The sequence below is a fragment of the Trachurus trachurus genome (assembly GCF_905171665.1).
Source record: "Trachurus trachurus genome assembly, chromosome: 21".
NCBI classification, from domain to species: domain Eukaryota; kingdom Metazoa; phylum Chordata; class Actinopteri; order Carangiformes; family Carangidae; genus Trachurus; species Trachurus trachurus.
In genome coordinates, this window is record NC_139899.1 from 19424624 (window position 1) to 19496391 (window position 71768).

At 41.1% G+C, this 71768-nt stretch overlaps 6 protein-coding genes across 6 annotated transcripts; 4 read left to right on the forward strand and 2 right to left on the reverse strand.

Annotated features, from left to right (window-relative positions):
• Positions 1 to 1142: 1142 nt before the first annotated feature.
• piga (phosphatidylinositol glycan anchor biosynthesis, class A) lies at positions 1143 to 15531 on the forward strand. Its single transcript, XM_083996653.1, has 7 exons — positions 1143 to 1263; positions 2514 to 2985; positions 3356 to 3626; positions 4609 to 4741; positions 5725 to 5857; positions 13957 to 14163; positions 14805 to 15531. The coding sequence occupies exons 2-7, from the start codon at positions 2539 to 2541 to the stop codon at positions 15066 to 15068; spliced, it is 1455 nt and encodes a 484-aa protein (XP_083852779.1). The 5' UTR covers positions 1143 to 1263; positions 2514 to 2538; the 3' UTR covers positions 15069 to 15531.
• Positions 15532 to 16580: 1049 nt separating this feature from the next.
• On the forward strand, positions 16581 to 21569 carry asb11 (ankyrin repeat and SOCS box containing 11; the record flags this gene model as incomplete). Its single annotated transcript, XM_083996448.1, has 7 exons — positions 16581 to 16677; positions 17102 to 17181; positions 17286 to 17393; positions 18356 to 18506; positions 18607 to 18741; positions 20628 to 20816; positions 20908 to 21569. The coding sequence occupies 7 exons, from the start codon at positions 16581 to 16583 to the stop codon at positions 21030 to 21032; spliced, it is 885 nt and encodes a 294-aa protein (XP_083852574.1). The 3' UTR covers positions 21033 to 21569.
• Positions 21570 to 23670: 2101 nt separating this feature from the next.
• LOC311004038 (gastrin-releasing peptide receptor-like) lies at positions 23671 to 28031 on the reverse strand (the record flags this gene model as incomplete). The annotated part of the gene is made up of 3 exons (XM_083995983.1): positions 23671 to 23982; positions 24966 to 25317; positions 27616 to 28031. The coding sequence occupies 3 exons, from the start codon at positions 28029 to 28031 to the stop codon at positions 23671 to 23673; spliced, it is 1080 nt and encodes a 359-aa protein (XP_083852109.1).
• A 4211-nt stretch (positions 28032 to 32242) lies between these two features.
• Positions 32243 to 36680, forward strand: LOC311005118 (lanC-like protein 3; the record flags this gene model as incomplete). Its single annotated transcript, XM_083997450.1, has 5 exons — positions 32243 to 32776; positions 33692 to 33815; positions 35742 to 35939; positions 36043 to 36250; positions 36521 to 36680. The coding sequence occupies 5 exons, from the start codon at positions 32243 to 32245 to the stop codon at positions 36678 to 36680; spliced, it is 1224 nt and encodes a 407-aa protein (XP_083853576.1).
• A 3072-nt stretch (positions 36681 to 39752) lies between these two features.
• On the forward strand, positions 39753 to 50203 carry xk (X-linked Kx blood group (McLeod syndrome)). Its single transcript, XM_083996675.1, has 3 exons — positions 39753 to 40149; positions 46309 to 46571; positions 48128 to 50203. Exons 1-3 carry the CDS (start codon positions 39905 to 39907, stop codon positions 49063 to 49065), a joined length of 1446 nt encoding a protein of 481 aa, XP_083852801.1. The 5' UTR covers positions 39753 to 39904; the 3' UTR covers positions 49066 to 50203.
• Positions 50204 to 50471: 268 nt separating this feature from the next.
• Positions 50472 to 53298, reverse strand: dynlt3 (dynein light chain Tctex-type 3). Its single transcript, XM_083996656.1, has 5 exons — positions 53192 to 53298; positions 52289 to 52330; positions 52058 to 52181; positions 51851 to 51928; positions 50472 to 51164 (listed from the first exon to the last, which is right to left on the reverse strand). The coding sequence occupies exons 1-5, from the start codon at positions 53216 to 53218 to the stop codon at positions 51094 to 51096; spliced, it is 342 nt and encodes a 113-aa protein (XP_083852782.1). The 5' UTR covers positions 53219 to 53298; the 3' UTR covers positions 50472 to 51093.
• Between the last annotated feature and the right edge of the window lie 18470 nt (positions 53299 to 71768).

Here is a 71768-nt window from a genome sequence, read left to right on the forward strand (position 1 = left end):
AATAAACAAATTCCAGCAGTGAGGACATGAAGCTATTGCATTATTTACAGAAACGAATGACCATACAATCAGACCACCAGAGGAGAAGAGAAAGAGAGAAACAGCTGGCGATTGCTGGCTGTTGCCAAAATTATTGTGAAATAAGTTTGTATTGCACTATGTCTAACAACTAGAAGCAGAGACCCTCACAGAATGTGAATGAGCTACAGGTCCATCATCATTTCCTCTTTTTACTGAGGATACCAACTTGGCGAATACAAGTCATTTCAAGCAGTCGGTATCTGCTGAAATATGATCAGTCATTTTGATACATTTCAAAGTTTGACTCATCAATGCTTCACAAATAGAACCACAATCTGTAAAATCTGAAACACCTGAAAATGTTCATAAACAGGAAGCAGATTGTCTACTCTGCAGTTGGTAAGTTTATATATATATATATATATATATATATATATATATATATATATATATATATATATATATATATATATATATATATATATATATAAAAATAAAAAGTAGCCTAAATAAATGAACGTTGGTTCAAAACTACTGCCAACGAGGGCTGGCGAAGACCATTATAGTGTTAAAATGCAGATTTTAACTATTCTCCAGGTGCTGGCAAAGACAACAAGGTCAGTAAACACAGATTTACTGAAAACAAGAAAAGAAAAAGTCAGTAACACTTGTAGTTGAGGCAGATAAGAGCCAATCAGGGAGGAGCCAAGAGGTCATGTTTAGTGTAGTGGGTTCTAGGTTATAATAAAAAACATAACCTACATCCAAACTTGTTGTGTCAAATAAAAAGAAAGAAAAAAGTTTTTTTTTTTGTTAGGCTATTGGCATTAGCAACTTCTATGCAGACTTGAAAAAAGAAAGAAAGAAAGAAAGAAAGAAAGAAAGAAAGAACTTCTATGCAGACTTGAAAAAGAAAAAAAGAACTTATATGCAGACTTTAAATGTTGTAAAAGAATCTACATCAGCAGAAATACGAGTCTTACTCAAGGCGTTGTGACAGCATAGCTTTTCTTGGAACAACCATGGATGTATTATAATAGATCATGTAATAGATCCATGGGAACAACAGATTTACGTAGGCCTACGCCCCTGCCTGCGTCTGACGTGACGTAGTGGAACACCAGGAAGTGATACGGGCGGCTAAGTGGCTACCGGAGCGCTAGCGAGCAGAAATGAAACTGTATGTAAATAACACTTCTATGTGTTTTCACAGCCTGGAACAGGATTGACAGCTTGTCCACGGTAAGGCGGTTTGGAAAAGGACAACCAAGTTCTGTACACGTCGGCCGAGTGGTTAAATATGAGTGGGTTTATCTCGGTGCTAATACCCTATGTGCAGGAATAGACGAGGGATACATGAATGGTAATATTATAGGTTAGCTAAGGAAAGGAAAAGAAAAAGAAAACTCTAGTCGGATTATACATTGGAGTTGAAGAAGCATTTTATCCTAAAATATCTTCTAAACTGCTGTTGTCACTATGATATGACATCTGAGGACGGCTGCAAAGACACTGACAGCAGCAGTGCAGTTTGAGCATGTGGACATGGGTTTGAAATCAGGTGTAAACTCCACTAGATCATCTCATCGCAGATACACTCCACTGGGGATATATATATATATATATATATATATATATATATATATATATATATATATATATATATATATATATATATATATATATATATATATATATATATTTTTTTTAAAGGTCGGAGTAATTCAGAAGTCAACATATTTCATCTGCAACTATTTCCATGATGGAATAATACTTGATGCATTTGAGAAACTTGTTGTCCAGAGTAATGCCATTTGACTGTTTAGGGCAGGGCTCCTGACTGCTCCTAAATGGAGGCATTTTGCCCCTAAAATTTGAGACGGTGCAAGTAAATTTCTACCTAAAAGATCTAAAAATCTACCTGTGCATGTGCAACCAGTATATTTGCCTGGGGTGGCCAGTGAAGGAGAATGGGATGTAATTGTTTGCTTTGCAAGTCGATTTATAGTGGTTGACTAAATTTTCAGCTTGCACTCTTAAAAAAAGAAAGTAAAGCAAGTTAGTCTGGAGCCCCCCCTGGCTTAGGGTTAATGTGTCTGACAGAGCACCTGATCATGACCGAGGTGACAGTGTGGTCATGGGAAGTGTTGACACAATTGATCTCATCTGATCTCAGCACTGCAGTTCCTTCCTCTTCAGTTTCGAACTGATACTGGCATTGTCAACCTGAACAAAAGTAGGAAATTGTAGTCGCAATTGGCTCTTGAAGATAAGTGTGATGAGAGTTTCGTTATGAAGCCTTAGTTATGAAATGACTTGGATAATGGATAGTGGTAAATCAGTCATCAGTTTTGTTCATCAACAAAAAGATTTAGCAGCTTATATTCTCAATGTGTATGTGATTTGTAATTGTAATTGTATTAACCAACTATCAGAGTATTGTTATTAATTGTTTTCTGTTGATGTTGAACTGTTGAATCAACTTATTCCAGCGCTGGGGAAGCGGACCGCCACACAATGGGCCAGCGAAGGAGAGCAGCAGCTGCCAATAAGCCGTCGTCTCAGGGAGTCTCTGGAGCATCTGCAGAGTCCGTCAGAGTTTCGGGCCAGAAGCACAACATCTGCATGGTGTCTGACTTCTTCTACCCCAACATGGGCGGAGTAGAAAGTCACATCTACCAGCTCTCCCAGTGTCTGATTGAGAAGGGACACAAGGTGGTGATTGCCACCCACGCCTACGGCGAGAGGAAGGGCATCAGGTACCTGACCAATGGACTGAAGGTGTATTACCTGCCCCTTCAGGTGATGTACAACCAGTCCACCGCCACCACCTGCTTCCACAGCCTCCCGCTGCTGCGCTGCGTCTTTGTCAGGGAGCGCATCACCGTGGTGCACGCACACAGCTCGTTCTCCGCTATGGGCCATGATGCACTGTTCCACGCTAAAACCATGGGCCTTAACACGGTTCGTGACTCATTATGTGGTCAAACACAGGGCCGTTGCTAGGAAGTCTGGGCCCCCTGAAAGAATACTAAAGTGGGCCCCTGTCCCCTGACTTTTCCACTTTTTTTCTTAGACTACGTATGTATTATCATTTTTTATGTAGCCTACTTTGTTTTGATGCTAATGCAGCATTACTATGAGTATTAGTCAGGGTCTTATGCAGAATAATTCAGTCATACAAAGATTAGACTACTGGGGTTTTTTATGGGCCCTACTGGGCGCTGGGCCCCTAGAATTATCATCTCCTTTCTCCCCTATACAACGGCCCTGGTCAAACATATGTTAGGTTTCTCCATCACAGTTGATACTAAGAGTGTTTTTTCACTTACAGGTGTTCACTGACCACTCACTGTTCGGCTTTGCGGACGTCAGCTCTGTGTTGACCAACAAGCTTCTGACCGTGACGCTGTGCGACACCAGCCACATTGTGTGTGTGTCGTACACCAGCAAGGAGAACACAGTGCTGCGCGCGGCTCTAAACCCGGAAATCGTGTCCGTTATTCCCAACGCCGTCGACCCTACGGACTTCACTCCAGACCCCAGCCAGCGCCAAGAGGGCAGGATTACCATCGTTGTGATCAGCCGCCTCGTCTACCGCAAAGGTACAGTGAGCCAGACATTTTACAAGGCTGTAATCAAGGCAGTAGAGCGGCACGGTTCATAAGATGATACACTTGTGTGAGGTCCAAAGTTCAGGTCTTGGTATAAATCATTTACACTTCATTCATCAACTTCTGTTACAGTTTAATCTGGTTATTGAAAAAGAAAAATTCTTTACCACAAGCATGAATCATTAACTCGCCTACATTGTGACTTATTTTAGATGATCACACTGTTGGTTTATACAGCATCTTTGCTCTTTGGCAACATGCAAACACAGAATGTAATTTAATAATAATAATTTAATAGCATTTATTTGAATAGGGACAGTGCATATTAATGAACATTAGTATAACTAAAAGAAATACTGCTGTAAATATGCCGGATTATAGCCAGGCGGCTAATTTGCGTCCGACGTCCCTAATAAATAAATAATGTCAAAACTATAATAAGTAGAACATGGTTTTGCCTTTATGTTTTGTCTACAAGAGAGCACTAACAAGTTTGTTTTTCAAGTTAATATGCTGCCCAGGTCTTTAAAAAGTGTTGTGATGCACATGCACATACCCACCCACACACACACCTGCCCAAAAGCAAATACCACTGGGCTACATATATAAATATATAAAGAAAGTAAATAAGGAGACATTCACAGGCAAATGAGAAAGAAAGAAAAAATAAGAAAAAGTGGGGGTACCGTGGTGTAGTGCACTTTAGTTTGATTGTACATGGCATTTAACATGGTACTAGTACATAACAAAACAAAGACATGGGTTACAGCAGGTAGAAGAGGTTTGCCAAGTTTACAGAATCATATTGGTGTAATGCTTATCTAAAAAAAATTAACAAACACAATCGTCACATTGTGTTAAATACTCAAATCTACATACTCGTCTGCCACACTAATCCCAAAAATGTTGTAGTATTTGTATTGCATTTGATACATTGTGAAACCAAATTTCTACTCTCCCTTCTTGTGATAAGGAATTGATCTTCTTGGTGGAATAATCCCCGAGCTCTGCCTCAAACATCCATATCTGGATTTCCTCATTGGTGGAGAGGGACCGAAGAGAATTGTGTTGGAGGAAGTGAGAGAGAAATACCAGCTACATGACAGGTACTGCTCATGTTTCCTGAGGAACATTAAACCTCTTTCAGGATATGGTCTCTGTCAAAACACTTCATATTAAAGAGATCCAGTCACGAGGAGAAAAGCTGATAAAAATGACAACGCCTTCACCACTATGGTATGTCAGGGAGTCACATTTTCTGTTGACAGCTGATGATGCTCTTTAACATATCTTGAATTATTCAGAAAAGCAGTAGTGGTGTATGGATGGCATTTGAGGTTTGTGTTACACATTGGATTTGTGTGCATACTTGGTATTACAGTTGTGTGCTCATAAGTTTACATACCCTGGCAGAACTTGTGAAATATTGGCTATATTTCAGAGAATATAATTGATCATGCAAAACCATCTCTTTTATTCAGAGTTAATCATTTGGCGAAGAAGCTATTATTTGATCACACAATTGTTTGCTCTTTTTAGATCATGTGGAACCACCCAAATGGCCCTGATCAAAAGTTGACATACCCTTAAAGTTTTGGACTGATAATTTACACACAAATTGACACAGACAGGTTAAAAGGCTGCGAGGGGTAACTGTCCAAACCTGGGACTTGTTTGCTTGTAATTTGTGTCTGTGTACAAAAAGTCAGTGAGATTCTGGGCTATTGACAAACACCTGCACATTTCATCCATTGCTGCACTGCCTTTGCTGGATTCAGAGCCATGGGGAAAGCAAAAGAACTGTCAAAAGACCTGAGGGTGGAGGTTATAAAAATATATCCAAAGATTTGATAATGCCAATCAGCAGTGTTCAAACTTTCATTAAAGAAGTGGAAATTGAGAGGTTCTGTTGATACCGAGCCACAATTAGGCAGACCAACAAAAGTTTGTTGGTCATTTTGGTGTGTCTTATAGTTTAATTTGAATCCTATTAAATGTGTTGTACATATTTTACAAAATCTCCCAGGGTATGTAAACTTATGAGCACAACTGTATATGGGTCTAACTTCTTTCATTTGAAATCCTGCAGGGTTCGTCTGCTCGGAGCTTTGGAGCATAAAGACGTCCGTGGCGTTCTGGTGCAGGGTCACATCTTCCTCAACACATCGCTGACAGAAGCCTTCTGCATGGCCATTGTAGAGGGAGCCAGCTGTGGACTGCAGGTCTGCTGCTTCTCATGCAACAGTTTAAACAGCATAGTGTGTCATAAAGGGCAGGCAGACAATGTTTAATAATACAGCTGTCACTACTTTAGAAACTCATTTTATCAAAAAAATACAGACAAACGCATTTCGTTTTCATCTCCAAGCACAGTTTCGTTTTGATGTCGCAACACATTTTGGTTTGTACAGTCCTGTGTGTTGCAACACAAAGCAAAGTAAACATATACAGATGTCTAAAGAGGATTTAGATTAAACAACACTGCCCTTTATTTAAATAAAACAGGACCGAAACCAAATATGTGGTTAGCCCATTACTTTTACCAACAGCCCTGTTGAAGCTCATTCAAATAAGTACAATTGACGACATAGCTGAACATGTTAAAATGTTACAGATTTCCTGTGGTTGTAGGTGGCCGCTCGACACACACGCACACACACACACACAAGGGAAAAAAAGGGAGAAGACACAAAGAGAGACTGAAAGATCAAAATGCCAGGGAAGTCTGTGGCGGAAGTGGAGTTGTAAATGTCAGAGACTAGCTGACCAGTCAATCACATGTAACTGGGAAATTCTGACCGAGTGTGTCTTGGAGGAAGAGAAAACGGCACTATCAGCAATTATTACGTAAATGAAATAACAGTTGCATAGTAATCCCGTTTATATATAAAAAAGGCACATGTATTAGAGAAGCTTCACTAACGGCAGATGAGCACAAAATAACTCTTCTTCAGAAGGTGACTCACTCAAGCGGGACTCCAAAAGCTTGTTTTCAGAATAAACAACTATGAGATAAAGACTCAGCAGCAAGTCAGTGCAACACGACAAGACAGAGGCCATTTAAAAGATGAACAAGATTTGAAACTTTGGAGCCAGGAAAAGCAAGGCAATTTTATTTTGTATATCCCATACAAACAGTTCGTCTCTATGGACTTTACATGACATCATAACAACATCCTCACATCGACTGAGGGAAAACCCCCAGGAAAACCCCTTTAACCTCAGGAAACCTCAGGGAGAGCAGCAGAGGAGGGATCCCTCACCCAGGACGGACAGACGTTATATCCCTTAATAGTCTAGATGGAAACAGGGGTCTACGAGCACGGACTGATTTTTTTCCCCCACCTGTTTTTTCTTAATCTTTAAAGTGTCTATTTTAAGATTCTGACAGGTACCAGGATGAAAAAATGTCCCATGGTGTTTATTTTTAACCCTTTACTGCCCCTATCCCAAATTCGAGGCTGAAAAAAATGAAAATTAAATTGGCATAGCTCTTTAAGTAAACAACTCACAGAGACAAATTAACACGTTTTTCTACACAATTTGGGGCCAAGGAATTCAATAGAATAGTTATTTTTAAGTTTTTAACACATCCTGATTTGATTTTGGGGCAAAAATATCAAAAATAAGCTGAAAATTCTAAAATTGTATGTACATTTTCCCCTATACCAAAATCCTTTGCACTGAATGAAAACATTTAGAGATTTTTCTTAATCTTTAAAGTGTCTACTTTAAGACTCTGACAGGTACCAGGGTGAAAAAATGTCCCATGGTGTTTATTTTTAACCCTTTACTACACCTATCCCAAATTCGAGGCTGAAAAAACTGAAAATGAAATTGGCATAGCTCTTTCAGTAAACAACTCACAGGGACAAATTAACACGTTTTTCTACACAATTTGGGGCCAAGGAATTCAATAGAATAGTTATTTTTAAGTTTTTAACACATCCTGACTTGATATTGGGGCAAAAATATCAAAAATTAGCTGAAAATTCTAAAATTGTATGTATATTTTCCCCTATACCAAAATCCTTTGCACTGAATGAAAACATTCAGAGATTTTTCTTAATCTTTAAAGTGTCTACTTTAAGACTCTGACAGGTACCAGGATGAAAAGATGTCCCATGGTGTTTATTTTTAACACTTTACTGCCCCTATCCCAAATCAAACCTGAAAACACTGAAAAAGAAATCAGCATATCTCTTGAAGTAAACAACAGAGAGAGACAAATTAACACATTTTTTTACACAATTTTGAAACAGGGAATTCAACAAAATAGTTATTTTTAAGTTTTTAAACACATCTTGACTTGATTTGGGGACAAAAATATGAATAATTAGCTGAAAATTCTAAAATCGCATGTATATTTTCCACAATACCAAAATCCTTTACACTGGATGAAAACATTGAGATTTTTCTCAATCTTTAAAGTGTCTACTTTAAGATTTTGGTACAAGGATGAAAAAACGTCCTGTGGGGTTTATTTTTAACCCATTACTACACCTATCCCAAATCAAACCTGAAAAAACTGAAAGAAATCACGGTAACATCTTGAAGTTAACAACCCACACAGATGAGTTCTGTTTTAGGACTAGATTAAACTATCCCTAGATTAAGCTTGTCATCCTGAGGTTTGAGTGGTGACGATGTCCCAGGTGTGGCCCCCTCTGCTTTCAACGCTTCTAGGCCACTGGTGTTACTTATGGGTCCAGGAGGTGTCACGCCTCTTTGCCCACAGCCATCGGCTTCCATGCTCTGCTGCTCCTGAGAGGGCTTTGATGGTCTAGCATTGGGCTTGGAGTCACATCCCAAGGTCCTTAAAGCAGAAGTGAGTGATCCGGTCGTTTTCGCTAATGCTGCGTTCCAGGCAGGCTTTTGAAATCATAAATTACAGCTTCAAGTCACAACTTACGACTTTGTAGCGTTCCAGGCAACCCACTCGTGTTTATCCGACCTGTTTTACCGGTGAAAGTCACTATAACGGCCACTCGTAACTTCCGACCCGTGAAATCGTACCAGTACGTCTTTTTGTACAGTCTATGTACCAGATCGAACTGGTACGACGTCACAGGTCGGAAAAAAACGATTTTCCTTGAACGCACCATAACAGTCCTCGTCCCTACGTCACCACATTCACGGCGTTCCTTGGCTGCACACACAGCCCTGCATGCCGTTCTCTCTCCTCATTGGATAAAAACTGTAGGATACGATAAATGTTTTCTCCTCGACTCAGAGCAGAGCAGAGTGACTGACAGACCCGTGATTCAGACCAAACACTCTATGTAAGTGATTGCTGTCGGAAGATATAACTATTTAAGACTTATATTAACACAAATATATCACTCACTTCTGCTTTAAGTAGCCTGATGGTTGACTTGCCCACGAAGCCTCTGCAGCCGACTTCCACAGGGCAGCTGAGCCGTTCCACATCGGCTGCCAGTTCTGTGTACTTAGGAAGACCAGAGGACGAGATCTAGTCTGTGGTTTGTTGTGACAATCTCAGATGGGAAGCAGAACCTTTGATTTAGATCTGCGACCAACTTCGAGTCTCGTTCACCTTTTTTTGCAGCCAACCAAAATATGCTTAAGGTTTGCAGGGGATGGACAGAGGGGGCAGGTGGGGTCTTCTCTGTACCACTGGTTTAGGTTAGAGGGGGAAGGAAGGACATCATACGGTCCTCGTAAGATTAAACTGGTGTGAAATGCTTCCGTGCCCAGCAGCTCCCTCCAGGAGAATTTCCTCCTCAACTCAATGTAATGTATTATCTTGACGCCTGCTCTTGTCACCACACCTCCTCAACAACCAGAGCATCGCATTGAGCTGGAGCTTCCTTGTGCCAGGATGGTCTGCTCTGTCCAAGGTCAAGGCCTCCCCTCCCCTGTTGCACAAGGCCAACGATGTGCACTGAGATCTGACTTCGGGGTCCATTTCCTTCCAGTTGCAAGAGAAGGAGCTGTTTGGGCTACGCAAGGGTCACGGGATTCCCTAAGTGTCATTCCAACCTTACTTTGGAGCACTTGAACTCCTCTGCGAGACTGGACACAGGAAGATTGAGTATGCCTCTTCGATACAGCCCAATGATCTTGGGAGTCCCAGCCACTTTTGGAGAATGAGCTAATCAACCTCTCTAGCTTTTCAACCGCTGAGATTGGGACCTCGTAGATGGTCAGAGGCCACATCTGGGTAGTAGATCTTCATCCTACCTGGGAGCATGGTCTTGTTGATACGCTCAAGGCCACTTATGGTTTCCTGCCTAAGCTGGTGCACTTGCTCTGTGTCCTTGAGGGTGGCATCATACCAATTACCAACGTCCAAGACTCTTTACTGGCTTCTCTGGCATTGTTGGTTTAGGCTCTTTGTCAACGTAAAACCTGTGTCTGACAGCTTTCCCTTGACAACTGAAATGCTCCTGGACTTGCTCGACTTTATTTCCATCCGGGCCCACTGGATGTTCTCCTGCAGCTTGTTCAGCAACCGTGTGCCTTGGTTGTGGTGAGTATGGTCATATCATCCATATACGCTCTGATCGGAGGGAGATGAAGACCAGTTTTGAGCTTGAGCCCACCTACTACCCACTGGGAGTCTCGAATGATGACCTCCACTGCCATCGTGAAGGCCAGAGGCGAGATGGTGCATTGCCATTAGCCCTCTTTCCAGCCGTTGCCATGCTGTAGTGTACTCGTCTGTTGTAAGCCATATAGCTGCACGTGTTGGAAGTAGGATTTGATGAGGCTGGTGATTGCTTCGGAGACACTGTAAAAGTGAAATGCTGCCCAGAGGAGACCGTGAGGAACGGATCCAAAGGCAATGGCAAGGTCCAAGAACACAACATTGAGATCTTTTTCATCCTTTCTGACGGCTTGGATTTGGTGCCTCATGTTTGTGTGCTCCAAGCAACCTGAGAAGCCTGGAATGCCTGCCTTCTGCACTGAGGTATTGATGTAGTGGTTCCTGTCCAGGTAGACAGTCAGCCTATGAGCCACTATGCTGAAGAAGATTTTGTCGTGGTCATTGAAGAGGCTGATTTGGCGAAACTGGCTGATATCCGCAGAGTCCTTTTCCTTGGGGATTAGGATGCCTCCTGCCCTCCACCACGCAGTTGTGATAGCTTGTTTCTCCCAAACCATCTTCATCAACCTCCAGAGAAAGTGCAGTACCTCTGGTGCGTTTTTATAAAGCCGGTATGGGACTCCATTGGGCCCAGGAGAGGATGCAGCTCTTGCCCAATGTACAATCCTCTCCACTTCCACTTGGGAGGGCTGATGTCCAGCTGATGTTCAGGGGGATGTATTGGTGGCATATCGAGTGGAAGAGTTGTCTGACTAGAGCGCTGGCTGTCCATGTGGTATTTAGGTAAGCTTCGAGATCTTCCATCGCTGTTTTGAGTTTGCCACTTTTGTTCTTTGTGAAAAGACTCTTTACAAACTTGAAGGGGTCCTTGAAGAAGTTTGATCTTCCCTGCTCCTTCGTTTTACACCTCCTTCTCAAGTTCTCAGCTCTCCTCAACGATCGTTTATTGATTTCTGGTTGCAGCAGGTTAATTCCCTCCTTCTCCTCCTCTGGACCCTTCATTGTTTTTTCAGCTGCCTCCTCTCCTTGATAAGCCGTTCAATCTCCTCCTGTCTCCTGGACTTCATCAGGGTGGTTGATGTTTTCTTCTTCTTGTCTGTAGTTCCGAAGCGGTCAGCACCATAGTTGTAAATCAGGTCTCCCATTCTCTACTCTGGGGGTGTTTTCTTCCTTGAATTCTTCGTAGCCAGGGGTGGGCAGGATCTGTACACGAGCAGTGCCAGGTCCCTCCCACTATTGGGAGCTAGCCTATGGCAACCCTGGTTAACCTCAAGAGCTTTGCTACCGTAATTTCTTTTTCAGTTTTTTCAGGTTTGATTTGGGATAGGTGCAGTAAAGTGTTAAGTGTTTCTTCATCCTGGTACCTGTCAGAGTCTTAAAGTAGACACTTAAAAGATTAAGAAAAATCTCTAAATGTTTTCATTCAGTGCACAGGATTTTGGTATAGGGGAAAATATACATACGGTTTTAAAATTTTCAGCTAATTTTTGTCCCAAAATCAAGTCAAGATTTGTTTAAAAACTTAAAAATAACTATTTTGTTGAATTCCCTGTTTCAAAATTGTGTAGAAAAATGTGTTAATTTGTCTCTCTCTGTTGTTTACTTCAAGAGATATGCTGATTTCTTTTTCAGTGTTTTCAGGTTTGATTTGGGATAGGGGCAGTAAAGTGTTAAAAATAAACACCATGGGACATCTTTTCATCCTGGTACCTGTCAGAGTCTTAAAGTAGACACTTAAAAGATTAAGAAAGATCTCAAAATGTTTTCATTCAGTGCAAAGGATTTTGGTATAGGGGAAAATATACATACGATTTTAGAATTTTCAGCTAATGTTTGATATTTTTGCCCCAAAATCAAGTCAGGATGTGTTAAAAACTTAAAAATAACTATTCTATTGAATTCCTTGGCCCCAAATTGTGTAGAAAAATGTGTTAATTTGTCCCTGTGAGTTGTTTACTGAAAGAGCTATGCCAATTTCATTTTCAGTTTTTTCAGCCTCGAATTTGGGATAGGTGTAGTAAAGGGTTAAAAATAAACACCATGGGACATTTTTTCACCCTGGTACCTGTCAGAGTCTTAAAGTAGACACTTTAAAGATTAAGAAAAATCTCTAAATGTTTTCATTCAGTGCAAAGGATTTTGGTATAGGGGAAAATATACATACGATTTTAGAATTTTCAGCTTATTTTTGATATTTTTGCCCCAAAATCAAATCAGGATGTGTTAAAAACTTAAAGATAACTATTCTATTGAATTCCTTGGCCCCAAATTGTGTAGAAAAACGTGTTAATTTGTCTCTGTGAGTTGTTTACTTAAAGAGCTATGCCAATTTAATTTTCATTTTTTTCAGCCTCGAATTTGGGATAGGGGCAGTAAAGGGTTAAAAATAAACACCATGGGACATTTTTTCACCCTGGTACCTGTCAGAGTCTTAAAGTAGACACTTCTAAGATTAAGAAAAATCTCTAAATGTTTTCATTCAGTGCAAAGGATTTTGGTATAGGGGAAAATATACATACGATTTTAGAATTTTCAGCTAATTTTTGATATTTTTGCCCCAAAATCAAGTCAGGATGTGTTAAAAACTTAAAAATAACTATTCTATTGAATTCCTTGGCCCCAAATTGTGTAGAAAAACGTGTTAATTTGTCTCTGTGAATTGTTTACTTAAAGAGCTATGCCAATTTCATTTTCAGTTTTTTCAGCCTTGAATATGGGATAGGGGCAGTAAAGGGTTAAAAATAAACACTATGGGACATTTTTTCATCCTGGTACCTGTCAGAATCTTAAAATAGACACTTTAAAGATTAAGAAAAAACAGGTGGGGGAAAAAAATCAGACCGTGCTCGTAGACCCCTGTTTCCATCTAGACTATAATGGGAGCATGTAAAGAATGAAGAGGATTGGCCCTAAGACTGAACCCTGTGGTACACCATACATAACTCTGCTGTACTCCGAATGGTTATTATAAACATTAACAAACTGAAACCTGTCAGATAAGTATGACTTTTAATCCCAGTTAGTTTCATGGTCTAGTCTCTGTAGCAGGATGCTGTGATCGATGGTGTCAAATGCAGCAATGAGGTCCAAAAGTTCAAGTAGTACAGAGACAAAACCTCTGTCTGCAACAATTAATCGAACAATAATCAATTATTAAATTGATCATCAACTATTTTGATAATCGAATAATCGGTCTGAGTAGTTTTTTTTTAAAGAAAGAAAGTCCAAATTCTCTGATTTCAGCTTCTTAAATGTGAATATTTCTGGTTTCTTTGTTCCTTTATGACAATGAACTGAGTCTCTCTTTGGTTTGTGGACAAAACAAGACATTTGAGGATGTCATCTTGTGGTTTGGGAAACACTGATTGACATTTAAAAAAAAAAATAAAACATTTTATTGACCAAACAAATCATCGATTAATCGTTTAAATAATCGACAGATTGCAACTAACTAGTAATAGTTAGTTGCAGCCGTAGTCTGAAGCTATGTGGAGATCGTTAGAGACTTTGACCAGTGCTGTTTCAGTGCTATGGTGTTCTCTGAATCCAGATTAGAAAGCTACAAAGAGCTCGTTACTGTGCAGATGTTCATGTAGCTCCAGGAAAAACCTTCTCAAGGATCTTGGAGATGTATAGGCCTATTGTTGGCTAAAACATCTGGGTCAAGAGAAGGAAGGGTATCAGGTGCCTATAGTTGTTAGTGTTTGTATTCCTACAATGTGTACAACAGATTTTTGTTTTATTTTTAAGGTGGTTAGCACTCGTGTCGGGGGCATTCCCGAGGTGTTACCTGAGGATCTGATTACCCTGTGTGAGCCCACCGTACGCTCGTTGTGTGACGGTCTGGAAGCGGTCATCGCCCAGCAGCGGTCGGGCCCCGTGCTCTCCCCCGCCTACATCCACGACCGTGTGAAAAACCTGTACACCTGGAGAAATGTTGCCGAGAGGACTGAAAAGGTAGGTCCACAAAGAGGAAACTCAGCGTCCCTTTAGTACATTGGATCACGTTCAAGTATTTCATATCTTCTGGTTTCATTAGCCTCGTAAACCAGCCTCTCCCATACGCTTACAGGGGGAATGAGGCCAGACTCTCCCTGTGAAATTAAGTGAAATGAAATGCATTTCTGGGAGAGGCTGGTTTACGAGGCTATGGTTTCACTGCTTTATCTCTTAAATGAGCTGCAAATGAATCTTTAGGTTGGATTTTGGAATCAGACTTAAATAATTTGGTTTTGCAGGTCGTGTCATTCATTTAATAATTCTAAATAACAACAGACCCCTTTCTCATTTCTTATAAAGATTTTGATTATAGCCTCTTGAATGTTTTCTCCTCCAGTGTCTGGTGTATAGACATCCAGATAAGATAACATCAGTCAAAGCTTAATGTGACAGAAACATGTTTGTTTCGCTTTCAAAACAAGATGTGGGTGGAGGGCTGTCTGATTTTTGGTCTGAAGAATTCAAAAGGTCATTATAATGTTGGTAAACAAATTTCTTGTTGAACCAGTTTCTTCAACTTTCTGTTTTCCTTCTGGGAAAGTACCGACAGTTCCCACGGCCGAGGCTGCGCACTCACTCTCCGTGTCTCTCCCTCCCAGGTGTACGACAGAGTGGCCGGAGAGGAGGTGCTCCCTCTGGACCGGCGGCTGCAGAGGCTCAGGGCTCACTGCGGCCCCATCGCCGGCTCCATCTTCGCATTCGTGGCCGTTTTAGACTTTCTGTTCCTGCTGCTCCTGCAGTGGTTGGTGCCGGACCGGGTAATGGACGTCGCCGTGGACGCCTCCGGCCCTCGGGGACTGTGGAGGCGGGAAACGAGCAGTAAAAACAAAGCTCACTCTAAAAGTGCCACTACATCACAGTGACCACTCCACCACACCTTCACCTCGCCTCAAACTACACACTGGACCTTTTAAATACGTGACTACTGAATTTCTTGAATGTGCTCATAATAACCTGAAACATTGTTTACATTTACGCAACAAAGGGACCTGGAGTGTGGGAGCATTTTATTTTTGTAATTGCAGATTTAATGAGAAAGCATCTATACTGTTATTTGGAGTCCACAGAATAGAAAGCACGTACTGTAACAGAGGGAGTAAAAGGGCTGGTTAATTGTATACTCACTGTTACATTGCACAAAACTGCAGTAACCTGTGTTCATTTTTACTCATGATGCTCTGTATCAGTGCTAAATGTTTTAATTTGTTTAATTTCGATACCACAAACTTCACTCTTTTGTCTATATTAACTTTTTTTTGTTTCATATTTATTATGAAACTTGAGAGTTTTATAAGATGATGTTGTGACTCCAAGGCACTCGCTCTGGAAAATAAAGTGCACTGACAAACATTTCAACAATTTTCACGTTATTTTAATGAAATTGTCTGCGGCCTGCATGTGGCAATTGCATCTCTTAAAAGCCATTACATAAGGCAGTGCAGGACGACTGTCTAAGAATTAGTTTTATAAAAGCGAGAGGGTTCTGAGTGCCAGACAAAACACAGAGCAGCTGTGAAACCGGAGGTGACACAGATTTGATGGCTTGGCTATTCAAGGCTAACAATGTGCATTTACATAGCAGGAGGTTGAACAATACATCATGCAGACAAAAGAGAGTTGTTTTTACGCGAATCCAGGTAGACGAAGCTGAAAGTGAAAATTCAGAACTTTGTTGTGTCTAAAATGCACAAACGTGCACGTGTGTTTCCATGAGTGAAACTTTTTTCCAGTGATGCAAGGAGCTACTCTCAGAACTGGTTTAGGAGGAAGTAAGGCACAACCGTGGGCAGTATCGTACGTGTTGCATTCCTGTAGATCAAATAGTATGCAGGCAGAGACGATGCCAATCGACTCTTGGCAGATTTGAACTATGACACACTGATCTTGTGTATCTAACATTTCCACAGTCTGAGAGACCAGTTCAGGCTTGTGTTTTTCACTCTGTTTGTGGCTGTATGCACTCATGTCATAGGTGCTTTTGGTCAAGATGTACCACTCAGCCAACTAGAGTTAAAAGTAAAATATTTAAAGACAGTTGGGTTTGTCTTGAGACAAGCAGAGGGTGAGAAGAGAATAGTTCATGCTTGTGTTTTTCACTCTGTTTGTGGCTGTTTTCACACACATCATAGGTGCTTTTATTCAAGATGTCCCACTCCAGGCCCCATTCCCGCTGCCATTCATATGCACAAACTGTAGACTGTGTCCGTGGACTGGGGCGAGGGTGGGTGGGGGGTGATAATGGGGGGGAGGTGTCCAAGGACGCAGATAAGAGGTAGAGGAAGGCCAACTCCAGCATTGTGTGTGTACCTGAACTGGGTGAGCTCAAGTCCTGGTCAGTGGTGGAGGAGTCAAGCTGCTGTTGTTTCGTTCTCATCATGGCTGCCGTTCAGACAGAGGTTTCCCTGTACTCACGCTCGTGGCAGAGCCCGCTGCACATCTACGGGGGGCTGCCGTGCAACTCGCTGATGGCTGGTATGTGGTTTCTCTTTGTTAACTTGGATTTTAGTATCATACAACTGGATCAGATTTCTTATTCCATGAACAAATCTACCAACCCTCTAGTAACAGTACATTGGTTTTACACACCTTCATGTTTAGCAACATAAAATCTGGCATTTTCAAGTGGTTTTAGGTTTTTCAAAGTTACTCCTGTGAAATCAGAATTACATGTTGGTTGAGACCCGAAAGACTTTGCATTTGAAAGTTGACTTGAATGCGTATTTGTCTGAAAGTTTTGGTGCTCACGGGCCAAGTTGACCCGGAAAAGCAAGATCAGCATATTGAAATGAGGTCATCTTAACATCACAATGACACAGAGAGCCAGGTCGCTTAGCTTCATCTGTAAAGGAACGTGGAGTCTCTCTCTCTGCTGAGCTTATTCTCTGTTGTGTGTCAGACTCCTGGTCGGACCGGACGCCGCTCCATGAGGCCGCCTACCACGGCAGACTGCTCCACCTGAGGAGCCTCGTCGCCCAGGTAAATGCAACTGGATGGATCTGTCTTCATGTTTACAAACACACATGCACGATGACACTAGGAAATAAACATCTGACGGTTTTACCCTCTCATCCTCCCTGCAGGGTTTCCATGTGGACACACTCTCCATGGACAGAGTCTCCCCCCTCCACGAGGCTTGTCTCGGGGGTCATTATGTTTGTGCCAAATTCTTGTTGGACAATGGAGCTAATGTAAGAAATATCAAATGTCTTTGTTTTGGTCGGGTATATATATACAGTATATGTATGACTTATGAGACCTGGATGAATCAGCATTAGACACAAACTTTTCATTTTTTACACTTTTTCTTTTTGCAAAAGGACAACCACATCAGAACATGTTATCCTGTTTAAGAAATCTAGTTGCATTACAGCTTTACCTTGTAAAAATGTGTAAAAAAAACAACAACTTTTGACTTGGACTTTTTCACTCTGATCAGAATCAACAGGTCAATAGTGAAGCAGAATATTGAGTGCACCGACCCTCTTTCATATTAGATGTCGACCGACTAGCCCCACAAACTAGATAATGAACTGTACTAACTTTAACTAAACTTCAAAGTAAAATATTTAAAGACAGTTGGGTTTTTCTTGAAACAAGCAGAGAGTAAGAAGAGAAGAGGAATAAAAATATTATGATGATGTTTCTGGTTCTGCTGCACCAGTCTTGATCTTTTTTTAAATTTTTTTAAACAAATGCACCGTGAGTCCAACAGGAGTGAGGGGTTAAATGTTACATCAGTGGACGGATTTGTTTTGGAGGCTGCAGGGTGTGATGCATTATATAGAGAAGTTGTTTCAAATATTTTATCCACCATGTTTACATCCGTCAGGGTCAACTGAGTAATAATAGAAACATTTCTCATTATAACCCAATAGCCACAGTAGCAACCTCACTTTCACCATCCTGTTCTGTCCAATTATAAAATGTAATAATATGATAATAAACTTTATTATTGTAGTACCTTTGTAAACACAGTTACAACATGCTTTACAATTAAGAATTAAACATTGAAAAACCGAGAAAAATTAACTACAGTGTTGAATATAATGTATTATTATACAGTGTATCTTACTTCTGTGTGTGTTGACCAAATGAATCGCTGATAAATAAGTAAAGAAAATAACCCGTTGCTGCTCACATCCTTCCACAGGTGGAGACAGTGTCCACCGACGGCCTCACACCTCTCTTCAACTCGTGCAGCAGTGGGAGTGCTGAGTGTGTCAGGCTCATCCTGCAGCGCAGCGTCTCCATCAGCACCACTTACCAGATGGCATCGCCCATTCACGAAGCTGCAAAGAAAGGTGTGTGTGTAAATAAACATGTTATCGCAGGTGTAAACTCTGCATGGTCTGTCAGTTGTCACAGCCCTGTGAGCCTGATGCAGCGTTGTCTCTTCATCAGATCACAGCGAGTGTGTGGAGCTGCTGCTGTCCTACGGCGCTCACATCGACATGGAGCTGCCGGCGCTGGGGACGCCGCTGTACTCGGCCTGCCTGAACGGGGCTGCCGCCTGTGTGGAGCTGCTGCTGCACTCGGGTAATATGATCTGTACACAAACAAACAGCTGTTTATCCCTTCTATGTGTCACCCTTTGTTTGAATCTAATCTAATTTTGAGTAACTCGATACAGTTCAAAATACAGAGTGATTTCACAAGACTTACATAACAGGTAGGGAAGCACAATGAGGTTAGTGCTGAATATTCGCCTGTTCCCAGTGTGTGAAAGGAAACACATTATCTTGTCTCTGTGCTGGACAGTATGACAGTTATAATGAACTAAATCAAATCAGTGCACTGAGGTTTTCAGAGGTGAGACGTCATTTATGAGATACTAACTTCATTATAGATCGTTATATCCGCTATTCTCTGTGAGGGACCATCCACTCTGTGTGACTGCACACTGTGTTCTTTACATTGTTAAAGTAATCAGTGTTGGGCACGTGGTAACTGAGTTAAAAACTGATGACAGTAAATAATTACAAGGAAAGTAACCATTGCGTCACTTTAAAAAAAAAAAAAAGCTCATATATGCCATTACTTGAACTTTTTGTTTATCTGACTACTGCACTAACCAACTCACTCAGTCAGTAGCTATTCCTCCACACAGGCAGGTTCACCACGAGTTAGTTCCAGATAAACGTCTTTTTCCTAAAAATGTGATGTATATATAACTTCCTACACTTAAACTGGTGTATTATTTTCTGATTGGACTTCTTGAGTCAAGTAACGGCGCATTTTATTGTCAGTAACGGTAACAGCGTTGTAACGGGGGAAATGGATAAGCCTATTACTCGATACTGAAAAAAGTAGCACCGTTATTTTAAAACACTGTTATTCCCATCACTGCAAGTAGCCTAATATACTCCAAAGTAGCAAGACTAATGATTCTGATTTTTTTTTTTTATTGCTCATGAGCCAGCCTGCCCTCCAGTCCTCCCACTAAGCTGGCCTGCTCTCCCGGCCCAGTCTGCCCAGAGGAAGCTGCTCTTGTTAACTGAACAATTACATTTCCATGTTTTTCCATATTCCATGTTGTGAACTGTTTTTATGTCTGTCTGCCTTTAGTCTGCCAGTCCTGAGTCCTGTTGCCCAACCTGAGGTTTCTCATGTTTTTTCCCTATTGAAAAAAATCCTTTTAACAGGGGTTTTCCTCAGTCGATGTGAGGGGTCATGATGCTCTGTAAAGACCTTTGAGACAAACTGTAAAAATGGGCTATAAACTTGCCTTGCCTAATCATACATTACAATTTCAGGATTTTTGTAGATAAAATAAGTTTAAGCTGCAGAGATTTCTCAGCTAATTGATTGATCAGTTGATCAACAGAAAATCAATCTGCAGTTTTTTTGTTTTTTGTTTGTTTTTTAAAGTCATGTATTTGCTGGCTCAAGTTCGAGGATTTGATACTTTTTTGATACTTTTTGAAAACTGAGAGTCTCTCAGTTTGGGACTGTTCGTTCAGACAAGACACTTTAAATGATAAATCATAACACTGTCAGTATTCACAGACGTTTTACAGATAAAGCTATCAGTACGTTAATTAAGAAAATAATTAGATTATTTGAAAATGACTGAAAAATTGAAGCTGTGAAATAACTAATGACAGATGATTGTATTCACAGTCTACCCGCCATTTTCAATTTCACAGTTCAGGACAGCACATAATGTTTATGGCACTTGCAGATTTGTTGTTGTAATTTGCAGAACTGTCAGATGTGGCTTCAAATGATCTAATAATATTCATAGCTCTGCTCTAAGTTCCCGTCTTTTCATATTTCCATTAGTCGCCAATTTTCACTCTGTATAGTTTGAGATTTCCGATCAGAAAGTGGTGGAGCCTGTGAGGACACAAGGGTGGTTTCGGTTTTTATGGCCTTTTATCATATTTGTGTGGCTCTTTTTGTCTGTTTGTGTGCACGAACAGGAGCAGATGTTCGGATCGGGTGCAGGCAGGACAGTCCTTTGCACGCTGCAGTTCGATGCGGAGAAGCAAACGTTGTGGACCTTCTGCTGGACTTCGGGGCTGACGGGTGTTGGAGGAATGCGGAAGGAAAAACTCCCTTGGATCTGTCGACACCAAACAGTGCAGTGAGAACGGCACTGCAGATAAGAGGTGCGTGGCAAAGTACGAAGGCTCTTTTATCAAACTCAGCACCGATTTTTATTATGTATCATAACAACTGTCTGCTATCTTCCCTGGCCAGATCCCTGCTCTCTGTCACAGCTGTGTCGGTTCTGTATTCGGCGAAGCCTGGGCAGGAATCGGCTGCACAGAGCGTCAAGCCTTTTCCTTCCTCACAGAATCCAAGACTTCCTCCTGTACCAGTGAGGCACCATACATCCGACTCCATCTCTCTGTGTACCCCACTCACTCACTTGTCCTTCACACTGTGACTGACCCATGAGGGCAAAGACACTCACATTCAGAGAATGCAAGAGTTTTCCAGGCTGACGTATTTTATAATACGGTTGATTTTATGTATAACTCAAAGAAACATTTTGGTGACAAGTGTTCAGGAGTTCAGAGGTGTGTTTTACTCATGTTGTAATGACTTTATCAAGTTTTGTATTTTTATACTCTTACTGAAGGCTTTCCATGTCTTGTCCATCGATTTCACTTCAGTATTGAAAAGCTAAATCTATGAAGTACTCTCTTAGGAGTGTGCTCTGATCTTTTTATCTATTCATATTGTAATCCTGGATCTTACAGATCTGTTACAGAATAATCTAGATGGATGGAGAAAGAGACATGCTATGGTGAATAGAATAAAAAAAGCTGCTGATGATTGCTGGATTGTCAAAAAAAAAGAACAAAATTGTGGAATAAACCAAAGCATGGCAGAGAGAAAAGTATGTGATGTGTTATAATTTTCTAGATTCTAGAAAGAAAGAAAGAAAGAAAGAAAGAAAGAAAGAAAGAAAGAAAGAAAGAAAGAAAGAAAGAAAGTAAAAGAAAGAGGGTGAAGCACAGGATAAGACTGAGGAACGGGGGGATTTTACATGACAGTTTTTATCTTTGGCTTTGGAGCCATCAGCAAATGAAAATCAGGATTGTTTATGTCGCTGTTGTTGTCTGAATGGAATAAAAAAAAAGATTAGATTGGATCTATTTCCTGTTGCTTTCGCTTTCTCTGAATGGAATAAACTAATTTTTTCTAGACCTCTCAGATAGGCTGAGTGTGTAAATCCCAACTTTTGGAGCCACTTGTCACATCCTCATAAACACAATATACCGATATAGGCTAAACATTTTTGTATTTTTGCCTGTAGGATCTATTATAAACACATTAATTATTGAATCTTACATACCAAATGTTACAAAATGAAACAAATGATAAAAACATTAAGGAGTTAAGGATATTTTTTAGAAAACTCTGGGCACCCCAGATTTGTTGGTGCTGCTCAAGGGGAATTAATCTCCTTTATTCAAATGCCACCCTGAAAGGTCACCTCTGCAGAGAAAAGTCCCATTTGAGCTGATTTCACTTGACATTTGTTTCCTAAAACAGCAAAAGAAAAGCCTCTGTCTTCAGCGAAAGGGTTACGGTGAATATGTTGTGGTTTCTCTTTCATTATTTATTATTTTATGTGTTGATAGATTTCATTGAAGCATCTTTGTTGTGGCTACTGTGTTGAGGGTGTTGCACACAATGTTGGACTAAAGAACTTTAGATGTTGGTATTTTCCCAGTGGGAGTCCGGTGACATGCGAAGAGAAGATCCTCAGGCTCAATGCCGTGTGATACTTCCAAGAGTTACAGCTCATAGCTCAGCTTTACGCTCCAGTAGTTTGTGTTGCTGCATGGGGAAAGGTCAGTGGAGTAAAGGACTCTCCCCTGTGATACAAATCAGTTTCAATAAAAGTTTTATATCTTTATTTGAGGTGATTGAACAGGTGAAGGTCATCGTCACAGAAGCAGCTTGTGCAGCTCAGACTAAGTGTAATAAATAGTGTAATAACACAGAGACATCCAAGTATTTTCAACTCATTAATGGTGACAATGGTACAAAACAACAACAAATTCATGTCACAGTTCAGTCGTCTGTATGAGACTGTTAGTTAGACTGATTATGATGATTCATTCATTCATTCGTCAGTAAACAGAAAATGAATCATCAGTAAGTTTAATTACTTTTCAAGTCAGTGATCAAGGGAGAGGAGTTCACAGCCTTGCTGGTGGATCAGTGCTTTAAGATCAGCATGCTAACAGACATTCAACTGGTTACTGTCTTCAAACATTGAAGTCCAGAGAAGCAGAGCCAACAAAACAAACACATCGTAACATTTAACAAGAATATCTGTATGTACACAACACATGACATTTGATAGTTCATTAAATAACATTTGACAAATATATTAATAATCTTGTATAAAACTTTTTTTCCCAGTAGGCTACACAGAATAATAGACCAGTCTTAGAGTATTTTACAATCAATAAAGTTTCTGCTCCTTATCCATCATCACTTATGTTTTCGTTTTTTTTAAATAATTGCACAGAACATTTTTTAAATAAACATTGATAATAGAGCTGATATCAAGTTTTTTAACAAATTGTTTTCACTGCAAATGACAGTTGAACAAATGAAAATTTCTATTCAGCTGTTACCAAGTGATAAAATGATCGTATAGTAAATTATAGATTTTTTTTAAAATCAAAGACACTTTGTGTTTACACCAGAACAGATTTAAGATACAGAGAAAACCTACAGACTATCAGAGCTTTTTCTTATATCACAGTTATTTATCAGTGGACAAAGATCCACTTAAAGCAAAGATGTTTTGTACCAGTGCTTAAGATGCACTGCACTGCGCTTCAAACAAATAAGAATTGATCATTAAAATTTCCACGGGGTCCGCTCACCACACTGAAGCTGACATTCCTAAATCAGGGTTAAACACATGGTCGCCTGAAATCAGTGTGAGGATTAACATGACTTTAGTGCAACTACAGCACAGATGCTGTTAGTTTAGACGGTTGTAATATTTGTTCTCACACTGTTCTGGCTGTTCAGCTGCCTGGGGGAGCTGCAGCAGAGCTGCTTGTTAAAGTGCTTACTGAAGCTTTTGCTCATTAAGTAAAGGGCAAACGGGTTCACGCAGGAGTTGGTGAAGGCCAAGATGCGAGCGCACACACTGGCGATGAAGTGGCCCAGCGAGGTGTCCACCTGGTCGTAGTGGTAGGAGCGGTACAGGTAGATCACGTGGCTGGGCAGCCAGCAGACGGCGAACAAACCAACAAACACCAGCACGGTTTTGGCCAGACGCTTCCTGGCCTTAATCTGACGAGAGAGAGAGAGAAGAAATCAGCTTCTACACACAAAGCTGTGCATTTACATCAACAATAATATATGTGTGTGTCGTTGAAAACGGTATGTGGAAATGTTTTATAGAAATAGTTTCTCTATTTGTCACTTTGTGTGTCCATCCATTTTACTCCAAACTGAAACATCTCAACAACGACTGGATGGATCTCCATGAAGTTTTGAACTGATGTTTTTTCTTCCCCTGAGGATGAATCTTCCCAGCTTTGGTGATCCTTGCCCCATCATCAGGTAATACATTTAATACTACTTTTGCTTCTGCCCTCTTTTTAATCATCTATTGACCCTTCAGATTTGTCTTTTGACCCCTCGTGGGGCCCATGCTGGGGACCACTGCCGTACATATGGGGCTATGACAAGATAGCAGGAGAGTTGTCACCATATAATGACCATATTTACAGTAGATGGCACTGAGATGAAAATTTATATCCACTTTTTTACAGCTCACAGGCCTGTTTAACAACAGGTAGGAAAACGTGCCTGCTAGCACGTGTAAAACTCACATTAACCTCATTTAATTACTCCGTGCAATGTAGTTGATGGGTTAGGCTACATTGGACTGGTTATACTGGCTCCAGTCAAAAAGTCCCAAACATGCCAACTGCCAATAATTTGTGAAACTGGTTTTACAATAACAATATGTAAGTCAATGAACTTTGAAACGATGCCAAGTGTCGTTAACTTTATTACATTGGGACAAAGCCAAGGTAGATACTTTCCACTGCTTCTACTTTAAGCCAAGTTGCGTTAAGATAAACTAAGCTAACCGGTTGCTGGCTGTAGCCCATGATCTTTCCACAATAAAGCAAATATCTCTCACAAGTACACTTCAGACAACTGTTTTAAAAGGTTTGGGGGAACTTTATGGCTTTGTTATTATTTCCTGACATGAAGAGACCACACTGGAAGTAAAATAAGGCCGGAGAACTCCTCGCTGAGACCTGTTTCTGGAGGTGCAGGTTTCCCTCCGTGGGGATATCCACGGAGCTCCTGACCAGACTGCGTGCGATGAAGCAGTAGTACACGGATATGATGAGGAGCGGGATGAGGTAGAAGATGAGGAAGGAGGCGGTGGAGTGGATCTTGGGGTGCAGCTCCCCGGCGTGAGGGTAGGGCGCGCAGGTCACAAAGGTCTCGTTGGTGTGGATGGTGGTGAAGGCGTGCAGGTCGGAGAAGACGGCCTCGGGGATGGCCAGGGTCACGGAGAGCAGCCAGATCGCCCCCGCACGTAAACAGATGCTGAGCGTGGCACTGGACCTGTGGATGTCCAGCGGTTTGACAATAGCTTTGTACCTATGAGAAGAATTAGAGCAGTTTGTGGGATAATAGTTGTTGTTTTTTTCTTTCTCCCTCCTCACACCAAGATAAAGTCTGATTACCTCATTCAAGTTTTTTAATCATGCATGTAATCACAAACTCCTGCAGAAAGATGATTTATCCTCTCTTCCTGATTTCAGAGTCGCTGCCAGAAGCTCAGTTTCTCTTTCCAATCACAGAAAGATCATCACAAAAATCTGATCTGGCCGTTAATTATACAGAAGAGAGATTTCAATTAGGAGTAGGCAATCAGGATAAATAGTCACAGAGGACGATACTTGCCCCCGGACAGGATGAGTTACCGACTGACAAGATAGTTTGTTAATCACAACTGATTTTAAATGTTAAATGTTCTTTTCTCCCAAGATTATTTCAGCACAAGAAGCTGTTCAATCAGCTCTGCACTTTAATCAAATCATATTTTTATATTGTATGCTTTATGACAAATCATCCAGTCCCACATAAATAATGTCACATGCTCAGTTTATTTCCTTCTATAAAAACATGTCATGTCTGCACCTTTCTCTGCTATGATCCACACCCTGGTTGTAATTTGTAATTCCCGTCTCTTCTGTTTACTCTACAAGTCTATTCGTAAACTCTGCCGCCCGAATTATCACCAACATCCCCTCCTTCAGTCATAATACACCTGTCCAGCTTCATTGGTTTCCTGTTAAATTCCCTATTATTTATAAAATCTTACTTCCCACCTTCCAGTCCATCAACAACCTGGGCCCTCTGTGCCTTTCTGAGCTCCTTCACAATAACATCCCAGATCCTCCTCCTCCATCCAACTCTCCCACCCACCTGCTTCCACCACGGGGTTGAGAGCCACTCGGACCCCCGCCTCATGAACTCTCCCTAACCCTCTCCTTCACATCCTGTCTTAAAACCTCTTCTGACAAGCATAGTCCCTTTAATCCTGGGACTGGAATGACCTCATTACTGCACTTCATTGCTGTTTTATTTTGTTTTAAACTTTATGTCTTTTATATCTTTTGTATGGTGACCTTGTGTGTCCTGAAAGGCACCTATAAATAAATTGTATAATTATTATTATCAATATTTTTGGGATCAAAGAGAGAGACCTCCTCTACTGTACTGCACTATGCAAGTCTGGCAACAATAAACATAATTTGATGGAACATTAATTTATATTTTCAAACCTACAGGGTTAAAGGAAAAATGATTTTCCACCAAATACTGTGGAAACTATCATGTTTTTGTTGTTGTTTTGGTGAATTTAATGGTTTAACCCAGCAGCATCCCATCAGCCACTGTTTAAGTGCTTGTAACCTTGTAACGCCAACAGACTGGTCTCCCTGCAATGCTGCCTCTGAGACAAATGAGTTATCATACTTGCATGTGATGCCTCCTTGTGTGTTATTATGGCATATCAGCATCAACGTTTGGTTGTGTCTAATTCCGTGGGCAAAGAGACAGGGAAGACTTCACTGAATAATTGTCTTGTTTTAGTAAATAATTCACATTTTAAACCCTTTTTATATTTATGTTTTTTTGATCAGTTCCAGTTGGTCTTTTTTATAATTTATTAGGCTTTTCTAAGCACTTTCTCCTGCTCTGTCTCCCTTATTTGACAACTTATTCTGATCAAATTAATTTTATTGCATTATTTCCTAGGTGAACATGAACATAAAATCCATCATTATCATCATTAATGTTCAATATAGTCCTAGTTATTATGTTAGAGTCAATTTGCAAGACACTATCAACTTTGACAGAACAATAACAAACAACAAGCAGGTAAATGAATTTATGTTTGTTTCAATGGTCAAGAATTAATTGTCAAGCTCAGCTCTTGTGTTTTCTTACAAGGTAAAATCAGTGCTGCTGTCCATCAATTAGGAGGCAAGAACTTTTCACTCTGCAGATTGAGGTATTATGCAACATTTTCACAATGTAAACACATTAATATTTCTAAAATATCAAAGCCATTTCTAATTATTTCTGGGATTTGAACTAACTCAAATTACCTGGTTCTAAATGGGGAAATAAAACAATAATTGTCATAGTCAATGGACTATTATACCCAGAAATATATATATTTTCCTGCATTTTGGTACCTGATGGTGGTGTATAGGCAATGTGTATACAATAAAAGATTTCTTACATGCATCTGTTTCCACATTGATGATGAGTTGTGCATCAAAACCATTCATCATATCTTGCCAGTGATTGGTGGAACAACAGAATCAAGGCAGTGTGGTGTAATCTACTGCTTTTGAAGGCAGTGTGTGATGGTGTGCAGCCTACCGGTCAGCGGACAGAGCAGTGAGGGTGAACACGGACACTCCCACCGAGGTGAGCTGGATGAACGGGATCATTTTGCATCCCACGCGGCCAAAGAGCCACTCGTCCACCAGGTAGCGACTGGCGTCCACCGGAGCGCAGGTCACCAGCAGCAGCAGGTCGCCCAGAGCCAGACTGGACAAGAACAAGTTGGGCACGGTCCGCATGGACTTCACCAACAAGCACGTCTTCATTAAAGTGACATTTCCAACCAGACCCACGACGATGATTATCCCATAGATAACAGCGACTCCGATGCCAGGAAGCCAGATGTTGTACCGGTGCTGCTCCAGTTTGGAGTCCAAGATCACACCGGAGACATTCAGACCCCATAACTCAGTGTCCAAAGGGCTTTCAACAAATGGATCCTCAAGAGACATAACAGTCAGTGAGGGTCTTCAGCAAGAGAGGCTCAAATCTCCTGATGCGTTTAATGACTGGCTTTATAAAGTCTATGCCCTGCTGCTGGAGCGTGCGTCATTTTACGCGGTACGGACTGAAAAAAAAAAACTGTCAAGATAAATCTGAACGATGTCTCCAGAAATGAGTCTTATTCGTTGTTGAGAGGCTTAAAGTCTGTGGGGTTATACTCTGCTCAGTGTAGATTTGATTCATGATGCGCACATATAATGGGATGACCTGGAGTTCAGTTGGCAGCTAGGATGGACAATGCAAAGCTGATTGGAGTATTGATTTATAAAGTGAGAGAGATTATCCTCTAAAGATCTATTATACTTCAGTGGAAGAAGGTGGATTGATGACATGAGCCTGGGTTTCAGCCAGTCGCAGAAAATATTTTCTGGGCCAGTTTGTTCCAGCTCTTCATGAAATCTAATTAAGTTTACACTGAAATATTCATATGTAGTGCTTTTTTGTTGCTTCACTGTGTCTATGGGAACATACCAGCATGTGGTCCTTTTGTGGTCATAAAGCGTAATTAGCTTCTCTTGATAGTCATTTTGTTTCTCTTCTAGGGTGTTTTCTCTTTCTCTGGTAATTGTTTTGTGACTCATCCTAGTTCTTCATCCTTCATAGTAATCATCCTCTCTTGTTGTCTCTGTGAGATGAATCTCTGTCTCTTTCTGGTCATTTTGTGTTCATGGTCATTTATGTCTCTTTTTAATCAGTTTGTTTCTCCTCATGTTTGTTTTGCATCTCCGTTCAGTGAGAGTTGTGTTTAGGAGAGGAGCTGCTTCTGCCACTGCTGACTTTAAATGGTCACTTAGCAGTAAGGTAATAGTTGTCCACTTTTTCAGCGTGGAATTAAAGGTCAAAACTTTCAAGGTTTGTTTCTACTTAAAATGACTTTAATCACCAGTAAACCATCACCTCCCCGTTGTCCTCATATCTCATACTAAAGATTGGGGTGTTATTTTCTGGTGGATCAGATGGCGCCACTTGGAGCCAAACTCATTTTCTAATATAAATGCAAATTGAATTTTCTTGTAGGCTATAAAGGCCGTAGATAAGACAGATGAAAAGTATGCAACTCTGAGCATGACTTGAACCATTTTAATTTTCCAGACTCTTCTGTTGCCCATATCTGAAAAACTTAACTCAAAATGGACCGAGATGTTTTCAAAGAACAAAATGGTTGCAGAGTTGGTAATTCTCCAAAGTATCTCCCCATTTAATGTGTATAATTTGTTTCCTATCATTTGAATAAAACTGGAGGGAAACTAGGCATCAAAGTAAAGAGGCTACTTGTACGTGAACCACGTTTCTATCTAAACTCATAAACAGAACCACAGTCACAGTATTTTTCAGAGCTGTGAATGCAAACCCATCGACTTTTAATCCTCTTTGATGTCAAGGCAACATCCTTTTGTTTGATTTGTGTTCGTTGTAACTTTATTTCAGATTTTCAGGGAAAAAAACTTTTTTCCATTTTCTAGTGGTCAAGAATTTAATTAGTTCTACATTCATAAGATGACCTTTGATTTCACGCTTCCATCTCCCTGGCATTTATACTCTTTTTTTTTTTTTTTATAAATCTCTTTCTTCAGAAACGGGGGAGAGAAAAAAAAACTCATATCAAATTAAAATATGGTTCAAAGCTTCTCACACACAATCTCAGCTCAGATAACCACTTGAGTCATCTTGGAAATGGCACACAGCTTGATGAAGCTGTTACGATCATAGCCGATCATCACCTGTAATAACCTGCAAGAATATCTCATGTGTTCAGTAGTAGAAGAACTGAACTAAAGCAGTGCAGTTTTATTCGATATGGTTCTAATATAGGTTCTCATGTGCTATGGATGTGAAACAGTCAATATGGAGAAGTTACAACCAAATAAAAACGGGAAAAAATGAAGTCTTGCAGAGTGAAAATTAAGTAAAGTATTATTGTCTCTTAATTAGACTTTGGTACTGTACCAGAGTAAATGCACTTCATCACAGTCCACAGACCATAAGAGTTTGGACAGCTACCTCTTTTGTGGTCTTTGGGTTTTGTACTAAAGAATATTAAAATTGAAATGCAGATGACTTTAAAATGCAAAATCGCAGCTTTAATGTGAGCAAGGTTAAAACAATTAAAGAAAGAATTGTGACATACAGTATCCCACATAGTGAGGAAAGATAAGACCTTCAAAGACAAAACAACTTAATTCACATATTACAATCACATTGTGAGACATTTCTCTGATAATTCTCCCTAGGGCCTTTTTCGCTTCCTCTAGTAAAGGATATTCCACCTCTTTATTTTGAAAATCTCTTTGGTTGCCTTAGTTTAGTGTTGAGGATCATTGTCCTGCCATAAGATGATATGTCCTCCAAAGAGTTTTAATGCATCAGCCTATATGAGGTCATTTACTATTTGTCCGATTTCCCTGTGTCTCTTTTTTTGTTTTGTTTTTTAGAAAGTATCTAACTATTGATTTTTGTGTCCAGTTCCTTTTTACTCATTGAACTTTTGGCATTAATGTAATAAAAGGGCTTTATTTGTCACACTGTTCTTCAGCACCATGGACAGCGGTCAACTGGACTCAGGGCCTCTGTCACCATCTGCTGGTGAACACAGGGAACTGAGAGCTGAAGTAATTCATGAGTTAACACTTTCCAAGAGAAACCAGTCCCTGTTGCATTAACAAAGTACAACATATAGTTAATGTTTGTGGTAACTTACTGTAAATATGATTATCAAATTGTATGTGAGTTAGAACTTATTGTGTGTCAGATAATTGTTGTGAGATAAAGAGTATAAATTTAGCCCAGCGACTATATGTGCACAAATCTGTGTCTAAGCAAAATACTTGAGTGCTGGAAAATGTACAATCTTTGGTCTACCATATTTCAGGGGGCAATACAAATGCAATTACCTTTGACATTGCAGATTAAGATCATTTTAATCAAGTTTCCCTCATTAACCTACCACTATTTCCCATAATGAGAAGGGAGAACAGAATTTTAGAAATTAACTGAAAAGAAAAACCAAAAATAACTATGAGACTTAAAATTTAGCCCAAGTGCCCCCCGTTTCTCCTTATCATCTTTAGGATGACTCTGCATCTGGAGTACTTTCAACTGAGTGGACATAATTTGGAAAAGCATGCACTTGTCCATAAAGTTACACAGCTGACAGAGGAAAAAACTAAGCTCTGACATCAAAGACACTGCCCGAGTCAGGGCAAGACACAGATCACAGTGTCAAGGTACAGATCTGAGGAAGTTACACCAAAATGTCTGCTGCACTGAAAGTTCCCAAGAGCACAGTGACCTTGTAGATTCAGGAGACAATCAGTTCTACGTGTCATCTCCAGGAGGAGTATTTAATAATACTTTACATTTTTACGAAGTATATTTTTCAATGTAGAGTTATGTTGAAACTCAAATATCATACCAAGATACGATTCTTTTTAAGGTACATAAGTATTTCAACTTTGTGAAACTTTTCACTTTCTGCTTCACTGCATTCATGTCATATCTATGAAATGTCTAGCTCCCCACTTTGTGTATAGTGTATAGCTTGGGCTCCTTGTCACATTTCATAGTCTATGAGTAGTTTGCAGTTCCATCAGTGAGGCATTTCCACTAAACACCTCTTTGTTTTTACGTGAATCCTCATCCATCCATCATCTCACAATCTGCAGATTTATCTTGTGACCTTTTGGAGGGGCCTGGCCCCTAAAACTAATGGAAATGCTGCATTTACATCGACACACCAGTAATCCAAATAGGCCTAATATATCAGTAAATAGAGACAGTTTTCTATAGAATTAGTAGGCTACGTTCATTTGTTGTATTGCTGATGTAGCCTACTGAGTTTTCATGCATGACTTTGACTTGATTTGTAATGAATATGTGGGACTTTGACTTTAGTAAAGACTCTGAATACTTTTACTGTGACTTTTAGTTTCAAGGGCTTCTTATAAAAACTTGAATTTTGCAGGTCATTGTGGGCAGACAGGTTGCAGGTCCAATCAGCCAATATGAGGCTGAGCCATCATTGTTGACATCCAATCAGCTGAGGGCGGATGGGATTGTGTTTTTTTCTTTCTCTCATCCTTAGATACATTGAACACTCTGACACAATCTGCGTTATTAGCTTGGGGCGTGCACACTGAGCTGTTTCGTCTTCTCATCGGTGATGGAAAACACCCGCTGTTTTGCGAACCGCTTCTCTGACTACAAAGGTGCGCTGCTCCCGGGCCAGGGCGTTGAGGCAGTCGTGCCCAACGTGGTCGCAACAGTTGATAAAATCTTGAAAAAGGTTCCTGTCGACATCAGCGACTGCGACGGAGGGCTATACGATGGGCCAGCCGGGGTGGCTTACATGCTGTACCATGTCAGCGAGTGTCCCCTGTTCTCTGAGCACCGGGAGGTGTACCTGAAGTCGGCCAAGCAGATCATCAACGTGTCGGTCAAATACGTGGATGCGGAGCCTGACGAACACATGCGTGCCGCCTTCCTGCTCGGAGGGGCGGGCATCTACGCGGTGGCCGCTATGATATACAAATCGCTGGGCTTGGCTGATTTCGTTAAGCCCCTCACTAAATTTCGTAAGATATGGGAGGTGTGTGCGCCCATCAATTTTCTGGAGTGCGGGTCTGATGAACTGTTTGTGGGGCGGGCGGGGTACCTGTGTGGCGCCCTGGTCCTCAAACAGAAGCTGGGCATAGAGGTGAGATAATAACGGGAGTTCACGTTAAGTGAATCTTTTTTTTTTTATTTTTTTTTTATCAAAGCTGTAAAATCTTATGAGCAATCAAACGACTCAACTTTAAAAATGAGATTAGGATCGTCACTCTGGAGGTGACTTTGATCTTATCAGCCCACATAATCGACTATGATGTTTGGGCAAAATCACTTTTGTTTTAAACATAAGTAGAGCTACAATTGATGATGTAGCCTATAGCTAATCAATTAATATTGACATAAATCAATTTTATAAATAAACCAATTTATCATTAAGTATTAGGAGTAGCTATGTAAACTGGAATTCAGTTGAAAAGGGCATGCATCACAGTTTTCCAGAGACCTAAGTGTCATCAGATGTTGTGTGCAGTGCAAATGTCCAAAGCAATGATTTTAATCCCACTTTTCATTCGGCTTGTTCCAACTACCTTTGACATGGATAGAAACTCTAGCTTTAGGCTACACACTCAAACCTAAGATGCGTGGATGTCAGGTTTTGACAGGGAAGAACATGTGGACTAAAAAAAGAAGAAATTATTTTGCTCCATGTTCATTATGAGTCAGTGCATCATAATGAAAGAAGTGTGTAAATTGGAGAAACACTCTTCCAAACGTCTTGCATACTGAAGGCAGCCTACACACACAGAGGTAATTTCTATTTCTTTGACTGATTAGACCTAATTTCTTGACTGACATCTCCTGTTTGCTTTCTGACACAAGATAGATCTACACCTTTGCTCAGGTTACCTAAATTTATACTTGGTCATCTTTGACTGCTTGTGCTGAACTTGAGCAGCAGTGTAATCAATAAATGTAATACTTGATCGTGGGTTTGTTTATTTTTTTTATAGCTTTGCACTGACAGCCAACTTTGAAAATAACCGTGTCCTCTGTTCTGCAGATTTTGAGCAAGGATCAAATCAAATTAATTTGCCAGGCCATCATCGAGTCAGGAAAACAATACGCAAGGAGGAAGAGAAAGCCTTTCCCCCTCATGTACTCGTACTATGGGACAGAGTATCTTGGTAAGAAGAAAACCAGATAATCAAGTCTTTTTTTTTGTTATCCGTTTAGATAGAAATTAAGATTTTAGTCTTTATCTCAGCTGCTGTCAATGGACTATACTGCAATAAGAGTGAAGCTCTGCACACACAGGGAGACTGAGCGTTAGTGAGAGTTATTTTGTAGGATCGGTGTGTTAACATAGCTAACTTTCTTTTCCTTGACTGCATCAGATGAAGACAGCCTTCAGGGTTGGAGATCCTCAGTAACTTTCAGACCAACACAGAGTTCATAGTAAGCATGGCTTGGCTGGTCACTTCTGCATGGATACTACTACTTTGAGGATGATGAAGAAGTGAAATAAGTGACACTCTGAGACACCTGGATGTTTGAGAGTGAAGACCGGGTTAAAACTGTTGCATGTAACAATTTACCTGTCCTGAAAAAGTTTATTCTTGCATTTTGACAATGGAACTCTTCAGATATGAGGGAATTCACAGATTCTGGCCTTCCTGTCTCAGAGAGCCGTATTTTCTCTGCATGTGTCCAGCATTACGAGGGAATGCTCTGCCCAGGATCCCGATGAATTATGTCCATATTTGACGATTCTGAGCCTCACATTTTACTGGAGTTGTCAACATTCAGGTAGTGATGTGGAGTGTAGGGGATCAGTGTCAGAAGCTAGCTGACAGAAGCCAGAAAAGGCATGGAAAAGCCTCCAAACTTATTACATCCAAAACACCTTGCATGTAAGAAACAACACAAGCTCCAGTACAGTAGGAGACCTTGAACACAAACTAAAAAACATGTTTAACAAGATGAAGTTCAAGGAGAGCAGGTATGACTAAATGTGTTTGGTTGTAAAGGAATGAGTTTCTCTCAAAAGAGATGAGTCCTCTTGAGATCATTTAGGATAGAAAGCGACCGGTGATGTCCATTCAGACAACTCTCTGCTCATAGATCCATCAAGATAAAGACAAGCAGCCCTAGCTCTTATGGTTTCTGTCACAAGAGCTGCTATTCAAGCAACCATGTGGTCAATGAACAGTGGAGTTGACCTTGTGCCCTTTTAGTCTGATCAAAGACCAGGCAGAGGCCTGCCAGTTGGGCACTGCAGTAGTCTGTGTCGTAGCCGACGCAGAATCTTGATAAAATAGTTTTTTTAATAACATGTTATCTGCTAGTGGGTGACCGATCCAACACTTGTTGAATTCTGCTTCACGAAGGCATTGAAAGATGAGGGTTCTCATCAAGCTTGTAACAAGAAAGCAAAAAGATGTGAAACTCCATTTTCCACAACTGTGATCTCCCCCTATCCCCAAACATTCACATTGTTGCCATACAAAATAATATAGACGGAGGCGAGAGTCTTAAAAATGTTGGCATGCTAAAAGTATTGCCTTGAATATAATTAATGGGTTTACAGAATCGTCCAATGTCGACTTTCTTTCTTGTTGAAAAGGTTGCTCTGGATTTTCAGATGGAGGCATGACTCAATCAGATAAGTGTCTTCAATGTGCAGGTCACCTAATGGCAGAAAGCTCCAGCCTACTAAACGCATGCATGGTTCTGTGGATCTGCATCTGTTTTGGGATACTTTGAATCTTAATTTGTGTTATTTCTTTTTAAAAAGTCATACTTAGTTTACAGTTCTAGTTCAGCATGTAACTACCGGTATGCTCCTTTATGCTGGACAGTGGTTTGTGCAGCTGCTTATGTACTTGACAGGAACTCAGCAGTTCTGAGGATCATCAAAAATAATTATAAATCAAAACTGTCAAGTATAGTAAGCTACAATTCAGAGGATAACAAAAGTTCCCCAGTAGTCCTTTGTGAAAATTGGTGCTTGTTTGCTTCAGGTTGTGTCCGTCTGTTTGCCTGGCATTGTGCTTCGCTTCATGGCGCTTTGGTAGGAGCATATTATTTCCTACCCTCCCTCCTTTTCCCAGGTGCTGCCCACGGCCTCTCATCAGTGCTACAAATGCTGCTGAGCTACCAGGACATGCTCAGTGGCGCAGAAAAGGACCTGGTGTGGCAAAGCATCGATTTCCTCATGAACCAGGAGCAGAACTGTAACTGGCCTGCGGAGCTGGGCGCCATCATCGAGAGAGAGAACGAACTGGTGCATTGGTGCCATGGAGCGCCAGGTATACCCATGTTATCACCACGTTCAGTTACACATTCTCAGCAGGGCACCGTTTTTGGCATTTGCATACCTTTTAAAAATAATATCTCCATCCTATCATGCAGGTGTGGCGTATCTCTTTGCAAAGGCTTATCTAAACAATAAGAAGCCGCAGTATCTGGACACATGCATACGCAGTGGGGAGCTTGTGTGGCAGAAAGGTTTGTTGAAGAAAGGACCTGGGATTTGTCATGGAGTTGCAGGCAGCGCCTATGTCTTCCTCCTGCTGTATCGACTCACAGGAAACTCAAAATACATTTATCGTGCACAGAGGCAAGAAATCTCTCCTACTCTACTTCTTTGCATGTCTCTCATAGGTCTATGCAGTACAGTAACCATTTAATTTTCTCAACATTTAACATATGATGGCTTGAATTATGTTTCAAAGCTTCTCTGCACCTCAGGAATAGCCAAGAAACCTTATTTTTCAGCCACGCTTCCGGAGTGGCTCTAGGGCAATCCTAGTACCCCATAATATTTGTGAGCATTTGTTAAATATAGATTCCTCCCACATTTCACATTTTAATTCTTTCCTCCCCAAAGGTTTGCAGAGTTCCTCTTCACTGAGGAGTTCAAGACCGGCTCACGCTCAATGACCAGTGTCTACAGTCTGTTTGAAGGCCTGTCAGGGACGGTTTGCTTCCTGGTCGACCTCCTGCAACCAGACCAGTCAGAGTTCCCTCTGTTCAGTGTCTTTGTGTGAATGGAAACCTGGGTAGAGTCATCCATTGACCTGAACAGACATCACCTGTTCCCTCTGAAATCGCTTGAGAGCTGGATTGGTAGAAACCTCAGAACCAGGTTTGATCAGAGTTGGAGGGATGAATGTACTTGTTTGGGAATTTATAAATTCTGAGTACAGTTGCAGTAGAAAATGTATCTTGTTTTGTGTCTGTACTAAAGTGAATGGTCTGCTTCCAGGCATTACCAGATTTCATTTCACTTACTGTTAACTGTCCATTTTGCCACATACTGTAGTAAATTGCACTAAAAAGAAGAGGTTTTCAAACTGTGAAGGTTCCTTTCCCAGGTGGGTGCAGTTAAGTTAAGGTGAAAAAAACAACAGTCAAATCTGAACACAGAGAGATGATTAATACATCTTTAGACTGAGCATTACAAGGACATCATCTGACGTCCATCAAGGATTTGTCCATAATTTTGCATGACGTTATTCAATAAGACTACAGCATTTGTCTGAGAATCAGCCTCTTTTTAAGTTTTCTTCAGTGTCAAAGTAATTGAAAAAGGACACACTTTCCAACTTTGAAAACCTCTGCAATAAAGTATTGGGGGCTTTGAATGAACCTGCAGCATATTCTACAAAGATGCTGCTCTCAGGTCAGAAACACATGCACCATAAACAGCTGAAATAAATGGTAATCACACCCAAGTCAAACAAAATCAAAGATAAAAACAAGCATCACATAATGCCTTTAAGATTTTTCTACCACTTCACCAGCTCAGCGTCACATATCACAGATCTTTGGGGTATGTCATTTCTCAAGTTCTTGTCACAACCTTAAACCTAGTCTGTTGTCCTAATAATAGTTTCCCCATGTTTGCGCTGTGCAGAATTACTCACCTATCTGAACAAAGGTTCAAGTTTTTGTGAGCGCTGTTAATTGATGTTTCAAACTGTGTTAGATACTGTCTAGGGATATTTGAAATGTTTAACATTAATGTTATGACTTTGACTTACTGTGGAAAAAGAGCTAGATATGTTAGACTGTAGGTTTGTGATTAAGACTGAGAACATAAGAGTATAATATCTAGTCATTGTGACAGTTTATTTTTTCTTACAGTGATGTCTGTTCAAGATTTTTGCAACTCAGTTAAATTAAAGCGGAGGATTTCTTTACATAAATGTGATGATTGAGGCCTTAAAAACAAATTTCCAGCATTTGAATATATGGTCATGTCTCTTCGAGCTCTTAGAGTAAAAAAAGGCTTTGGTAAAAAGTTGGTAAAAAGGCCTGTGAAATAGTAGCAAAACCAAAGCAATGTCCCAATGCTAACTGTGCCTGTTGTGGAACATTTATAAGCGTGTGTGTGTGTGTGCTGTTTTTGCATTTGTGATCTATGCTGTCCACAGGAAAATCTGATTAATACTAATAAAGTGTCCAGATGAAAAAAATATGGTTTGAAAAGCATGAAAGCCTGGCAATACCTTCAGACCTGACAAAATTACTAACATACTACATTTTATTTATATAGCTAAACGTAACTGTGAAAACATAAATGTGAACATCTATTACGTCCCTCTCTAAATTTGTTATAACTCTCAAGTTGTAGAATATGTAAACCTAAATAATAGTATTCAGTACGGTACTTTCTTTTAATACCTTTATTTGAATGCTTTCTCCACCACTCGTTTCAGACAGTGGAAGTAAAAGAAGAATTCAAATGTATTTCTGCCATGAGGAAGCTGCCCCAGGTCAGGCTACTCATTTTAAACAAAAACAAACATCACAGCATTTATGTCCTTTCCTTTCTTCCAAAACATAAACATGAGCCATATCATAGCACCAAAGGGTCTTTCAGCCACTAGATGGCGTCTCAGACCAAAAGTCCACACCTCCCGTGTAGTGCTGCTAACCTTTGCCTCCCCCTAACCCCACATCCCTTTATTATCTCTGACTCATCTGTATAAGCTCTGACTGCAAGGTGGAAGCGGCGATTTAACACGCAACAAGAACAACATCAGTAAAAAAAAAAGAAAAAAAAAAAAGTTAAATCGATTCGACGACGACAACAGCAACAACCGTTGTCCCGTGCTAGCTAGTTTGCATTAGCTGGGCTAACCAACGGCAAATTAGCTAACAGCCGGTCACTGACTAAAACAGACATGTAAAATTATGTCGCCATTATCGGTAAGTTACTTACGCAGATGAAGAAGAAAAACGAGTCTGGAGCTCGTTATCAGCTCACAGGGATCTTCACCTCGGTGAAGTCATAGCCTTGACCAACAGCCTGGGAAATAACCTGACTGGAGGCACTGAACGGCTAGGATGGCTGGCCTGGATTTTTTGTCGGTTCTCCAACCAAACAGGATTTATCCTGGTTGCCTCATCTCTTTCTTTGTCAGCGGTCTTTTTACACGACGAAACAACAGTTGGTTCCCTCAGTGGAGATAATTCCAGAGGTTCCATTCTACACACGTGCCACCATACGTACCATGCACGCCAAGGTACCAAAACTTTCTTTACCCCACCTAGAAATGAATTGTTTTCTGCTATTATTTTTTTATTATTATTATTTAATCTTGCCTACAGAGCCTCACAGAAAGACATGATGAGGTAAAATTAATAACTGGCTGAAGACAGCTATACTCAAATTTATTTTAATAAATTATCAAAGTCTCTAAACGTTACTAAGAGGGTTCATCTGTCTACTAGCCCACTGTCTCTCTCTCTCTCCATGCCACAGCTCTGCAGCAGTTAGTTGTTGTTATCATGATTGGTGAAAAGCCCAGACCAATAGGTGTTAGTGAGTAGTGTTTTCATCCAATGTCAGTTTAATGTGTGTGTTTAGGTTATGATGCAATTGACCTGAAACCATCCTTCATGTATCAAATGACAATGATGGAGCATGTTGTTGTTGTGTGTTTGCACATAATAAAAAACTGCAGACTGACTGTCTGCAGAGCCTTATCGCAGGCTCCTGTGCGCTCAGCTGACCGTGGCGCCTGTTGCGCCCCCCGCAGTCTTTCCCGGGGACAGCACTTGGCTGTGAAAACATCCCACCTCTCTCCAATCGCTGTCGAGCTGCTGCTGCTGCTGCTGCTGCGGCGGCGGCGTGCCTCCGACACAACGGCGTCCCGTCTTTAGCGGGTGACTGACGGACGGACTGCTCGGTGGCAACGTGATGGATGAACGGACCCCGAGCGAAGCAGCGCGCCGCATTCCCCAAATGGCGGAGTGAGTGAGGATGCGACTCCCCAGTTCCATCTTTGTGTCGGTGTCTCTGTTCACGGCCGAGACCACGGCAGCGCTGTACCTCAGCTCCACGTACCGCTCCGCCGGAGACCAGATCTGGCAGGGGCTCACGCTCCTCTTCACGCTCGTACCGTCCGTGCTCGTGCAGCTGACCCTCACCTTCATCCACCGGGACCTGAGCAGGGACAGACCGCTGATCCTGCTGCTGCACATCCTGCAGCTCGGACCCATAGTCAGGTCAGTGAGCTTGTTTATCTCCGCTTCGCTCATGGTTGCGTGCCCACACACAGACACATAGACAGCGAAAGAGCTACAATCCCCACCGTAAAAAAAACATGTCTGTTATTATCCACAGGTGTGGAGTCCACAGATGATTTTTTTTCTAGTTAAAACCATGTCTGGCCTGTGCACAGTTAAGCTGCTTATGGGTGGTTAGATGAATGCATTGCGCACACATGCTGTTGTTTTGATTTCTCCTCTGGCCTTTTGTCTCTCAACTGGCTTCAAACATGCTGGTGCATTGAATGCATTTCTGTGCCATTCAATACTCCCACTGCTTATCGATATGCTCCACATAACCCACACAGCTACTACCAGCCTGTCCCCCCACCACCACCGCTGTCCATCCATGCACCCTCACTAAGATCTCCTCCTCCTCACAGTTTCATCCCCTCCAGGCCATGGTCTCACAGGCCAAGCTGTGTCTGATTTATTCATGACTGCTCAGGCTGAAAAGACCTGAAATCACCCACCATGAAGCACAGGAAGAGGATGACACACATTCACATCTTATGGCTGTTATACACTGGCTGAGGAACCTTTTAAACATCTGCGTACAAGAGCTTTAGACCATAATAGGCCTGGTCCTTCTCTGTGTAAGCCCTGGCCTGGTCTGGCTGGACCATCTGCCTACAGGCTATAGGGATCTGAGCCTAATCCTGCATCTCGGAAACCTCCCCACGCTCCACATAGTTATGTTATCGAACATACAAACAGCAGGAGATCTGTGTGTGTAATCATTCGAAAACCCATTCATCCCCTAAAATAGCCAACCTAGAGCTGCAATGCTTTGTCTGTTAATCGATTAGCAGATTGATGGTGACTATTTTGATAATCAGTTGATCATTGAAGTCATTTTTCTAGAACAAAAGACAAATATTTGATGTTTTCATGCTGCTGTTCTTGTTTTATTGTCACAGTGAAGCTGGCTGGGGTTGTTTGTAGGACAGAGAAGTGACTGGAGACATCAACTTGGCATTCTCCCAAATAATTAACAGATAATTTAAAATCAGCAGATGAATTAATTGTTGGTTCGGCCCCAGCAGAAGCAATTAGAGTCGAACCACTGAGTCATTTGATTTGACTGACAAGTGATCAACAACCTAAATGATCAATCAATGCTGTGCTATACTGTTTAAATGTTTAGGCTTGGCTGTTCTATTATTTTGTAAGAAGTAAATATTTGTACAACCTAAAGAACAGAAAATAACATGTAATATATATATATATATATATATATATATATATATATATATATATATATATATATATATATATATATATATATATATATATATATATATATATAATTCATTCATCATAATGAAGAAACCATTGTTTATTTGTCAGTAAATTACCTCTGGCCTTTTGGGCCTATACGTAAACTGCACGGCAGCATGTGAATGTTAATGGATGCTGAGGTAGGGCTGAAAGAATGATTGATTAGCATTCACATTTATTGATTCATCAGGTCTGGGATTGCATTCAGGTCACAGGTTCTCAGATATAAGGATTTGCTTAAAATAGATATAGGGGGAACACACAACAAAGATTATAACACATATCTAAAACAGGGCACTCTTGTTGACTACTGTCCATAAAAAAATATTCTGGGAGGAAACTTTGTCTTTGAATTTAACTTTCAGTTTACTGAGCAATGACTTGCAAGATCTTATCTTCACCAGCGCATCCAGAGCTATAACTTTTATTTTAGTTATTACCCCCAGCCAAAGTTGACAGAGTCCAGCTGCACATAGTTTCTTTTCTTGTCATCAATATACCAATAAATACAATATATTTGTTGTTTTGATAACTGATTAAGTAGTCATGTTAGTTTTCAAGTAAAATGCCAGTTGTTGCAGCTCTAGGCCATGCATATAGTTATGACTTTTCACTCAGCTTGTGAATATCCTACAGTAAACTCATCCTTGTATATAAACAGTTATATTTACGTTGGTGTATCAGTTAAATAAACATCCAACACAGCGTATTTATTTCTCAGGTGTGGCCTTTGTGAATGCGACACCGTTTGTTCTCCCTCCAAATGGGGATTTGACTGATTCTTGTTCAGACTTCTGCGTCTTCCTCCAGTGAAGAGCATTTCTAAGAATAGCACGTGTCGCTGCTGGCTGCTTATCTCTGACAACACAACCAGAGAGGGAATGTCCGCCTGTACGGCTGGTAGCACGGCAGCACTTCCTCTTCTCAGGCTCATCCGCCTTGAACAACACTTGGTCTTTATCACCATGTGTCGAAGCCACAATGAGCATTTCATTTATTTGTTTTTTATTTTCTTTATTCCTCCATCCTCTCTAATTAGAAAACTCGAATGACTAGGCACGCTGTGATCATTCCCTTCGTCACTCCTGTCAACAGGGTGGAGTTTCATCTGTCTTATCATTTTTGTTATGAGAACATTTTGACAAAATGATATTATATAATATATTTCCTGCAGCTTTAAAAGTTCAATTAAAATCTGTTTTATTTGTATAGTGCAGAATTACAACATACTTTACATCAAGGATATTTACAGAGTGAGGTCAGGACCTCACAATATTATAGAGAGAAACCCAACAGTTGGCACAATTAGCAGACAGTTTGCGACAGTGGAGAATAATGACGCCCTTTAAACAGGAAGTAATCTCCCACTCACTAACAAGTTTTACTTACTGCTACTTCTCAGAGCTTCACTGTTTATTAAGATGTGTACATATGTATGTGCCATCACAACTAGTTTGTGATGTGTGTAGGGTGTGGAACTTGAATCTCTCACCACTAAAGGTGCAAAACAAGCAAGCTTTAAATGCAACATTGAAATCTCACCATTTAAGGTGGTGTAATGAACTGCAGTTGTGGCTCATTGAATACTTACTCAGAATGATGAACTCCAGTCATCAGGTATGGCTTTATGTCACAGTGTGTTTATTTTAAGTGTCCACAATCTGAAATGTTCATGACTCCTAATATGAGGTTGCCCAAGGAGAGTCAAACTGTTCTTTACCAACAAGCAGCCATTGCGATTATTGGTTTATGGCTTGAATTTCCTGTAGACGCCCTTGGCCTTCCCTGTACACACCCTGGTTGTCAGAGGAGTATCACACAAATCAAATAGACAGCTGTGGGAAGCCAACGAAGCCTAAAAATGAAACCGTACTGTTGTACCGACAAAAGGGGTAAGCTACGTGGTGTTAAACCTATGGACTACAATAACATCTTCAAAGTTGTTGGACTGAGACACCTTAGGTTTATTCTTTATGGCCCTTTTCCACTAGCACGACTTGGCTCGACTTTTTTTATTATTTATTTATCTATGTATTTCGGCTTTTCCACTTCCACTCAAGTGCGACGTCTGACACGAGAATCAAACACACTAATTAAAAAACACACCGGCATCAGTGACCACTGATCTGTACTGTTATGCTTTTACACAAGTTAATTGACTGCAGTGTGGAAAACAACGCTGTGTCTGTAATCAAGGTGCTCTGCAGACGAGTGAATTTGGAGCTGACAAGAGGAGAGAATAAAGAGAGCGAGACGACACGGCCATAGCTGCTGTGATAAGACGACCCTGCCCAAAGAACAAAGCTCTGATGGAAAAGGACCTAAGTCGAGCCGAACCAACCGAGTAGAGCTGTAACTGTGTAGTGGAAAAGGGTGCAAAGTAATAGTAACTGGTAGATTATCACTGAAGCAGTGGCGGCAATAATTTAGTTGTGGCGGGCCGTCACGAAAAAATGCACGTAGCGGAAACCCTGGCCAAGATGGCAACAGTGGTCCGACCCACTTTAAGATTCAAAACCAATCCTAACATGCATATGCATACATACTGTATATGCCCGTACCGTTACAGTATGTATGTACATAATACACAAATACATGTATTCAATTTGCATGTGTTTGCTGATATTAATTTATAAGGGAGATTTTGCCCTGGGTCTCATGTTCGTTCTGTTAGCTCTGACTGTATCTGGCTCATGTTCCACTATGTGTTCACCGGTGAAATGCATTACTAACCATGCATTTCAGTTGTTTGGTCCTGACTGAGCAGGAAGTGTAGTGTCAGTATTTTCTGTTTCTGGAAACAGCTGTTGCTACAGTTCACCACATCACAATGAGAGTAGCGAGGTGAAGCAGTGACGTTGCAGGCTGGAAACCAAAACTCTGAGCTGAAAGACAATAAAACGCTAGACCAGGGGTCTACAAAGTTTTTCAAACTGACAGAGACATGGAGCAGGGACCCCTAAAAAAAATGTACTAGGCCCACTACCATGTATTTGCGTAGCTTGATATTGTGCATTCAATACTAAGCTTTTGAAATAGCACGCAGGTTGATATATCATGTTTTTTCTAAATGTGTACAATGTACAGTGAGTAGGGGGCTGGCTGACCCTCTGCCATTTATAAACAGACCTTGTTCACTGATACCAATGCCAATATCAACAATGTCTGTCAACTGCATGGTAAATGCAGACAAGCTATTCAAAATGACGTTTTTATTTGAAACATAGATGTGGAAACTTAAAGATATAAAACATTGTCTAATCAACCAAAAATTCCACGACCCCCCTGCAGCACCTCCGCGGACCCCCTGTTGAAGACCTGTGCACTAGACGAACTGAGATTATTTGTGGGTTTATAAGTTTTATCAACAACAATTGATAAACAATGTTTTACTTAAAAAAAAATATTGATTATGTTTATTTTTTCAAATTCTCAGTGTTTTGCAACCTCCACCTCCACCCACAGACACACAAACACAAACACCTCCACTTAAACCACGCTGAAGAGACTGAGTGTAGGACTGATGTTTCATCACCTCATGCAGGAATGGGTTTGGTATTTTGCCTAACATCTCAAAACCTTCTCTGAGTATGTGTTTTCTCACTCTGTATGCTTCTCCAGTGTAGTCCAGACTGTCTCAGCGCCCCTGTGGCTTAAATCCCCCTCTGCCTTGCTGTTTTATTGGCACCGTGCATCAGCCCTGCCTCGAACTCTGGCCCTCCGCCTACATCTGCTCTTAAGTGCTTTTTGTATCTCGCTGGCTGATGTCTGACTGTGACTCTGTTATCGACAGATCTTTAGACGCTCATCATAATAAAGAGCCACGCGCTGGTTTACTTGTCAGTGCTGATAGTTAAATTACCTCTGGCCTTTTGGGCTCATAAACTGAATGACAGCATGTGAATGTTAATGGATGCTGAGGTAGGGCTGAAAGAATGAATTGATTAGCATTCACATTTATTGATTCATCAGGTCTGGGATTGCATTCAGGTCACAGGTTCTCAGATATAAGGATTTGCTTAAAATAGATATAGGGGGAGCACACAACAGAGATTATAACACATATCTAAAAACACCCTTGTTGGGGCGGTGCGTGGCGCAGTGGGTAGAGCGGCCGCCCCATGTAGAGGCTACAGTCCTCGCCGCAGGCGTCCCCGGTTCGAATCCCGCGTCGGGCAGACCTTTCCTGCGTGTCATTCCCCCTCTCTCTGCCTCCCCATTTCCTGTCTATCTCTACTGCCATCACTATCAAATAAAGGCAAAAAAAAAAAAAAAGCCTAAAAACACCCTTGTTGACTACTATACTGTACATTAAAAAAATGATTCTGGGAGGAATCCAGAGCTATAACTGCAGCTATAGGTATACCTTTTATTTTAGTTATTAAACCCCCCAAAGTTGAGTCCAACTGCACATAGTTTTTTTTTTCTTGTCATCAATATACCAATAAATACAGGTTCTCGGATATAAGGATTTGCTTACTGTATAGTGAAATTAGAAGCTATTATCGCCAGATTCATTGAGAATGATAATGAGTCCCTCTGTACCAGTGTTTCAGAAACTTTTTTACATCAAGGAGCCCTAAACACAAATTAGACCGCAGACCCCCAATGGACAAAATTTTTGAAACAAATACCAGAAATACACAAATATTTGTTACTTTCTTCATCAATGTATGTTCAAATTAGGGCCAATGGTGTGAATTTTTGAAAAATTCCCCCTTTAACCCCCTCAAGGACCCATGGGGGACCCCACTTTGAGAACCACTGCGCTGGACGACCAATCAGAAGCTTCTAATGACCTCTTCTCCCCTTGTTGTTGTTGTTGATGTGCTGCAGGTGTCTGGAAGCATTTTGTATCTATGGCAGCGTGGGCCGAGTGGAGGAGCCTTATGTCAGCATCACGAGGAAGAAGCAGATGCCCCGCGGGGGTCAGTCTGAGGAGGTGGAGCGACAGGTGGGGCAGGCGGAGGGCAAACTGTTTACACACCGAGCAGCCTTCGCCCGCACGTCTGTCATTCAGGCCTTCCTGGGCTCGGCCCCCCAGCTCACCCTGCAGCTCTACATCTGTGTCCTGCAGCAGGGGGTCTCCATCGGCAGAGGTGAGTAGAGGCTCGGGACTGTGATGTGGGCCGATCAGCTCGCTGCCATATTGGAAAGAAGAGGATGTGTGTTTTCATGAGTCAAAGTGCCGTTATGTAACTCTGATATAGAGGATGGAAAATGGTGAATCTCTTTGCCAATTGGTGCTGATCTGGGGTCTGTGTGTGTGTGTGTGTGTGTGTGTGTGTGTCTGTGTGTGAGAGAGAGAGAGAGAGAGCCAGCATTTCTATTCCTGATAGAGATTTAGCAGAAGGTTCACACGGTCAATTGAGGACATCTGGTTTTTGAACAGGGCAGAACAGGGCAGCATAAAGAGATTATAAATACAGTAAACAAGTGTTATTTCCTCTGGTGCAGATAGTCTCGACACTTCTGTTTCACACGTACTGAGTCAACAGCCAGTGTGTGAGCTCCAGGGCCTGAAAGTGCTGGTTCACAACAGTCACACCGTCGCCCTTATGTAGGCTACATCCAAACAGTTTTATCACCCCAACTGTTCATACTGAATAACCCCTTTTATTACTGTGTGGCTGGAGTGTCAGCAGCAATGGGTCAAATACATCACTTCATTATAGAGACAAGCTGAGAAACATTTCACTAATCTTCAGTCACACAGGCTGAGTGAAAGAGTCACAAAGACACACTGAGACGTCATTTTACCTATAAACTGATTGAACAGTATTTTTATAATGTGGTTTTTACAGACTAGAATAGTTTTTATGCTGCCACCTCAGCGACATGTTTTCATTTTCGTTTTGTGCAGTATTTCATGTATTTGGTCCCTGGCAGCTTTATACTTTGATTTACATTGATAAAGTGAGAAGTTTTTCTTTGTGCTGATGAAATGGTGCCATGCATGTAGGGAAGGTCAGTTTAAAAATGAAAAAAGATTTTGTTTTTTATGATCAATACTTCATTGGTATTTTTGAATATTGTACATTACAAGTATATATGTGGCAAATGTTTGGTTACATAATGAATGTTGAGACTTGAAACTTGAGACAGAAAGTAAACAGATAGTGCTTACACTCCAGGAAAAAAAACAACCTAACAAAAATAAAACAGGACAACAAAACAAAACACAATTAAAAAATGGGGGATAGAGACAAAAAACAATAACAGATCATATGTTACGTGCTCAGCGATGCTAGGTGTAGTGTTCAGAATGAGGATCATATCTCCTAATCAGGCCGTTTCATGTTAGATAGGTATTACTCCCATTTCAAATTAAAGCTTACACTCTATTTATTAGTCTGTATGATCGGCCCTTCAGTGCAGCATGTCTATTCTAGTCTAGTGATGTGAAGTGATTGTGCCGAAGGTTGACAGTGCCTTTTATTCTGAATTAATGAGCTCACGCCTCAGCATCAGTGCAGCCTGAGCCCACTCTGCATCACGGGATGGGAGGTCATCAGGAAGAGACAGGTCCCCCAGGATGTACAGCCTCTGGGAAAAGGGCACATCGCGTCCTGTGATCTTTGTAATATTACTGTGAATCTCAAAACCTGAAGTCTTGTATTTTTGATTTCTGTATTTCTCTCTTTCTCCACGTCAGGCACACTGATGGTCATCTCCCTCCTGTCCATCGTGTACGGAGCTCTGCGCTGCAACATCCTGGCCATTAAGATCAAATATGACGACTATGAGGTGGACGTGCGGCCCATGGCGTACCTGTGCATTTTCCTGTGGAGGAGCTTTGAGATCGCCACCCGGGTGGTGGTCCTGGTTCTGTTCAGCTCCGTGCTGCAGTTCTGGATTCTGCCTGTGGTTCTGCTGAACTTCCTGGTTTTCTTCCTCTACCCGTGGATCCTGTTCTGGCAGAGCCACTCCCCGTTCCCCGAGAACATAGAAAAAACTCTGACCCGGGTGGGAACCACCATCGTGCTTTGCTTGCTCACCTTCCTCTACGCCGGCATCAACATGTTCTGCTGGTCGGCCGTGCAGGTGAAACTCAACGACCCCGACCTGATCAATAAATCCCAGAACTGGTATCGCATGGCTGTGTACTACATGTTGCGCTTTGTGGAGAACGCCTCGCTGCTCCTGCTGTGGTACATCTACAAAACAGACTTCTACAAGTTCATCTGCGCGCCGCTGCTGGTGCTGCAGCTGCTGGTCGCCTACGCCATCGCCATCTTCTTCATGCTGGTCTTCTACCAGTTCTGTCATCCGTGTCGGAGGCTCTTCTCCTCCAGCATGACCCAGGGGCTCTGGAACTGCTCCTCCCTCCTCTGCCTGATGTGCAACTCCACTTCACCGCAGAACAGGCCGATAGGAAAGGGCGTCCTGGAGCCGCCGAGCCCGACCGCGCGAAAGGAGCCGGCCAACGAGGGAGCCCGGGACACGGCCAGCGACACCACGGACGACATGCCCAACGACACGAGCTACGACATGCTCAACGACACGATCTATGACATTCCTGCCGAAACGGGCAATAATATAGGAGACGGAATCAACGGCGACATTAACCACACCGTATCTTGCAATGTTTAAGAATACATCACCGTTACTTTCGACGTGCCATGCAGAGGAGCGACTCACAGTTATCACACCCTCTGTAAAACTTTTTAAGTGCCACATGGAGTTTACATTTTAAACCCTGTGATCTTAATGTCACTCAGTAGGCTATATCCTCCGCAGCTCTGTCGTCTTTATGTGCCCTTAAACTTAAGATCTTTCCTGGCTGCAAAACGTGCACCTCACCGGCCCGACATCCTTATACCCATCATCCTGCAGCCTTTAATACAAATGAAAGCCCACGCCATGGACACCGCCATTGCTTTTTTTTTGTAGGTTTGGAAACTGTGTCCACTTCTATGCTGCATTACTGATCACAAGGAGCCATGCATTTGAATTGATTGTATTTAGTATCTCTCTTTGGCATGGAGGAGTGCATGTGTGTAGCCTCTAATGAGGTGTAACTGGTATTTTCTGGGAGGAGGGGAGAGGGGCGGGCGGGGAGGGGGTCTCTTTTGTATAGGGTTTCTTTCTTTTTTTCCCCCCGGAGCCTCCCGCTAGTTTTATGGCTGCAAGCAATCAGCTTTTTTACTCCTTGATAATAAGAGCTTTATCATTAACAGGCGCTGCTTCTGTGATGTATTTGTGCCCCACGAGCCTGTTCGGTGTCACCAAACACGTCAACTGTAAAGCACGCACATCTTCGCAAGAGTAATGTTTTTTGCACGTTTACAAAAAAAAAAAAAAAAAGTATTTAAGTGGCTTCGGCTCAGCGGCCGAGCAGCAACAGCTGTTGTGATGTGAAAATGCTTTTGTTTGGATGTATTGTGTGTTTTTTCTTATTCATGCTCGTAACGTCTCTCAGCTCTGTGTCTGTTCGTCACATCAGTTAGAATATTTACACCGAGTGCACACAAATTGTTGTAACCAGTATTTTTGCTTCTTTTTTTTCTCTTCCTCAATCTTTTAATGAATAATTCTGTGTGAGAGGGAATGTCAGTGTTTGTTTTTGCACTAACTCCTTTTTGCAATGTATCTGCAGAGGGATGACAACCTGATCACAGGAATGCTCCTATGATATTTGTACAAATAAGCAGCCTTTGAAGCCAAAAAAAAAAAAAAAGAAAATCTGAAAAACCTATGACAAACATGAAACATTATCATACATAACAAGATAAAAGGCATTTAAAGGATGAAAACCTACTGAAGGAAAATCTAAATAAATTTATATTTGTATGTGAAAAATGTGTGGTGTTTTCTTTTATTTTAGCTGAGCTGCTGAATGATCCTGTGCCAACCTCTAGTGGATGAAAGACCACACTGCACATCAGCCAGTCAGGGGACAAAACTACAATTTATTGAATTAATTTGATGAGTCCACAGTTCATGTTCTGACAAACCAATTCATAAAACAGCAATTAAATCAACATACTGCAGTATTTCTTTAGGAAAAGTAAAAAAAAAAAAAAAAAAAAAGAAAGTGCATTGGTTGTTGGGACTGACCATGAAACAACTGGAAAATCTGGAAATACACTTTTTCTGCACAGCTACATAAACAGACAAATATAAATATTAACAATATTAACACTTTTAACTAGTAGAAATCCTTCATGGCCGGTATCTGCTAAAACACTTTCCTCTACAGCAGCAGCTCAGTCCTGTTTATTCAGAATCAGGAATGTACAGAGGGAAACTAATGATAAAACATATGAAGGGAAGACTACAGGATCTTCATGAGGACAATTTATGGAACAAGCTGATGTATCACAACATTTAGTGTTCACGTTTTCAAGTCTCAAAATGGAAATCATATCTTTTTTCAACCGCTTAGCTTACGCTCTACAAAGCAACATTTTCTGGTCCCTGATCGCAGGATGTCGACTCACAAAACAAACGACTCTTGTTCTGAAGTCGTTTCTCCAGCCTGTTGGGAGCAAATGGACCCGAGTCGTGCGTTAACTTCCACCCAAGGGTCTTTATGGCCTCGTGGTCACGGTGCCATTTTTTTAAAGCGCAGCTTCAGACGTGACAGCGTAAGAAGACGGAGCAGGAGATGGCTCAGTGTCACAGAGACACAGCGAACACACTGACCACACAGTACATGGTTCGATTCTCCCACCGGACTGTGCAGCTTCCTGAAAGAGACAGACAGCAGGAGAAATTATCCTCAAGCTGCCTTTCATTTTCTCAAATTATATTAACCACCCAGAGAGTTCAGCTAAAACCACTAGTGTGGTTGTTGTGATAGGTAAATCTGTTATTTGTGGCAACTAACAGAGCACTTTTAATTTTGTTGTATTGTTCACAATAATGACTTTGATTAATTGAATAGTTTATAACAAATATGATATATTACAAGTATACACTTAAATTAAAAACTGACTTTGTTGAAAAGTTGTTTTATTTCTTTATTTTTGAACTCAACCGTTTTCTATTCCTGATACACACACATCTTTTAATTTCCATGTTATATCATGCACCTCCTATATTCATCTACATATATATTTATCAAATATCAACACTTTTGTAGCACAAGTTACAAAATATAGCATTGGTTTCCTGATTAGTCAATTAGATTTATTCACATAGTTTACAGTTGAGTTTTAAATAATCATTTTCTACCAATCTAACTCTCTACACTTGAGACTGCAGAATGCATTTGTTTAGACGCCATTTCTTTGTCTCTCATTAAATAGAAACATTTTTGTAGAAAAACATTTTTGTAATCCTGAGGTAACATGAGAAAAGTATAAATCTGGCACTGAAATTGAGATATTGTAGTGACACTGATATCGAACATTTTCAAATGATACCGACTGACCGTCAGTGGCCGTGTCCCAGTAGCAGGAGTTGGCAGTGTGGAGTCCAGCACCGCTCTTCTGCATGATGGCACAGTTGACTGGAAATCATCGGAGACTAAGAGTCACTCACACATTTTCCATCACATACAAAAATGTACTTGTGGACATACGATGTATTTTATGTCCTGGGGTCTTGTGTCATTGTACATGGCAGGTAGTTGACTCACCCATGTACTTGAAGGTCCGTGCCTGTTTCACCAGGTGACTCAGACAGTGCTCCACTATACTGGCCGTCCACTGGTTCACTTTATTCTGATTATACTCTGTTCCACCAATAACACCTTCAATGCACTGAGACAGAAGCAAACAGAGAGGAAATCACCAACGCTGTTGTCACATGGAAGAGTTGATTCATATTAAAATGCAATTAATTCATGTTTACAGGGATTAAAACTCACCTCTTTCACTGAGGCACTGGCGTCATCTGAATTGAACATGGCCTGTAGGGTAATTGGAGAGGCAGTGGCAAAATTAAATTGTGGACATTTCAAGCAAAAGTACTATTCGATCGGGGTACTAATCGATTACGACTATTCCCATTTTTTCCAACACTGGTGAAACATGGAAGGGATGACTCAAAGAATCTGGTATCTGTCATTACAGATGTCAGGACCATGAATGAAAAGGAAACGTGAATATTTGCTTTGCAAGTTGATTTACGTCCCTACATTTTCTGCTTGCGCTCCTAAAAATGTAAGATAGGGGCCACTGTGCTCCTAGTAAAAAATGTTAGTCTGAAGCCCTGCACTAACCTATCCCACAATATCTACTTAGTAAGTTACTGCTGTTATATATTCATTGATTAATGTGATTCATAGTATGCAGCTGTCAAATCCATTGCATAATAATAAAAGTATTCCATAATAACATAACTTTGGGCAGTGCCTTTTCTCCATTAGTTTGACTGGATTCTCTTCTGTTGGTGTTTTTCCTCATTCCCATGACTCTGCTGAATCCTAAACAGTTCAATAAAGCACTACACTACTGCCCTGTCCTGTCCTGAGCCCCACTGACTCACCTCTCAGTTCATCCACTTTATCAACTGAGTTCAGAGTGTCAGAGAAACTACAGACATCTCACTAAACTGCAGCTGCACAGTAGTAACTCCCGATTTGTATGTTAATAAAAAAAAATCCAGTCAGTAATATTTTAAATAGATGATCAGACCACACCCTGATGGAAAATCCGTTTACTGAACATGATTAGCATGTAGCATAACTAGCTCTGCGACGTCTTCTGTCGAAATAACGGCGGACGTTTCGACACTGAGTTTTATAAGATGTTACAACAAACAGTTTCACCTCCTCTCCAGAGTTGTACTCCTCCATTGTGACGGCCACAAGGTAACACAGCTGTCTCCTCTCCTCTTCTCTCCTCTCCGTCTGTTGTTCACTTGCTGTGCACTTCCTGTTGCTCAGACAACAACGAGTCACTTCCGGTCCTCCTGAAGCAGGTGACCTTCTAAAGATGGCGCCCCCGTGTGGCTGAACTCAGTCAAAGCACAAACATCGACCGGACTGACTGCACTAACTTTTCATGTAAAATATGAGAATAAAGAAATTACAATAAAATAAATAAATAAAGCCAGTAAAATAGCCAATACAATATCTGTAGCTTCCAAAGATTTCATAGAAGATGTCTACACAAGGTAAATAGCCTATGCATAAGATTGATAATGACAATATTAGGCTACATATTCTGTACAACAAACAAACTGAAACAAGAAAAAAATAACAACTAAATCAAAACAAGTTAAGATAGGCACAAAATGAGACACCAGACATATTTATGTAGCTTGAAACTTACTGTTTTGGTTCATATTGAGCTCATTTGTTATAAAGTTGTGGTTTGTCTAACTATTTTTTGTTAGACAGGAAACAATTCATTGATCAACAGAAAATAAGGAAAAAAAACATTTAAGAGGATTGAATTATATAATTTATTTAGTTGGACATTGATACACATATTTTAATGTTGCAGCTATAGTTTGTTGTACCAGCATTTAGCATGTCATGGGTGGGTTTAAGACTCAGCGCAGCCTGTCTGTCTTACAACAACATTCAATTATGGGCTGGGCTCAGACTTCCTCTGTAATCACATAATGGAAAAGGATGTTCTTAATATTTGGAAATGTGAAATTTGCTGGCTAATTGCATCATAATTACAGAGCAATTAGTGATTAAATCCCACTGAGACCGTTTCTGATATTGTGGACAATGTCACTGTCACCGAGAAATTACTTTATGCAAAATAAAATATGTGAAATTCATAAATAAATTTTCCCCCTAATCAGACCAGACCTCATTGCAAATACAACTTTATCGCAAGAATGACAGATCTATTATGCATTAGAAATAAAAACAGACAGAGAATACACAACAAAACACACAAACAGCATGTCACACATCTCTAAAAAGGTCAGAAGTTCAGTTTTTAAACGTCTGATGGGTTGAGTCTTTTGTAACCACAGCAGTGTCATCACTGTTTTAATAACCCACCTGTGAATTTAACCCTGTGTATGTAGCCTACAGCGTATTCTTCACACATAATATTACACATAAAATTATTGTTTTCATGTAATGTTTCACATGAGAAATATCTGAAAAACATGTATAGCCTATGTAGGTGCATCTCTTACATATAATGTCACACATGCTTCACATTTAATATAGTAGATTTAAGGATTGTGTTCATTTTATTATGTATTGCAATGCGATAGCCATGATCACATTTATTCATTGATTTTTATTTGTTTATTTGACAGGGACACATGAATAAAGACTTGTGTAAATGAGCCAAGTATATAGATTTGAGGTTGGCCAGAGCAGAGCAATAAGGGGAAAAAAGGGAATATTAATGTTAGTGCTGTGCAGAGCAGTGGGGTGCTGCATTATTAACACACATATGCACACACACAAACACCACAAAAGCAGGAGCTACAGAGAGAAATATCCTACTTAATATTAAAAGAGGTTAAAAAACATAAATCACCACAGGGTCAGCAGAAGCAGAGATAAACAGGTTATTTGAAATTTATTAATGTGTGCCTTTTTCATATAATTTCCCCCTCCAGCTTCATACACAACTACACAATAAGCCCATACTCCCAAAAGGGAGTTTCTCTCTGGACCTATAGAAAGAAAGAACACAGCACTGCAGTGAGATGTTGTTAGCCTATTTGACGGAGTTTTCCTTTAATTGACTCATTAAGTTTATTTCACACAAACAACTGTCGCATTGTCAGAAATACATAAGCCTACACACACACACACACACACACACACACACACACACACACACACACACACACACACACACACACACACACACACACACACACACACACACACACACACACACACACACCACGCCCCCTCCTGTCGGGAACACCCTGGCTGTGGCTCTCCGCCTTCAGACGGTGCCGCCGAGTCGCACCGACACACTGAACGCGGGTCTCGGTCTCAGACCACCGGACTAAAACAACTCTCCTCCCCTCCGGCTGCAGCCCCCCCGCCGCCGAGCTCCGGTCTCCTCCTCCCCCTCTCCCCCGCCACCGGCTCCTCACCTCCGGTCGCACAGGTAAGACACCGCCGCTCCGAGCCCGGGACACCCAGGCGCCGCCGTGTTTCCATATGTCACATATGGTGGAGCCGCTGCCGCTTGTTCCCAGTCACCTACTGTTGTGTTTGTGTCTTTTCCTTGTTTTTGGTTGAGTGTGAGTGTGTGTGTGGTGGTGTGTGGTGGGGGGGCGGTGTGTTGTTCACCATCACGACCAGGACCTCAGAGGACCGACACACACACATCAGCGGGACCAGACAGCACCACTTCCCCGCTTAAAGTTAAGCGCGTTTGTGCAGGTGCAATGCAGCAAAAAGCAGCTCATTTTCTTGTTTCTTGTTGTCTCTCCGCTGCTGTCGACGGTTTAAATCCTCACCTGCAGCCCAACTCGGGTGAATCGGACAGTCTGTTGAGAGTGTGTTGCATTAATTAACTTGCACCAACAACCCAAAACCGACTGGTGGAAAAGGTTTGAAACCTGTGGTTGAATTAATGATAATAATAATATGGAAGGCAGGAGTTGGAAGAGGTGTATCACAGTCACCTGGGACTGGTGACACATCTTCTCACTGGGCATTATTGATCAATGACAGTGATAAATCACTCTATTGTGTCTCCTACTTAATAAAATATAACAGCCTGGTAGAGTCATATATCAAGGTTTTTCAGTCAATGTTTGGTGGCACACAGTACACAGCAGCGCACAGAGATGATGAGGGGTGTTCCTGTTCTTTAGTCGACCCTCATTGTTAAAAAAAAAAATGGTTGGACAAAATAATAGAAACACATATCTGTGCACCTGTGACTGCAGCCTCCAAAATCACCATGAATCCATTAGTGTTCGCTGTGGATGTACCTAATAAGCATCTGGCAGCTGATGTAGTCTGGGGATGCTGCTGTTAAATGTCAGCACTGTTTGGTTTGTAATGTGACATAATGGTCCGATGGTGTACCAGACTAGACCGGCTGCTCTGGTGAAGGATCATGTATACTGACCTCATTACTGGTCTGTGGTGTGTTTTTTTGGTGTTTTTTCTGTTTCTTACCTCAGTTTAGACAGCGTTTTGCATATGTTTGATGATGCCCATCCCATTCCCGGCACTTATGGGGAAAATGCTGGTGTGGGATCAAGTTATGGGTGAAGATGAAAGAGATGTGGAAAGATGTGATTAAAATGTTGTTAGTGGGATTTTTTTAAATTCAGCACCCAGAAATCCTGACGGGGCGGTTTGAGTCTGGCAACTTGAATTGTGATGACGCATAGAGATATGAATTGCATCAGGGTTCATAAAGTTGCAGTTTTCTGTTCAGTCGATTGAGGCTGAAGCGAAATACTTAACTCGTTGACTCATTGATTGATGACTGACAGAAATTCATTGAGGAAAAATGTCTGTTTGGTCTGACCTCATACCCAAAACTGAAACCAAAGCAGCATATCCTTGCAGTTGAGGAGCGTTGTTAGAGAAAGGGGGAATGGATTTGCTCCTTTGACAAATAACAATGACTTAATCATTGGAACTTAATTTGCTGCCAATTGGCTGTTTGACTAATCAACTAGTATTTTGGCCTTAAGCATTAATCTAAAAAAAAAAAATCCATAGACGCATGAATCGGTTAAAGCTGATCAGTGGAGAAATGTGAAAGATATTAGAGTGAAAGGAGTAGCACAACATGTGTGAAAATACATATAAATGTTCATCTCATTGCTAATATGACTGTTGATTATTTTATTCTTGACGTTAATCAATAAAACATTGCTTGTTTTTAGTACAAATTCATTATTTGGTCAAACATAAGCACAGATTGAGTTTAGAAAATGGTTTTCCCCTCAGGTCAAAACATGTTGTCTAATTCATGGATTAGTCTTATTGCTTATTCGGTATCAAGTGTTAGTCTGTGCATTTTAATTAGCCTGTTTAAGCAGCCAGTGTAGAGTGAAAATACAAAAGGCCAATTCAACCTTCCACAGAGGACGTTAAACCTGTCGGACAATAGAGCTGCCGGCCAAAGTGGCTACTTACATGGACAAAGTAGCCACAGACGATATTTAGTGAGCACTCGCTATATCAGCCATCATTCTTTGAGGTGGCTGGAAAACATTGTCTCTTTGTTTAAACAGCTGTAAATTAAAACCACACAGTTACATAATGAGTAAAATTAACACCCGTGAGTTTATTTGTTATCATTAGTTCCATTATGAAGGCCTCTAAGTGGATGAAATATTGAAGCAAACCGTCTATGGGCTTTTGTTCAAATGTACAAGTGGCTAAATATTTTAACACCTGACAAAATTTCACATTGTTGTTTTTTTTTTTTCCTACAACAAGCTTTTATTCTGAAAGATATAACCTGCCACACTATAATTTGTCATAGTGACGCTTCACTGAATTGGTTCATTTGGCTTTGGCTATAAGAAATAGATTGAGTATCTGCTGAGGCTGTTTTATCATTGTCACAGCGAGAATGCCTGCCTCCCTAATGATAAGCGAGATCTTATATAGCTGACACACACACACACACACACACACACACACACACACACACACACACACACACACATGGCCAGAGGGAGAATAAATGGGTGAATAAAAGAGGAGAGAAGCCAGGGAATGTAGGGATTCCCTGATTTCTCTACACGCAGGCTGCAGAGCTCATTCACTGGAGCAGAAAGAAACCCCTGGGGAGTGCAGTCACACAGCATTAGAGGTCTGCATTTCCAAGATCTGGCAAGACAGGCTATAGTGGTGTGTGTGTGTGTGTGTGTGTGTCTCTGTCTGTCTGTCTGTGTGCACCTACATTCAACACATTCATGCATTGTTATGGTCAGCATTTCTGTGGCTGCAGCTTATCGTGCCAGACTAATGGGCTCTGCTGTACAAAACGCCCCAGCTACATATTTGTTCAAAACCCAGAGTTTGACTTTTTCAGGTCTGCTTATTTATAACCCATGAAATATGACAGAGTTGAAACTGAATTATTTCCATGACAGTTTTTAACTCTTGCAGTGGCAACAACTACATCAACAACATAAACGATTGACAACACTAGAAGACCATGGAGGGGAGTTTAGCTTGTGCTTGGTGCAGCACGTAGGCTACAGGGGAAAATATTGTTGTAAAGTGTGATCTTTGGTCATGAAAACCAAAGGAGCCACTTCTGAGTTTTGCTATTGTCATGTAACAACGACAGCTGTTTACCAGCCGAGAAGAAACAGCAGTATCTCTTTCAAGTTTTTTCTTCATCTGAAGTTAGCATGCTCAGCTAGACCTTGTTCATCACTTTCTGATAGCGACTCACTGTCCTGCAGTCCGGCCTGAAGACAGCGTGCTGCTCAGAGGATTACACTTAATAATTATTGTCATTATTAAAACCTCCATTTGTTTTTATTGTTAAAATTTCTGGAGTCCCAGGTCCATAGTCTTGTAATTCCTTAAGCCTAGTTAATGCTTCTGCATAAACTCCACGCCGTAACTACGCCAGTGCCTCAATGACATCGTACACCTTTCTGCGTCGAGGGAATGCGTTGCCGTCGTGCAATTCACCGCCACAGTAGGCTTTAAAGCCGCGTTTCCACCGAAAGTTCCAGGAACCTTTAGTTCTACCAACTAAATGGTTCCTGTAGCCCGCTGTTGTCTGCGTTTCCACCGAGGCCCAAAGTCCCGGGGAGATTATGCAGATCACTAAATGTAGCCTACTAGTCAGCTCTTCCTCCGCTGTCAGGTGGTGATCGGCCCCGAGCTGCAAACACCCTGCGGCTGGTGGTAATCACATCGCCGTGTTTCGGTCACGTAATGGAGATAATAACTTCTTTCTCCCACAATGTTTTGAATATGGTATCCTATCGGATTCATTTTTGGTAAACAATCAAACAAATCCACGCAAAAAAACAAAACAGTGAGCTTGCAGCTGGAATTGAATATACCGCTGGGTAAAATGCGGAAATGAGTGCTCATCCAATCGGAGATGCTCAGTGTGCAGACCACGCCCATAGTTCCTGAACCTTTCGAAAGTAGGCTACCTACCCCCGACCAGGGCCGTTTTTGGGGGAACTTTTCTACCCCGGAACTACATTTTGGTTCCCGGTTGCTGCGGTCGAAACGCGCATAGTTCCAGGAACTAGTTCAGGTTTTGCGGACCAATCACAGCCCTTGCGGTCTCCGTGATAAACCACCATATTTATTAATCCACATAACTAAACCAGGCAGAACGTAGTAGTAGTCTGGATGACCAAGCCACATTTAGGATAATCCTCAGAAACAAGTGTGGTTGTCAAGACTCTCTGGCAAAACTAAATGAGTATAGCAACATTTCTAGATCCTGGAAACTTTGCTTTTCAGGGCTTCACTGCCTCTTTCTGTTCTTGTGAAACAATAAGTTGGCATCCTTTTTTGTTTCGCGCATAAATCCTACTTGCATTGTTTAGCTACTCTCTTCTGACAAACAAAGACCTGTGACAGGATGAGTGTTGTGGAGACACACACACATAGTCCGCCTTTAACACATGAGCCATGTTGAATATTAGCGTATTAGATGTATTATGTGATCATCTGCATGATTATATCCAGATTAACCCTGAGCTGCTGTAACAAAGCTCATCTGTGCTGCTGCACTGACTAATGTCTGATCACTGGAGAGCCGTTGTGCTGTGCGGGGTTCCCCACCCTCCCACTCACTTACGGTTCTTTTATCCATGGCTCTCCGGTGCGTACTCGGTACCCATGTTTGGTATGCAGCCTATAGCCTCGCGTGGCCTCGGAGATACGTTGCATGCGCGTTCAATCACGGCCACTGCGGGGTAATCAGTGGAAGCCTGTGCACGCCGACCCTGCTGCAGATGTGGGAGGGAAAGAAAAAAATGTATATCAAAAGCAGAAATGTGATTTGGAGGCACGGCTGAGATGAATGACTCAGTTGAGTAATAGATTGTTGGTCAGGGAGTGATGCCTCTGTGTCGCCCCCCGCCCTCTAAACCTCTAATGTGAATGGACACATGCCTCCGTGGGCGCGCTGTGTGCTGCTGATGTTGAACTGAACCTCTGAAGGCCGTAATGGGATGATGGGACACTTCAGCCTAGAAATAAGGCAAAGGCGCGGGTGCTGCTCATGAACACAGCAAGGCTCAAAATAAACCCTTTATTTAAAATTACACAATTATTTTATTGCCAGAATCTCAACCAGCTGTGTGTGTGTGTGTATGTGTGTGGAAAAGTCAATACAGCACAACAGTGTACATAAAACACGGACATTAATTAGATTCATTGTTGGCAAGTCATGCACATCAAGGTGTTCACTAAATAAATATATGAGCAGATTAAGGCCAGCTGTAAAGACGTCACCGTGTGAAAGGAATTAATATGAATTAAACCGCAGTGTTTTACAATAATTAACATTGCTGTTAAAACGTTCAGTTGAATTTGTGTCATGGTAATAAAACAACATCCAAAATCTATTTAGAATAAACAAAACATGACAGTAAACATTCAAAAAAAAAAAAATGCTTCGTTACATGTTTACCATCCCCTTTTTGCCCAGATGGCATTCAGTGTAGGTTCAGTATCTATTTATTCTACAACGTTTAACGTGAAAATGCACCATGCAGTTCATTTAACTTTAGATTAATTGGATTTTAACAGGATTTAGCAGATTGTTCTTGACATTTGGAAAATGTAGTTTTGACAAAATGACGTGTACCAGCTCCCTTGAGCTTTCAGATGTGACATGTGGTTGAAATCTGAAGTAATTTGACCTTGAGTATAGATTATTTGGTGAAATCAGTTGAAATTTTTAAAAGACACAACCAGATGAAAGTTAGTAATGATATTTGATAATAAAGATTGTTATCAAATATCAATATCACCATAAAAATATTAATATGACATGATATGGCTAATGATTTTATCAGGTACAGATTTATGTCACTTCATTAACACCTGTTGACCACAGTATCTTGATATGGGTATTTTGTGAAGATACAGTCATGTAAATGGATATTATTGGATTATTAGCATAAAATGAGTAGTCTGATACTCGTATCTCTCTGCTGCTCTCAGCATAATGACCTGACACAAGGAAATTCTTGTTTCAGCCTGGCTAGCTCTTTCCATCTTCCTCCAGTCTTTATGCTGAGCTAAACATATTTAATAGAAACATATTAGAGAAGAATCGATCCTTGTCACATGAAAGTTATAGAATTACCCGAACGTCATGTTTCATTTTATTCATCATTGCTCTTCTCATTGATACTAGGCAGAAGGTCACCTGCTTTATGATGTCATCTCAGGTGGAGACCTACAGGTGAAGGATTACAATCTTTTCCTCTGTGTCGTGCAAATAATCCTAAGCATTAATCAGCAGTTTCAGTAGACTATCCAGTCAACCTCACCCATATTTGTTGGAAAGATCAAAGTCCACTGAACTGACTGTGCTGGTTAACATCCGCTGAAACACAGTAAATTTAAAGATGGACGTGTGATGGAAGTAAAAGTTTTTTTTCTTTTTTTCTTTTGTCTTTGACTCGTTTGTGTGTTGATTTGTTTACCTCGCATAAGGCAGATGACAAACGGAGTTAACTTATTAATTAGCTGGTTATGTCGCTGCATCGTCTACCTGATTGTAGGAGCCATCTGGAGAACCACTGGTAAACAAATCTGCTGTGTTGTTTGTGATTCTCTGTGATATCGTATTCAGTTGAGGATCTGCTTCGCTTATCGTTTCCTATCTATTCTAACCTACGACTGATGGTCAATAAATCTTATAGCAATACCAATCATTAGCCATGATTAAGTACAACTTTTGTGTGTGAATTTCATCTTCCTGAAGGATAAAACTAGAAAACTTGAAAAGAGAACATCTGAACAAGTCCAAATTAAACAACTAAATAGGTTGTCAGTTCACACACTGCAGAACGACTGATAAAGTAATTTCCTGATCTGATGTGACCATCAGCAGGACAGCATAGTTTTCATCTGATGACGTTTTATCTCAAAATAGTTTTTGATAGGGTTGCGCAACTAATCACACTGTAATCACAATATCGCAATTCTTTTGCTAAAATTAAAGGTAATGTTGTCTCAGCATTGCTGTGCATTGTTTACACCAGTCACATTAGCAATTTTATATTTTAATTCAGCTTCTTTTCATCACGTTTCACATAATCACATGGTTTTGATTAAGGTATCAGTTACCAGAGAAGGAAGACACTGAGACAAATAAAAACTATGGTAATTACCTGTCAAACCAAACAATGCACTGTCTTAAGCTGAAGCGTTGTCGTCGGGCTTTCACTACATATTCTGTCACTGCTCAGTGACATCCATTTTCACATTTGTTTATCTTTTCGCCTCCTGAGCGGGGGCTGTGCTGTTGCTGCAGGAGCAAAGAAACTAAAGTAAAAACAACAGAGTGGAAATAATATCACTTCTACCTTCTTCTGTCATTTCGTAACCTATTGAAGTAATTGAGGGTGTTTTGCATGCGTAATGCGAACTATGGGCCAAGCACCAAGTTACCATAAATGCATCAGGTTTCATTCGATTTATAAATGGCATCTTATTAGACAGCGATTCTGAGGAAGCAGCTAATTGAGTCCAAGTTTGTGAAGCATGTCTGATCTTTAAAAACGACCCATACGTGATAATTCAGTAATTGTCTACGGCTGCTGAAACGCAGATCAACGTGCCCTTTCTGTTAAAATGTTCTGTGCTCTGAATATTGGCTGCCGCCTGATGTTTGTTTTGCAGTTGCAGTTGTTTTGACACATAGCCAGGATTCTTTTTAAAAATGTGTGGGATGCTGAGAGATGACACGTGGAGCTGAAAGTGTTTTGTTGTTTAGAGTCTTCGTTCCACAGGTAGTTTATTAGAGTGGATGTCACGGCCACCTGAAATTCACTCACCACCGCCATCCTGAGCAAATACACTCCACTGACATCTAAACAGAGAGAGAAAAGAGTGAAAACAAAGAGCAGACAGCTGGGCAGTGCACTGATGCTGCTTTTTGATTGCTGTGGACACATGTTTTTTTTAAATGCTTTTCTAAAACCAGCGGTCCACCTCGCCAAAACAAGGGTTTTGTCTTTGCTGAGAGATTTTTATTCATCGATCTGTCCCGTAGGCTCAGTCGACCCAGGCGCCCGTCTGTCCAGAATTTCATTATGCATCTGTCTGCTTAACGTTGAAGCTGCGATAGTGCTTGGTGTATTTCAACAGAAATGACACAGGGCTCTTAAAATAATAATAATAATCCATTATCATCCACTCAGCTTTAAATTACATGTTGTTCAGATGTTACACTGTGATTAATCGCAACACTGCTCAGAATACACACACACACACACACACACACACACACACACACACACACACACACACACACGGACTCCCTTCTCTTCATTATCGGGTTGTGCTTTGATAAGACGAAGCACAGTGAAATGTAAAATGTGTCAGGCAGGCAAGCAGCAGTTAAACAGGGATGGAGTGCTATGAAATATTCAGGCATGTTTGTGGAAAGAGGGGGAGCTCTCTCTCCCTCTTTCTCTCTGTCTTTCTCCCTCAGCAGCAGCAGCAGCAGCGGAGGCCACGACTGAAACTGGGTTAACAAGATCCAGCCTCGATCTAAAACCCTCTCATCTCTTGTTCTTTAAGTGCTCGTGTTAACTGCACAGGAATATTGAGCACATGCAGCTGAGAAACAAAAGGCTTTTTGCAGAGAAAGGTGCATGTCATAAAAGATGAAAGACGCACATAATCCTTATTTTTTTATATAATCTAAGCTTTGTATGTTGATGATTTCTGGCAGAGAAACACTAAAAACTACAGAAACTCCAGATCTTCTGCATTTGTGTGTGTGTTTACCCAACACCCAGACCGCCTGCACTTGAGCTCAACTCACAGTTTGTAGCCTAAGCAGTGCCAGGTCTTTGGAGTTGTTAGCAGATTGTGGCTTGAAATCTGGATCACTTTCACAGCAGTTTTGGCAGAATAAATTAGCCTCTTCCACACAGCACACATGAAAAGACACGATTATAGTGAAAATTAAGGGAACAAGGGTCATAGCTCGTCTCAGGCATCTCCGTCACCTGTCTCATAGAAGCTCCTGCCTCCTGTAATTAATCACAATAAGAAATAAATGATGATTTATAGAGGAGGCAGTAGTTGGATATGGAGAGTTACATCAAAAAAGTAGTGGATAATTATCTAGGTTTCTATCTATCTGTGTTATTTTAAAGAGTAGCCTAATTATTGTGTTTATTGCGTTCTGCTTTCTTTTGTTGATATCATCAGATTCATTTTTCTTACAGAGAGGTTGTGATATATTATGAAGGATACCGCTGTGAATATATAGAATAGCGTGAATAGAGTGAATGACGCACAGAGGCTTGTAGTCTACGACAGGCTCTTTGTTTACCTGTCCTTGACTTAATGTAAAGAGGCCAAATCCTCCGCACATTTATAATTCAATTGAGAATAAATTCATTTCAGAAAATGCATTGTGCACTGAAGCGGTAGGCTAATATTCAAATATTCAAATCAAATATTTAAGATGCTACAAAAATGTGACACAGGGCCATTAAACTAGAGCGACTGATATAACATGGCTCTGCATTAAACAAGCCAAGGCCATATAAATAAATGAAAATTAAAAGTAAAAAAGTATCTGGGGGCGCTGGGAGCCCCCATGAATCTGTGACCCAGTTGTCATCCTGTGATAGATAAAACTAATCATCCAGCACCATCATCAAGTTGTCAATTTGCCTACATTTATGACCAAAACTAATCACATTAACCACAGGTAGCTATACAATGTTTGGTTCAGAAAACTAGCTGCTATGCCACATTCATCTCATAGCCTATTGTTTAAACACTAACAACCATCACAACAAGGAATTGGATATACTAATACAACAGTTTAAGCTGATTTTATAGGACAGAGGCCGACAGGGGGTCTGTGACCCCTATAGGTGGTCCGCGAAGGTGCTGCAGGGGGGTCACCAAAGTTTTGGTTGGAATTTTCTTTTCAGCTTGTTGCATGCCTACAGCTTTGCATTATACAGTAGGCAGGGCTAGCCTTAAACTATTTGAACCACGGGGTGTTTCCCTCGTTCCTCCCATTTTGCCAACATTGTTTGAATCCGGCATCATAAAACTAAAATTGACATAAACATTAGCGTGTCAGCATGCAATCATGTCTCAGCTGGAGCTGCTAGCATGACGGTGCACATTAAGCCTGAGTTTAACCAATAAACTTGTTGGTGCCAACAAACTAAGTTAGTTTAAAGCCATGATTTGCTGTTTTATGATCACTTTCACATTAGTCTGATTAGTCTTTGCTATTTTCTGCATTAAAACAGAATCTGAGGCTTCCACCCCTAGAAATTATATGTTCTGAGTCAATGTTGTTTGTTTGACATCCTCCATTGGCTTCAGACTTCCACCTCAGGAAATGGATTGAGACCCATTGTAAAAGGTTTTTTTTTATCACAGTTTTATGTGTGGCAATAACAGACAGCGTGAATCTGATGTTAAAACAATTTCCCTTGAAGAAGTCATTACGATTGTGAAAGTATTCATGACAAAATAGCTTTACGCGATCACACATTGAGTTGTTTTATCTGCTAAATGAGCAGCAGTCTTTCTGTTTTTGCATTCCTGTCACACGTCTTAAACTTTGTAAAATGAGCCGTAACTTCCCCGGGGATGAGAAACAAAGCCTTCACGGTCAGAACGTTTAAACTGCAAAGAAATCATCAGTAAACACCTGGTTTAGCTGTCTCGCTTTTCCCCTAAAGTCCTGATCCCCCCCTTTCTTCCTGGTCATCTCTTATTCCATGAGTCAAGCTCCACAACACAACACAACATAACCAATCATCTATTTTCTGTCTCTGGGCTCTCTCCGCTGCTCTCCAGCCTTTTCCTGAGCTTATGCTGCCCTTTCCTCTTAATTAGTGAGCGAAATAACACAAACAACCTATCAATGCAGGGGCAATAATCAGCATACAGATAAGAATAATGCAGGAGAGTTCACTGAAGGTCAAAGAAAAGGAGCAGCAGAATGTGTCTGACAATGGGGCTCTGGATGAGGCACAAACTGTTAGTTTGTTTTTCTCCATTTTCTGCTCCATTGAGCCCTGCAGGAAACGGTGCAGGCCTCCGGGCCTGAGAGGTCATTACGGACAGCAGCTCCTCGGAGAGCTGTAATGTTATGGTGCCACTGACATGTGCTCTGTTTCTGTACAGGCAGTGTTTTAAATGTTAGTCATGGTTCGGCACTGGCAGGAACTACTTTAACAATAGTGTTGGTCAAACACTGCTACAATTGAAATGTACTGATTTTTTTTCTTGAGGAGTAGGCAAGTGTCAAAATGCAGAAAATTGAACACATAAGGTTTGATATATGTCAATAATAAAAGTATCACTGCTGGTGTTTTTATATCATTTTATTGCTAGTTTGCAGTAGAGCTGATTTAGATAATTTCCTTAACTGACGTGTTGCTAATTGGTTTTTATAAATCTATCATCTTAGGATTTGTCTGTAAAATTTTCAGTTGTGAAGCAGCGAGGACTGAAAGGAAAGCCATGTCTGTCTTGTTTTTAAGAATTTCACAACACATCACACTTTAATTCTAACTAAATATTGAATTTCACTAGTTTGCATTTTTATCAGTAATCTCATTTGTTCATATTAGACAAACTTGGAGTAAATCACAGTACTCATGACTAGCATATGCCAAAGTGCCAGAAAACCACAAAAAAGTGTTTAAAAAAAGAGGGGAAAAAAGGAGAGTATCTGCACACTTGGATCAGTATTTTAATGGACAAGCTTTCGGTCAAAAGACCTTCATCAGGGTTGGTAACCCTGATGAAGATCTTTTAAATACGGAACTTGATCTTTTACTGAAACTTGCATCTGATCCAAGTGTGCAGATAGTCTCCTTTTTTCATATTAGACAAACAAATCTTTAATGTAAATCATATTTAATAATGTTGTTAACTACCTTTGACTGATGCTTGCAAAGTTGTAGCTCGTGATTTACACTTTTGTTTCTTTAGCATTTTTAGGAGGTAAAACTGTAATGCTATAAACAATACTAATATTGTCAGCTGTGAAAGTACATTTTCGCCTTCTCTCATGGTGCGAGTAGTGCAAGAATTAAATTACGAACTCAAACAGCGCCACTCTGCCATTACAACCAACATTGTGGTGGAAGGCGGAATTGTAGCGCAAACGACAGAGATAAAGCTCCGCCCCTTTTACGATCTTTCACAGATTTTGTTGTCACGTGTGCTTGCAATGCACATATTCATTCATACTAGTTCTTCTACTGTTCTGGAGATCGACTGTGAAAGTCTTAAAGACCCACCAGTTCATTACGATCAAAGCATTAACAACCCTCGGTGTAAAAGGTGAACAAAGTGGTGTAACTCTTCTCTAATATTCTTCAGTCAGCTGAGCAGCCTGGCAGCAGCTTCTGAAGTATTTGAGCGAGATGGAGACGAGAACGTAAAACAGGGTTTGAATTTGTTTTGGTTTTTCTCATCCCACACAACTATTTCTGTCTCTTTTCATGTGTACAAACAAGTGCAACGCCGCAGATGCCTTTGCATAGAGATTGTCGGAAAGTGTGTAACGTTATCCCCCTTTCTAGTGATTATCACATCCCACCCTTTTCTCCGGCAGAAGCCTTTTAACCCCGGCTATTCAGAGCAACTATAAACAGACTTTATTCCAAGTAATGCACCAGTTTTTGTTTTTTTTCTCCTGCGCTAACACTCATCCCCACCCTGAGCATGATCATTTGCAGGTTGCCAGTTTGGAGATTAGGTCAAAGGTTGATGTTGTTCTGGTGAAAAAAACTATCTTTCTTTTTAGCTGCTGCAATTTGACATCACCACCCAGTCTGCAGACTCACACACTCCACATGTGGCCGTGGGCGGGATGATAGTCACAGCTGTGTGAAGTTGTCTGCTCGACAGGGGTGAGTTATTCATATCGTTGTCTAATGTAGCTTCATTACCTGCGGAGCCTGCCAAGTAATTAAGGTTTCAAATTGGATTGTGATTGACAAACCGTGATGGGGCTGCGTTATTGACATGCAGAGAGTCAAGAGGAGGCAGAAGAGGAGGAGGAAGAGGAGGAGGAGGAGGAGGAGGAGGAGGAGGAGGAGGAGGAGGAGGAGGAGGAGTGACGTGAGTGTTTGCAGACAGATCCTCGCTTGATTGGCAGTGACATGGACAGTGTGTCTGACAGGTCTGCAGACAGGGAAGGAGGTCGTTAGTGCACTGCAGTGGTGTGGCTGTGTTGTCTACCCTGAGGCGTCTGTGTGTGTGTGTGTGTGTGTGTGTGTGTGTGTGTGTGTGTGTGTGTGTGTGTGTGTGTGTGTGTGTGTGTGTGTGTGTGTGTGTGTGTGTGTGTGTGTGTGTGTGTGTGTGTGTGTGTGTGTGTGTGTGTGTGTGTGTGTGTGTGTGTGTGTGTTCTTGTACTTACTACGTTGTGAAGACCGGAAAGAGTTTTTAACCAACAGAGTGAGGACATTTTTGGGAAGTGAGGACATTTTGGCCGGTCCTCACTTTTTCCAAGGGCTGTTTGAGGGAAGACTTTAGGTTATAATTAGATTTAAGTTAGGTTAAGAGTAATGGTTAAGGTTAGGCATTTGTTTTGGATGGTTAAAGCAGAAGTGAGTGATCCGGTCGTTTTCGCTAATGCTGCGTTCCAGGCCGGCTTTTGAAACCGTAAATTACAGCTTCAAGTCACAACTTACGACTTTGTAGCGTTTCAGGCAACCCACTCGTGTTTTTCCGACCTGTTTTACCTGTGAAAGTCACTATAACGGCCACTCGTAACTTCTGACCGGTGAACTCGTACCAGATCGAACTGGTATGACTTCACAGGTCGGAAAAACACGAGTTACGAGTTTCCTTGAACGCACCATAACAGTCCTCGTCCCTACGTCACCACATTCACGGCGTTCCTTGGCTGCACACACAGCCCTTCATGCCGTTCTCTCTCCTCATTGGATAAAAACTGTAGGATACAAGAAAAGTTTTCTCCTCGGCTCAGAGCAGAGTGACTGACAGACCCGTGTTTCAGACCAAACACTCTATGTAAGTGATTGCTGTCGGAAGATATAACTATTTAAGACTTATATTAACACAAATATATCACTTACTTCTGCTTTAAGGTTAGGGTAAGGGGCTAGGGAATACATTATGTCAATGAGTGTCCTCACAAAGATAGTTTTACAAGGATGTGTGTACAGTATGTGTATGTGTATGTGTATGTGTGTGTGTGTGTGTGTGTGTGTGTAAGAGAGAGAGAAAGACGGACAGAGGGGTCACCACTTGAACGTTAAGCACACACACAGACACACAGACAGGGATACTTTCCACTTGGACAAACACGTCATGTATCATTGGATGTGCTGTGTGTTCAACTCAACGCCCCAAACCCTTCCAGTGTATTTTTTTTTAGTTTTTTTTTTACCCAGAATCCTCTCCAACATGCCAGATCTTGAGCTCTGTGCGATGACGATGGCTGCCTATTGATTTCACCTCGCTGCAACACACAACACACAACACACAACACACAAAACGATCACATCCGACCTCAGGAAGTGGATTACATGTGAGAGCGAGAGAGGGGGGAGTACACAGCTGAGATAGCAGCATAAATGCTATTTGCTTCATTTCCTTTAAGCTTAGATAAGCTGCTGCGAGCTGAGATATAACAGCATGTGTATGGATCTTTGTGAGAGTCTGCGCAGCGTTCTGTTGTGTTGTTAAAAGACACAAATCGCGGTGATAGATGCTGTCCTTGCTTCCTGTTTTATGAATAGCGGCGCTTTGACTGTTGTTTGTTGACACAATCCTGTAGACTCTCTATTGTAAATTTGATCGGCCTTCCTCTCTGGGGTTTTATGTACAAAAATCTATCTCAAGAGCTTTGTGCTTCATCTCGTCCTCTTACTTAGAAAAGCAATTGAATTTTATATCTGCTGAGTGTCGCTGTGCTTTGATCATCACTACATCTGTCATCGTTGGGATATTTCCCTCTGGATTTACTCCTCGAACAAATGAGTCAGGCCATTTAACACCCTGCCCTCTTTTACGGTCCAGTGTGCTCTTCTGCAGCCTTGGGTGGTTTCTCCTCTCACACAGCAGGCAATAAACAAGTGCTGGCTTGCTTTTTGTTTACCTCTTCAGCCATTTCCACATTGCCATGCACCAAGACATTGGACTTTTTAGGAAACCTGGTGGTTGTGGGAACTCCTATGTAGCATCAAAACAGCACATGCACACATTGCACAGAGGATGAGTGGTGATTATAGATATAGAGAAGATATGTTTACTCTGAACACGACACACCCGATATAGATATAGAGAGTCCAGCAAACAGCACAGACCTATAATAGCAGACGAGACGAAGCTGCAGGACGTTAGTTTCTCTGGGCGCTGGTGTTAGCAGCTGTGAAGTGTCATTATGGACCTTTTATTGATAAATAATTAATGATCTCTACTCTCCGAGCGTGTGTGTGTGTTGGAGTCGACAGCTGTTTAGTGGTCACTAGAGACGCTCTCTGCCATTCACCATCACTGTCTCCTGCCGTCTGTGTCATATTAATGATTTAAGAGGACAATGTCCAGCATCCTGTAAATGACCACAGGGGGATTCGGGGGTTATACTTTAAAACATGAAGAATAGAGCCACAGTGCATTAAAGGCTGCAGGTTTTACAGCTTTCACCCTGAAGGAAACCATCAAGACGATGAAGAGTAAAGGCTAAAAGACTCGTGCGACCGATTGTATAACTTATTAATGATCTGGACTCACAGCCCTCTATTGAAGGATTGTGTGGTAGTGATCACGCTGGACAATTTAACACCAGGGGGAAATAAACTGGAAAAACCTTTTGTTCTCCCAGGAGATGAAGAATCTGCTGATACAAGGTGAAGGAGCTTCTTTATGATTTGCAGCCTTTAAGGTAGAAGAAATCTCCAGTGTTTTTAAGATCTGAGCTGCTCCTCTCTGAGATAACAAGGCAGAAGTCGAAGCAGAAGAATTTTCAATCCGGAGAGGGACGAGGGTGACCCACATTTCTGGGAGAAAAAATAAATAAATAAAAGAATACACCACACGCCATACAATGTTATCTTGACCTAGTTCATCCCACTTTAACTGTCTCACAGAAAGGTTTTGTAACTGTAAAGGTGTGTGGTGCATTCAACGCTTCTGGGGCATTGCTGCTCGTCTCAAGAGGAGAGGGAAGAAACCTGAGCCGAGCAGAGATCAGGATGTTGAAAAAGACGGAGAAAGAAGGAAGGAAGGG

Coding starts and splice junctions, on each gene's coding strand:
- piga (XM_083996653.1), top strand. CDS start 2,539: ATGGGCCAGCGAAGGAGAGCAGCAGCTGCCAATAAGCCGTCGTCTCAG. Junction 5,858..13,956: donor GAGCCAGCTGTGGACTGCAG/GTCTGCTGCTTC, acceptor TTTATTTTTAAG/GTGGTTAGCACTCGTGTCGG. Junction 14,164..14,804: donor TTGCCGAGAGGACTGAAAAG/GTAGGTCCACAA, acceptor TCTCCCTCCCAG/GTGTACGACAGAGTGGCCGG.
- xk (XM_083996675.1), top strand. CDS start 39,905: ATGCGACTCCCCAGTTCCATCTTTGTGTCGGTGTCTCTGTTCACGGCC. Junction 40,150..46,308: donor CAGCTCGGACCCATAGTCAG/GTCAGTGAGCTT, acceptor GATGTGCTGCAG/GTGTCTGGAAGCATTTTGTA. Junction 46,572..48,127: donor GGGGGTCTCCATCGGCAGAG/GTGAGTAGAGGC, acceptor TCTCCACGTCAG/GCACACTGATGGTCATCTCC.
- dynlt3 (XM_083996656.1), bottom strand. CDS start 53,218: ATGGAGGAGTACAACTCTGGAGAGGAG. Junction 52,331..53,191: donor AGTACAACTCTGGAGAGGAG/GTGAAACTGTTT, acceptor ATTACCCTACAG/GCCATGTTCAATTCAGATGA. Junction 51,165..51,850: donor CTGGGACACGGCCACTGACG/GTCAGTCGGTAT, acceptor TGTCTCTTTCAG/GAAGCTGCACAGTCCGGTGG.